This window comes from Pipistrellus kuhlii, unplaced genomic scaffold, assembly GCF_014108245.1.
Source record: "Pipistrellus kuhlii isolate mPipKuh1 unplaced genomic scaffold, mPipKuh1.p scaffold_m20_p_3, whole genome shotgun sequence".
Lineage (NCBI taxonomy): Eukaryota > Metazoa > Chordata > Mammalia > Chiroptera > Vespertilionidae > Pipistrellus > Pipistrellus kuhlii.
In genome coordinates, this window is record NW_023425529.1 from 43,617,613 (window position 1) to 43,688,500 (window position 70,888).

At 45.9% G+C, this 70,888-nt stretch overlaps 2 protein-coding genes and 1 long non-coding RNA gene across 9 annotated transcripts; all 3 read right to left on the bottom strand.

The window, feature by feature from the left end:
- Positions 1 to 1,748: 1,748 nt before the first annotated feature.
- Positions 1,749 to 16,304, bottom strand: CELA1 (chymotrypsin like elastase 1). Its single transcript, XM_036457547.1, has 8 exons — positions 16,149 to 16,304; positions 15,373 to 15,455; positions 14,156 to 14,256; positions 12,767 to 12,892; positions 11,445 to 11,581; positions 9,774 to 9,919; positions 3,748 to 3,897; positions 1,749 to 1,901 (listed from the first exon to the last, which is right to left on the bottom strand). Exons 1-8 carry the CDS (start codon positions 16,186 to 16,188, stop codon positions 1,884 to 1,886), a joined length of 801 nt encoding a protein of 266 aa, XP_036313440.1. The 5' UTR covers positions 16,189 to 16,304; the 3' UTR covers positions 1,749 to 1,883.
- A 7,446-nt stretch (positions 16,305 to 23,750) lies between these two features.
- GALNT6 (polypeptide N-acetylgalactosaminyltransferase 6) lies at positions 23,751 to 56,552 on the bottom strand. 7 transcript variants are annotated; one of them, XM_036456087.2, is made up of 12 exons: positions 54,660 to 54,965; positions 48,268 to 48,379; positions 43,983 to 44,572; positions 41,552 to 41,724; positions 34,738 to 34,887; positions 33,438 to 33,672; positions 29,761 to 29,911; positions 28,069 to 28,269; positions 27,421 to 27,552; positions 26,724 to 26,825; positions 25,368 to 25,520; positions 23,751 to 24,556 (listed from the first exon to the last, which is right to left on the bottom strand). In XM_036456087.2, exons 3-12 carry the CDS (start codon positions 44,471 to 44,473, stop codon positions 24,443 to 24,445), a joined length of 1,902 nt encoding a protein of 633 aa, XP_036311980.1. In that variant the 5' UTR covers positions 44,474 to 44,572; positions 48,268 to 48,379; positions 54,660 to 54,965; the 3' UTR covers positions 23,751 to 24,442. The 7 variants fall into 7 exon arrangements, with proteins under 7 accessions (XP_036311980.1, XP_036311982.1, XP_036311981.1 ...); XM_036456089.2 differs by having other exon boundaries at positions 29,761 to 29,878; positions 54,660 to 54,960; XM_036456088.2 differs by lacking the exons at positions 48,268 to 48,379; positions 54,660 to 54,965 and adding an exon at positions 56,406 to 56,552.
- Positions 35,737 to 36,163, bottom strand: LOC118728952. Its single transcript, XR_004991060.1, has 2 exons — positions 36,115 to 36,163; positions 35,737 to 36,019 (listed from the first exon to the last, which is right to left on the bottom strand). It is a non-coding gene; the product is annotated as an uncharacterized LOC118728952 (long non-coding RNA).
- Positions 56,553 to 70,888: the final 14,336 nt, after the last annotated feature.

Below are 70,888 nucleotides of genomic sequence, written 5' to 3' on the forward strand. Positions count from 1 at the left end.
CTTAGCCTTCTCCTCTCAGTTTACTCTTCAATCTATAGTAGATCACTCTAACAGCTGAGCCCTGGCCAGGATGAGGCAAATTATCAGCTTCCTAGTTCTCTGTGGTTTGTGGAACCCTGGGTCAGGTTGCCTATTTTAGTCTTAGCTTGAAGTGCTAACTCATACTTAGTTTGAGGATATATATATTGTGTGTGTGTGTGTGTGTGTGTGTGTGTGTGTGTATATATATGTATATATATATATATATATTTTTTTTTTTTTAAGCGCTTGTGAGTATTTAATGAACTTCTCTTTACTCGTATGTGGCTTAAAGCTACCAGGACATAGGACCCCCAACACCCTTAATCTTCTTACCTCTTCTGCTGAAATATATGGTCTTCGTGATGACAGGCAGCTTTGGGAGCTTTCCCTTTCCCAGAACTGTGTAATAGCCGGATCACACCACCTCAGTGATAGGAACAGCTCCAGTCTTGTTTTTGGCAGCTTTTACCTGTGTCTGCTCACTAACCAGGGTCCATAGTTTATCAAGGTTGACTGTTGGGAAAAAGCTTTGGTTCCTCTTTAAGTGGTAATTCGTCATATCAACTTTCACCTAGTAACCTGGGTGATACCGTGTTTCCCCGAAAATAAGACATCCTCCGAAAATAAGGCCTACTTACAGGTTTCCTTCTGAGTGAAATATAAGGCATCCCCCCGAAAATAAGGCCCTCCCCTCCCCAGGCTAAACATGAGAGATTTGGTCCACAGATTCTGAAAGAAATGGAGTCACAAGAAATTCACCAGGAAATTCAGGAATTGGATTGTTATGATGATGTTCCAGAACATGATGACATGATTGTCATTGAATAAATGAGTAAATTCTTGATACTGTAGGATTCACAGTTTGTCTGGTCTGTGTTGACAACTACAGTTCTACCATACTGTATACAGGTAATAAATTTCCTTTATTTTCATTTAACAATAATGTGTACCGTATTCTTCATGGAAAAAATAAGACATCCCCTGAAAATAAGACCTAGCGCATCTTTGGGAGCAAAAATTAATATAAGACACTGTCTTATTTTTGGGGAAACTTAGTTGCCCAAGTTGATCCTGAGATGATATAAGCCACCAGAATTACCTCGGCCTCCCAAGTGCTTCTGGTACTTGCGGATGTGGCCATGGCTCACATGAGGCCCCATATATCATAATTGTCTCCTCTCCCTTTTTGTTCTGCCTCTTCCCCTTAAATCTTTATTTTCTTTGTTCGGCATTTTATTTTTTCCTTTTTTCTACTTTTTTACTTCCAAGTCTTTCTAATTTGGCACTTTCTTTGCTAGCACCTGACCTATCACCGAATCCTGTACTCCTGTCTGTAGTGTATCCTTATAAGAAGTTGCCACCATCCAGAACCTTGGGGTGAGCACTTGGTCTAGGCACTGAAGGGGAAACAAAAGAAGAAGGAGCCTACAGTGTACCTGGAAGATCAGAGCACATTTTGTCACTCAGGAACATTTAAAAGTACCTGTGCCTTTGTATATAGAAAATATGCATCGGAGGAGGGCAGATGGGTAGATTAATGGATCAGTAGAACATAAGATAATTTAAAAAGGATAATAGAAAACTACTCCCACTTGGCTTAGTTTGTGAACTGATATTTTGTGGCAGAAAATGGAAGAACCAGCCCAGAAATGTGGTGAAATCCAACTTGGGACCTATAACTGCATTTTTCTAGAGAGCTTAATTACAAATAAGAAGACACAGTTTGGTAATGTGTATGCAGTTTTATTTGCATTTCTGTATCTGGTTCAATAATCTCCTAGAATGTTTTTTTCTTGATGGCCTCAAGTGCTGCTGCGAATTAAAGGATTATCTTGGCATGGCTGTTGTACACAGGAAGATGTTCAGTTGTTGGCAATGACCTGAAGAAAAAGCAAGTTATATCCACAGTCAGTTATTTCTGCCTACATCCTTTCTTTTTTCCTTCAGGGTTCCTAGTTGCACATGGCCCTATACTGGGTTTATAGGGAGTTAAGAGGTTGTAGGGCAGCTGTGTCAAAACAATTCAATGTTATGGACACACTAGTGTCTCGGTGCACGGATTCATGCACATTGAAAGGAAATTAATTAGAAGAAATATTTTAATATTGTTATTCGCCCTTTCTTTATAATAGAAGAGTCAACCAAATTCATGATCAACAAATGACAGATTAAAACACACTCATGTGATTGGCACCAGTGAGTGCTTTATATGTATTGCACATGTGCAAGTCAACCTTAACTATATATATATATATATATATATATATATATATATATATATATATATATATACATATATATACATATTATTATATATATATAATAAACTTGCTTAATTAGACCTGCTTTCTGATTTAGCTAATCTTTTTCCAGCCCAGTGAAGCACCTAGACTCCTCTTTCAGGTAATTGTGAACGACACAGCAGTAAATAGCAACATGAAGGACATTATTATTGTAGATCATGCAGGGAGAACAAAGGATAAAATATTGCAGCAGTGTTTGACTATATTCTGTGCAGTGAGAAAACCTGAAGACATTTTCAAGGTCCACCATTTCTTATTTATTTTCAATCGGGTCAAGTTTCTAAACTTTCTAAATCTCCATTTTCCTGCTAATGAAAAGAAAATAGGATTCTACTGAGTCTCCTATCTACCTACTCCAGGACTTCTGTGAGGATCAAATGTGATGAGACATGTGAAAAGGATTCACAAAAATTTGGTGAAAGTGTAAAATGTTTGCACCTGGCTATAAAGCAAGTCATGTTCCTGGGTTGAAGAAACTCCAAGAAGATTAGTCATTAGGGAAAGGAGGGTGGGCATTGCTATGTGATGTCATTACCCGGTGCCCAAAGCGACTGGCTGGGCTATGGGCCTCATTTTGTACCATGGGGTCTTGGCTGCGATTTGTGAGATGTTGCTCCAGGGTGGTGGCAGGGCCTGTGTCCCACTTGGGGGAAGTCGAACGTTGGTTTGTTGGCACCAGGTCTGAGGTGCCATTTATTTTTAAATGACCAGTGTGCATCACGGCAGCTCCTGCGTTGAGTGTCTGCTCTCTGGTGGTAGTGTGCATCATAGCTACCAGTCTGATGGACACTTAGCCTTTTATATATAGATAGATATATACCCAGGATTTAGTGGCAAGGACAGACTTTGCAATGGTTGTGAGTTAATGTTCATACCACAAGATTCCAGAATGAGTTAGAAGGCTGCAAGGTACAGGTGAGATGACTGTGAGTCTCTTCCCACTAAATCAGTATCAGTAGAGTTTCATCTAACCCTCTAACATTGTTTAAAGTGGTAAAACCTCAAAGAATAGAGCAAATTCTCGTAATATGAGAGATTGCTAGTGCCTCTTCCCTTGCCCAGGAGAATGCAGGCCTTCTGAAGCTGTTTTTCCTTGACTTTAACTTGGGACAGCTGTGATAAATGCCTGGTTCAGATTTGTTGTTATCACCATCACCATCCTACCCTAAGCAGTAAACAATATGGTGTAGCCTACTTAGTGGGTATGTGAAGGGAAACTCAGGGTGGTATCACTATTGAGGGAAAGTGCACTGGCGGGGGGGGGGGGGGGTGGGGAGAGCGCAGGGGGGAGCTGGAAAGGAGTAAACATATGAATGTGATGAAGAAAATGATGGTTTCCCCTTCCCAACTTTTACTCTTCAACCCAGCCAGTGCACAGGTCTCCAGGTGACCCTATTTCAACCCATTATTTGAGAGGACTCACATTATTCATCCAAGAGATGTAAGCAGAGACCCGGGTGAAGACTGTGGGCTTCCTGGAGACATTACAGCCCTGGCTGGACACAAAGCTGGTCACTCCATGGACAGTATACTGACCATTCACCAAGCAGTGGAGGGGGCCTCCAGAATCACCCTGCAGGAAATAAAAGCGGAGTCCTGATAAAACAGGTATTTTGATCTTTGGGCCTTTGCTCTTGCTTACATCCTGCCCACCCCCATCTCTGTAAAATTCTGTATAGTTTTAAAACTCCAATTCACATCACCACTTGCTACATAATCCCACAATCAAGATGAATCTCATCTTCCTTTCTAAACAACCACAGTACTTCCTTTCTTTTGCATTATTTATGTCATGTTCTGCCTTGCATTTTGGTTTCATAATTTGTTTCTACCTCCCACGCATAGCTAAGAGCTTGAGACAGGAGCTATGTTTTGATGACAATTTCCTTTCTACAATGCTAACACAGAACTTTGAACAGCTACAAGTTTAATGGTTTTTATTGACCTAAATTGAACCTGGGATGGGAGAAGTAGGGTGTTCTAATGATTTCTTTATCCCCAGCGTTTAGACCAATGGGTCTAATTAGACTAAACATTTAAACACAGTCAATGCATGTTAAACTAAACTGGGATATAGAGAAGAGAAAGTAATGTATTGGGTAATGGTTACATGCCCAGACTTAGAATCAAGAACCTGGGTTTATAGAATATGACCTTGAGATGCTTCTTACTCAGTTTCAAGAATACCAGTTCTATAATAATAGACATAAGATTGGAAGGTATTTCTCAGGAGAATCTGACCAGCACAAGAGAACAAACCTAAAGATACTGACATTGAAAGTCCCCCAAATGAAACAGCTTAGCCAGATCACCTGACCAAGTAGTTCACTGTAGATAAACGCCACCTAAATTCAGAGCTATCTATCCACTTCTTAACCACCCCGCTCTAAAGTAAGAGCAGATGGTCAAGGATTACCCAACATTTGAAGAAAGCCTCTAATATAAAAATAAAGATCAAAGAAAGAGACAGAAATAAAGGCAACCAAGATTATGCAGAGAAGAAAACAAACAATAAAAATATGATTAATATTTCATCCATGATACAAGAACAGTATGCTATTAATAGAACATTTGAAAATAAAAAGCCTTTGGAAATTATGAATGTGGTAGTAGAAATGAAATATTGGAAGTATTGGAAGAAAGGTAGAACAAACAAACAAAATATAGAGAAAATAAGAGGACCAGTTTAGGAGGTAAACTTATGAATAACAAATTCTAGAAAGAAAAAATAAAAATGGAGGGGAGGAAATACCAATAATATATATTTTCAGAAACAAAGCTCTGGAGTTTCCAAAATGAAAAAAAAAAAAGCTAGTAAGTGTCCCTCATGATGAATGCAAATAGATCCATATCAAGACACAGAACACTAGGGACAAGAGAAGATAAAATAGGTCACTTACAAATTAATTGAGAGTATGAGGTTGAATTAGCAATAAGTTGAGTACATATTATGCAAATAAAAAAGACAATTATTTTCCAAGGAATACAAAATTTTGCAGGAAATGAAAGTTAATCCTAGAATACCTGGTTTGGTTGTGAATTGCACTTTATATAATTATAACAAACATTAAATGTTAATCTAATAAAAATTATTTTTTGGAGTTTGAGGTGGTGATGGAAAAAGTTCATGCTTGGGGCAAGTAAAAATGTGTAAAAGAAAGAGATATCCACATCTCTCATAATGCCTGAACTGAAAAATTCAGTAGCAATATAACTATATATATTTTTAGAGAGGTATGGAAGTGAAAACCAAAAGTCAGCTGAAAAGAGTTGGAAATAGTTCCTTTTAGGGAGCAGGAGCTCAACTGGTAGAAGGAACACAATGACTATTCTTTTCCATTATTAAGCCTCATAGTTTTATTTGCCACCTTGAGCAATTTAATATGTGTAGTTTCAATATAAAATTAAAGCTTAAAAAAAAAAAAAGAACTAGGGAAAGAGACCAAAAGTTCAAATCGGTGATTTGCTTTAAAAAGGAACTAGCTGTACCCCACCTGAACTAATGTTTAGGCAAAGTAGATGTTTTGTTTTGATTATTGTACTTAAAACAAACAAAACAATTTAAACCTCTTCTACCCAAATTCTAATAGGGATTTGAGAGTACTTCTGGACTATAGGATAGGAAAGTAATTGAAATATATATAATACAATATTTTAAGCTAATGGATCTGAAAAGAAACAAAGGCTCTGGAGAGATGGAGGGCGTGGCTGAGGATTTTAGGACAGATGGAAGAGACAGACAAGAACTCAGTGGTAGTACGTGGATTGAGGTCAAAGAAGCTCAGAGAATTCACTCTCAGGAAAGGGGTTGGGAACACAGAAGTCTGAAAACCTAGAAAGTACACTATTTGGAAAACTCCAGTGGGAAGGGACCCAGAGACATAATTATCTTAGAGAATTGTCGATTTGGAATGGCAACCAGAAGAGAAGTACTCTAGTTTTTTCAGAATTCAAGACCCTGGGAGAGAAGAAATTTGTATACAGAGAACACCACGGATGAGAAAAAACCATATGAGGTCTCAGCAAGGTCACCATCTGATAGCTAAGGAGAAAGGCCCAACAAGAACCAAACCTGCTGACACCTTGACTGGACTCCCAGCCTCTAGAACTTAACATTTCACTGACCTGACCTTAGTTTCTCACCATGGGTGATTGTTGACCTCTAAGCAGCAGAAGACAATAACTCAGTTTTGACTAAAAGTCACAAGATTAGCCCTGACTGGTTTGGCTCAGGCCTGCAAACTGAAAGGTCCCAAGTTCTATTCCAGTCAAGGGCATGTGCCTTGGTTGCGGGTGCATCCCCAGTGGGAGATGTGCGGGAGGCAGCTGATCAATGTTTCTCTCCCATCAATATTTCTAGCCCTCTGTCCCTCTTCCTTCCTCTCTGTAAAAAAATCAATAAAATATTATATATCTTAAAAAAAAAATTCACAAGATTAAGCCCCTGGCTAACCCCCCTGGATAACATCTTAAGTTATGTGTCAGTTCCTGAGCTCTAAAGCTGGATGACCCCTTGGCTACCTCACTTTGAAACTGATTATGAATAATTGGACTCTTCAACAATGTCAGTGGCATGAAAGACAAAAAATACAGTAAAATAAAAATAAGGGACAATAAAAAAGACTAAAGAGATATTTCTATTACTTAAAAGATATTTCTATGATTTAAAAAACTAGAGGCCTGATGCATGAAATTCATTGGGGCAGAGGTGGTGGTGGGGTGTCCCTCAGGCCCGGCCTTCCACCTTTCACAATCTGGGACCACTTGGAGGATGTCTGACTGCCTAAACCAGCCAATTGGGCCTAAACGAGCAGTTGGACATCCCTCTTGCAATCCGGGACCCCTTGCTCCTAACTGCCCGCCAGCTCGCTCGGCTTGTCTTGCATCTCCTTAGTGCTGCCATGGAAGCAGGGGAGGCTCCAGCCACCGCCGTTGTGCTCACCAGCCATGAGCCCAGCTTCTAGCTGAGTGGCGCTCCTGCTGTGGGAGCGCACTGACCACCAGAGGGCAGTTCCTGTGTTGAGCGTCTGCCCACTGGTGGTCAGTTCATGTCATAACGACCAGTCGTTCTGGTCGTTTGGCCTTAATGGTCGCTGGGCTTTTATTTATATAGATAAAATTTAAAAAAGACCCTGGGAAGTGAATTAACTCAAAAAGGTTAAACCTTAAGAGGTATAGGTTAAGCTGGCCATGAAGGACCTGAGAGGTTGTTTATTTGTGATGACCTATCCATATTTTTTGAGATTTAATAAAACTCTTATTTTTCTCTTGCCACTAGTCCCTCTTAGATCTTTATGGGTTCTTTGTCTTCCACATATCTCCCTGAAGCACTCTTGTATTTATGTTATTGCAGTTCTGCTAAGTCACTACTCTTTTTCTAGTGGTTTCCTTGGAGGTGAGGGGTGGGGTGGGAGTGTCTCAGTTGTTGTTAAGGGTATCTCTAGCCCATCTCTCTTACTCAGGTTCCGCTTTCTTTATATCTCATTTCTTACCAGTTAACTATACCTGAATCTCACAGGGATCTCAGAATCAACTTATCCAGAACTAAACTCTTCACCTTTCCTCTCAAACCCTATAAATCTTGTCTCATTTGAGGGAGCAAACCTCTCTCCCAAATAACTTAAACCAAATGCCTGTAGGTCATCCCCTGTCCTCCTTCTTCCCTCTTCTCCACGGCCCTAATTCAGACCCTCATTTTTTTTTTTGCCTGGATAATTACAACAGTCTCCTAACCAATCTCCCTGCCAATCTTGTCCTCTTAAAAAAACATGATTATCTTGCCATCAGAGAGTGTTTCTAAAAGGCAAATCTGATCATGCTATTCTGTTTGAAACTCTTCAATAATTTCCCAGTACCTAAGTGATAAAGTTCATGTTCCCCAAGCATGACATTTAAAGCCCTACGTCATGTGGCTCCTACTTGACCCGAGTGTCATCTCCTGACATTCCCTAGTATGGTAATAGTTTATGTTCTAGCTCAAGGAGTCAGCAAACTTTTTCTGTTAACGGCCAATAGTAAATCTCTTAGGCTTTGCAGGCTCTGCTACAACTACTCAATTTTGTAAAAGCAGCCATAAACAATACACAAGAAACAACTATACTGTTTTCCACTAAAATATTTTTATGAACATTGAATTTTTATATTTTTCACGTGTCATGACATATTATTCTGTTATTTCCCCTCCCCAACCATTTAAAAATGCAAAAATCATTTTTAGCTCAAGGGCCAAACAAAAACAGGCAACAGCTGGATTTGGAGGCTTGTGGGCTTTGACCTCTGCTCCAGCTAGCTGTAGGGAACACCCTATAATTCTGTGTGTGTCCTACCTAGATTCTTGGTGCATAGCTTTCTTCATGCTGTATCTCTTTCTGAATATCTTTCCCTCCTTCTCCTATTTAACTCTCAGGACTCACTGCAGATTCCACTTTCTCAGGGAAGGCAAGTCTTTTCAGATCCCAACAGTTAGAGGTAAGTACCTATTTTTTGGACTTCCCTATCACCTGGTGCATATCTTCATTGTAACACTCAATCATATTATATTATAATGTTCTCTCATTTCTCCACTGTGTTTGATTTATCTTTGTATCCCTAGCATTTAGCACAGTATCTGGTATTTTATTTAGTAGCTAATAAAGACCATTTGTTGAATTGCATTAAGAAATCTGTAGCCCTAACCGGTTTGGCTCGGTGGATAGAGTGTCGGCCTGCAGACTAAAAGGTCCCAGGTTGGATTCCGGTCAAGGGCATGTACCTTGGTTGCGGGCACATCCCCAGTGGGGGGATGTGCAGGAGGAAGCTGATCGATGTTTCTCTCTCATCAATGTTTCTAATTCTCTATCCCTCTCTCTTCCTCTCTGTAAAAAACCAATAAAATATATTTTTAAAAAATCTGTAAGATGGTATATTGCTGATTGATCTTGTTTAAAGAGAAAATTATATTTATACTATTATAAAACCATCTGGGCACTTTTCCCTACTATATTCACCCATTTGCATGGCTGTAAATACCAGTGAGCTGAAAGAGTGGAAATAGAGGAGCTCTTGATCATTTATCAATAGATTGATCATTCTTGTAGCTCCTCTAAGGGGAACTATCTTATACAAAATTACAACCATCATTCCAGGCTTAGCCCCACTGCATCCATAAAGAGTCTAGGTAATGAACAAATTCTAAAGAACATGTACCAACACAAATACTAGACCACATACAAGCTTTTGAGGTGGGGCCTCTAGGCAAGATGCATTTTTAATATTTTTTTTTCAACTTTGAGATCTTGTGAGCATAGAGTTACTAGCCAAGAATCATTCTCATTCAGAAACTAGAGTAGAAAGTTGAATCTGTACATGGGGTGTACATGTGGAACAGTGGGTAAGGAAAAGGTGGGAAGTGGTAGGCAGAGAGGGGAGGGCTCTAGGATGGGACTTTAGAGACTTTCTACATGTGCTCACCTGGCATCCAGAGCGAGCACCATCTCCTCCAGCGCACACCATGGTGTTCCTCACAGTGGAGCCCCAGTAGGAGGAGCTGGAGCAGGTGGCGTAGTCCACAGTGGGCAGGTAAGCCTGCTGCAAGGTCTGGGCCAGCTGTCCATTGGCTAAACAGGATGCACAGCATTGGAGATCAGCCCCAAGGGAAAAACCTTCCACATTCTCCCAAACTTTCCCAAGCTCTGATGAAAGCTGAACTCTGGGCAAGCTCCTTCTTTCTGCCCACTGCATGTCATAGACCCTCCTTCCCCCCCGTCTCTTTATATGGAATCAATAGGCTTTTTCCTTAGTTTAGGGTGTCATCCTTGATTACAGTTCCCCACTTCTAAAAAACTAATCCTAGTCCTAGCTAGTTTGGCTCAGTGGATAGAACGTTGGCTTGCAGACTGAAGGGTCCCGGGGTTCCAGTTAAAGGTACATTCCCCGGGCTGAAGGCTCGATCCCTGGTGGGAGGTGTACGGGAGGCAGCCAATCAACGATTCTCTCTCATCGTTGATATTTCTGTTTATTTCTCCCTCTCCCTTCCTCTCTGAAGTCAATAAAAAATATATTTAAAAACACACAAATAATACAGATTAAAAAAACCAAAAACAACCACAACCAATCCTCCTGCCTTTTTTTTCTTTTTTTTTTTCTTCTCATGGATACCTTAGCGAAGTAACTAGAATCATTTTTTGATAACTTATCTGTCTGTCCTGTTTTTTCCTTACACTGTATACATGAAGCAGAAATGGGATTGTGTACCCTTGTTTGCATTTCTTAAGAGCTTGGTGCACCTCTTCTTTATCTGGCTCTTTGATTTTTCAAAGCCTTTGCACATGAATTATTTCTTTGGATACTTACAACCCTTTCATGTTAAAGATCATGAAATTGAACCGCAATGACATTAAGTGAACTGAGAGCAGAGCTGGATTAGAAGTATGTCTCTCAGCTCCAGGTTTCCCCCGGAGACTGGCTGCTCATAGCAAGGCCTTGCTTCTCTTTCAGAGCTCAACTACTGCCTGGTGGCTGATAGACTTCCATGTCAGGCCTAACATCTCTGCCCTTCTTAACTATCTCTGCTCATAGCCTCTCCCACCTTTCTATGTTATCTGAATAACATTCCCTACCAGAAAATTTCCCATGATGACTGGAAGCAGGTGGAGGCCTTATCTGCTTTGACTTTTCTGGACCTACAGCTACATTAGTTCACTCACTCCAACCCAAAACCCAGTGACTATCTATGGAGGTAGAACAATGGTGTAATGACTACCTCCAGGAGTGGGAGCCAGGATACCTGGGTTCCAGCCCCAGATCAGTAATTACTAACTAGTAATGTGATCTTGTACAGAGTGTTTAATTTCCTTTGGCCTCAGTTTCCTCATGTTGAGAGACTTGTATATAATGCTGAGTTAAGTAGTGTGGTTTGTTGTTGCTGTTGGTTTGTTTTTTGAGTTATAAGAGTCTATGACTCTCTACCTTGATTTCATTGCCTGTTCTTAGCTTGATTTCATGTCTCAGTTATTTTATCTCTGGTTCCTTTGTGGTTTCTTGGCTTCTGGCTATGAATACCTAGTATTACAGAAAATTGTACCCTAGAAGCTCATCCAATCAAGATTCATGTGGTAGACGGTACTCATGTAGGTGACTTACTTCTGGTCCTGCCCCAGCCTGTGATGTAGCAGGGACTGTTGTTAGCCAGGATGGTTCCCTCCCGTGGCAGAACACCCAGCTGGACGTAGTTGTTGAGGGTAACACTCTGGGCCAGGCGCAGCAGGGCGATGTCATAACTACAGGAGGGAAGAAAAGAGACTGCTCATTCGTGGGCCAGCTGCCCATGGCTGAACAGGTCTCAAGTCTCAGGCCTCAGGCCTCAGGTGGGCATATGGGCAGACCCTCCCCTAGCCTTGTGACCCCATAAAATTGGAAACCAATGATTTTGAAGAAGGAGGGAGCTGACTTGCTAAATCTCAAACTTGAGTCATTATACATTGGATTGTTTAGGACATTATAATTTAAATAGCAGAACTTGCTGGTGAAGTTTTCACATTTAAGATTAATTTTTAAAAAATATATATCTTATTGATTTTTTTTTTTTTACAGAGAGGAAGGGAGAGGAATAAAGAATTAGAAATATTGATGAGAGAGAAACATCGATCAGCTGCCTCCTGCAACACCCCCTACTGGGGGTGTGCCCGCAACCAAGGTACATGCCCTTGACCGGAATCGAACCTAGGACATTTCAATCTGCAGGCCAATGCTCTATCTATTGAGCCAAACCGGTTAGGGCAAAGATTCATTTTAAGAAATTTACTTTTGTTGATGAAGTCTATTCTATAAAATCCTATATAATAAAAGACTAATATGCAAATTGACTGAACAGCAGAGCAACTGGTCACTATGATGCTCACTGACCACCAAGGGGAAGATGCTTAATGCTGGAGCTGGCCCCTGGTGATCAGTGTGCTCCCACAGGGGGAGCGTCGCTCAGCCCGAAGACCAGAAACTGGGCTCACGGCTAGCGAGTGCAGTGAGGTGGTGGGAGCCTCTCCTGCCTCTGCAGCAGTGCTAAGGATGTCCGATTGACAGCTTAGGCCCTCTTCCCATGGGGAGTGGGCCTAAGTCATCAGTTGGACATCCCCCAATGGCTCCCAGACTGCAAGAGGGCGCAGGCCAGGCTGAGGGACCTCCCTCCCCCCCCACCAAGTGCTCAAATTTTGTGCACCAGGCCTTTAGTAAATAATAAATTACAATAAAAATAGAAACATTAAACTCTGCAGAGAAAAGCTTCAGGTGCTGCAATCATGCAAACCAGCTTAGATCAAATAAATATCAGAAATTTTAAAAAATTCTCAAATTCTCCAAAATATGAATTCTCTAAGTCCTCATGGATGAATGTGAAGAAAGCCAAAACCTGTTGCTAGTTAGTCAGCCCTCCACTTCCCAGCCCAAGGCTAGCCCAGTCTTGTCCTTACCCAGCAGCCACGTTATTGCTGTTCCAGTATGGATGCACCACGATCTTCTGCACATTCACGTACTGCTCAGTGCCATCATTCTGGCTCAGGTTGTGGTCTCCAACCACCACACGGAATGTCATTCCGCTGGAGTGACAGAAGGAAGCCATGATTAATCCAGGATGCCCAAGCCTTCACTTTCCCCCTTAGGGAAAAGTTGGGAAACCGGCTTATATCTTATCTCTAGGACAGGAACTCATCTTATCTGGTCCAGCAGAGGAAGGATGAAAAGTCCTGGACATTGAGGAAATAACAAGCTCTCTCATTTCCTAATTAATTAACATGGGAGGACAAAAATCTACCATCAACTTCATTTTCCCAGTTCATTAAACTAAACATCATATGGTGAATATAAATGAAAGAATGGCTTTTTAGCTCACAGAGGAATTTTGAGGAAAGTATAAATTTCTAGACTAATAATTCTTAAAGCATGGTCCCTGGAACAGCAGCATCTGCTTGACCTGGAAACTTGCTACAAATGCAGACTATAAGGCCTCGCCCTGGACCTACCAAATCAGAAAATGCTAGATGGAGTCCAGCAATCTGTGCCTGCCAGGAGATTCTGATACATGCTCAACCGAGAACCGACAATTGTGCCATATGAAAAATTGTTACCAGCTAGCAATAAAGATACATTTTTTAAAAAGGGACATCTGGGGGGTGGCAATGGGAGGGTGGGGTAAGGACACATATGTAATACCTTAATCAATAAAAAAAGGACATTCTTTTTTTTTCAACAATAAAGATCAATTTAAAAATATTGTTACCAGCCAGGCATTGACTAGGCACTCAAATATTTACCTCCTTAACCCTCACAATAACTCTACAAAGTACGTTTTATTATCTCACTTTATTTATTTATTTATTTTTTTAATATATATTTTATTGATTTTTTACAGAGAGGAGGAGAGAGGGATAGAGAGCTAGAAATGTCGATGAGAGAGAAACATCAACCAGCTGCCTCTTGCACACCCCCTACTGAGGATGTGCCCGCAACCAATGTACATGCCCTTGACCAGAATCGAACCTGGGACCTTTCAGTCCGCAGACTGACGCTCTACCACTGAGCCTAACCGGTTTCGGCTATTACCTCACTTTAGAGAGAAGAGAAAGAGGACTTAGAGAAGTAAATTATCTAAGGTCATATAGCTGGAAGAAGGTGGAATGAGATTTGAACCTGAGCTTGCCTAATGCCAAAATTTATACTTTTCATTATATTGTACTGCCTTCCCACAGGCCTCCAACCAGACTTTTAAAGTCTTGCCCTGATGGTCAGAGATATATATTTCTCCAGAAGGGCCAGACTCTTCCCCTCAGGGGCTCAGTAAAGCTGGTCTTTGTTTTTCTCACTTGTCCACACAGTGAGCAGCTGTCATCACCCAGTTCCGTCTGATGAGGGTCCCTCCACAGGTGTGATACCAGTTACCTCCGGACCGGTACTGGAGGGAAATCTAGACAGAGAGGGAAGAAAGGAAGAATAAGTGGTGTTTCTTAAAAGCATTTGCCCCAAATTATGTTACCCCTTAAGTTTCTGACATCCCTCAAAACATTCTCCAACTTTCTGGGCTAGAGATGGCAAGTAGATTTCACTTGATTTGTCAATTGCTATTGATGGATAGTATCTACCTGGTGTGGTATTGAGAAAGGGTGTGTAGATGATCTGGGATCAGCAGGAAAGAGTGCGCCATTGTTGGGCGATGTTTATTGTTTACATGGATGGGTGTGAGGAGGTAAAGGCATACACACGGAGTGTATCTGTCCCCCCACCCCCACTCTAGGTTGTTGCAAAGAGCCAAGAACTCATTTCCTTCTATTCCCATTTTCTGTTGGGAAGGAAATATAGCTATGGATTTGCTCCACTGCCTACGACTCATAAGCTTAGGTCTCAGAGCCTCCCCTCCAATGTTTTCACGATAGACCCCGTCTTCCTACTTCAGGGAATATTTAGAAATACCATTCAAATGTTCATTTTTATCAATTCATGTCTTCTTCATCACCTCATTACACAATAACTTCTGAAAATTGGGTCTCAAACTTTTATAAATTGACTTAATTCTAATTTTAATGATTCCTCTCAACTTGCCAATTTTATACATTTAGACTTGCTTAAATCAGAGCCTCGCTGTCCTGTTGTGAAAGTGGAAACTCTTTAGCCAGATAAACAACACACTCTGCTTGGGGGCAGGAGTGCACTTGAAAGCGTGACACATACTGTGTGAAGGTGTGTGTGTGTAATAGTGTCAAGGTATATGGAGTCTGAAGTGAGGGTCTGGCACACAGTCTTGTTAATGTGGCACAGATGGTGTTGCTGGGAGTGTAAATGTGATTTGTGTTTAGGTGTGTGTCGGGGAGAGTGAGTGTGGTTAGTGTTTAAATTCCCTCCTTCAAGCCTTTTGCTCTTAGTAAAACCACCTAAGCCTGGTCCCTTTCATCTTTAAAATCTAAAATTCAGGCAGTTGGAGAGCTTCCTGTTGATAAGGACATACACAAACACCTGTAATACTGTGTATCAATGCCCAGGCAACTCTCATTTTATTGGAAGTCTGGGGCTATGAAGAAACACCCACCTGAGAGGGCCAGGAATTCCTCCGGGCCTCAACCCCTCCAACTACCCGGGCGTTGGTTTCCGGAAAGTCCTGGGTGCTGTGTCCTTTTGTGGGGCAGAAGAAAAGTGAGTGATGACTAAGCGGGGAGAGGAGGGGGATGGGGAATAGCAGTTGTGCTTTGTCTGCAAATTCACAGCTCCTCTCTGTCAAATGAGCCCCCGCCCCCCGCTGTGAGTTCGCTGAGCCTCTTTTGAAAGCAGGGAAGTCTGAGTGCCTTCTGCTTTCCCTCACGTTCTCAGAACTCTGGCATGCTGTGAAGGACCTACCTCAAATCACCAGGCTGGGGCCTCAGAGACACCTTGTCTCAACCTTCTTCAGGCCTGCCGGGAACCCCCTCCTTCTTGACTACCACCCTACCCCCCAAAACAACAACAGCAACAACAATACACACACACACACACACACACACACACACACACACACACACCATGCTGTGCTTGGGCAGGATTCCTCGGGGCATGGACAGCAGTGCTCATGCCAGCCAGGCTCCTGCTGAGGATGTCTTCTTGTCAGTGGGGGAGGTAGGGAAGCCCAGGCCCCTGGGAGAGGCCTCTCTGCTTCATGAGGGGCCTGCACAGAGTGGCCCCAAACTTTTCTGTCATGGGCTCCAGGAGAGTAAAATTTTTGCTACACTTATAGGCAGAGTGTCCTACCTGCTCTGGAGTAGAGAGCAAGTCTGGGCTTAGGGATAGCTTTCTGACCCTCCTGCTAGAACTCGGGCCACATGACCCACTCACCATAAAGGACCAGGGTGGCAAAGACGAGGAAGCTCAGCATGTTGTCAGTGGAGTAGACCACAAGTGGCCCCTCACCATGACCCAAGCCTTATTATACTCCTCTTATCAGCAGCTTTGCTAACCTTCCTGCCAGTTGGCGGGGCTGTGGGTGGAAGGCAGGGAAAATGACAGGTGACATGGAAATACAAATGAAAATATTTCTTTTCAAGTAAACTAATTTATCTGTAATTCAAAGACAGAACAAGGTCAGGGCTAAATTAATTATCTACTTTTAGTTGAAAAGCATCCAACAAAATTTTTTTCGGAAGATGGAGAGTCAGGACTGGTTTTTCCTTCAGGGTGATCCCCTAGTGGCATGTCATTGCCTCACTGTCCTCAGTGGCACTACAAACTGAGAGACCTATCCCGCGCACTAGGAGGTGGGGGTAAAAGAGGATTGGAGGAGGGAAAGAGTGACTAGCAAGAGGAAAGAAGAGTCAGCAACATCTCCCCGTGCACAGAGGGAGATGGGACGCATACATGTGTCTGTACACGTCTTTCAGGGAGGCAAGAGCAAAGCAGGTGCATTAGAGAGAACTCTGTGGAAGGGGCTTCTAGGAAACGGGTTTGGGGAGACTCAAAGAGCTGAAAGGAGAGCGCCCAGAGGACCATGTGGGAGAGTTAGAAGAGGGAACCCTTAGGATAGTGAGATAATTTAAGGGTTATAAGGGTAGAGGCCAGGAGGAGCAGAGTGGAGGAGTGAGCATGTTCTGCAGGAGGTGAAAGGCTCTGCCCATCGAAGTCAGTAGAAGAGGAAAGAGGGAGATGCAGTATGCCTTGAGGTAGGCAGAGGACTTTGGGTTGGGAGGCCCTAGAGCAGAGGACTGTGGGTGTAGTGGTTTTTTTTAGGCAGAGGAAAGCCAGGAAGCTTGGAAGGCTAGAGGGAAGCAGCAAAGTCACCAGGTCTTTAGAACTGCAGAATTCAATTTTTCATGTCTACAGATACAGGAGAGGCTGGGAAAAAGCTATTAGAAGGAGCTCTGAACAAACAGTCACCTTTTTAGGTCCTTGACCTAGTCAGGGGAATGTAAACTATGATGCTCTGGTAACCTGGAGGGCTCCCTCTCCAGTCTAATTCCCAGCATTCTAACACAAAGGAGAGCTTGGGGAGGAGGGCTGAGCTGGACTGGGGACCAGGGTCTCTTTTGTCATTCTCCTCCCACCTCCTACCTTCTTTGGAGAGTAAGGAGACAGCTCTAGCCTTAGGATGAGGGGTTTAAGAAGAGGGTTTAGGGCCTCCTAAAAGTTACCCCTTAACATCACATTCTCTAAAGTGTACCTTTAAGGGCAGGGCCAATATCACATCCATCTCTGTATTCGTGGCCTAGCCCAGAGAAGCTCAATCTGTATTTGCTTAAAAACCAAAATCTTTGGGTCCTAACCAGATGGCTCAGTTGGTTAGAGTGTTGTTCCTTATACCAAAAAGGTTGTGGGTTCAATTCCCGGTCGGGGCACATACTGAGTTGCAGGTTGGGGGGGATAGAGGAGGCAACTGGATAGATGTTTCTCTCTTTCTCTCTCACATCACTAAAAACATATCCTCAGGTGAGGATTATAAAAAAATAAAAGAAAAACTAAATTCTTTAGGACTACATTTAAGACTTTCACAACCAGTGTCAAATCTATAATACATGCCCCGCATCATCTCTTAGTGGTAGGCATAGATGGTAACTTTGGTTGCACTTTTTATTTTATTTATTTAAAAAATTTGGGGGGATTTCTCTTCCTTTTTTATTTTTTATTTTATTTTTTAAAAAATATATTTTGATTTTGTACAGAGAGGAAGGGGGAGAGATAGAGAGTTTAGAAACATCGATGAGAGAGAGTCATCGATCAGCTGGCTCTTGCACACCCACTACTGAGGATGTGCCCGCAACCAAGGTACATGCCCTTGACCGGAATTGAACCCGGGACCTTTCAGTCCCCAAGCCGACGCTCTATCCATTGAGCCAAACTGGTTTCGGCTCTCTTCCTTTTTTAAAATATATTTTATTTTAAAATATATTTTTATTATTGATTTCAGAAAGGAAGGGAGAGGGAGAGAGAGATAGAAACATCAATGATGAGAAAGAATCATTCATCAGCTGTCTCCTGCACGTCCCACAATGGGGATCGAGCCCGCAACCCAGGTATGTGCCCTGACAGGGAATCGAACTGTGACCTCCTGGATCATAGGTCGATGCTCAACCACTGAGCAATACCAGCCGGGCTCTCTTCTTTTTAATGATGCTGATTGCTTGAGGGTAGAGAGAAAGAGCAGAGGCATCATAAATGCTGAGTCTAAATTCTCAATGTATGTTCTTCCGAGAAGATGACACTGGAAATGTCCAGAGGAAGTGACACATTGTTGACAAATCTTATGCACCAACATTGGCCTTCATAGTATCCCTGATTTTCTTTATTCTATTCTTGTGTTCATTTGTTTTCTTGAGGTCAACTTATTTTCATATAGGCCATGTCTTGCAAGTCCATGTTTGGGTTCATTTTTCTTTGCATAATGGTCATAAATCATGCCAAAGTCAGTTGTCTTGTCATCACCAAAATGGGTTCTGAATCCAAACACAAAGGTGACATCTGATGTGGTGTTATTCAGTTTGGCTAGTTTTTCCCAAATTTGTGTCTTGGGTACTGTTGCCTTCCCTGGGGGAAGGATGTCATTGCCCATTTGTTTCTGCTGAAGTAGTCTGTTGGTCATGAACTTCCTGGTTCAATAGTTACAGTGTCATTTATGATAGAAGTTGATCTTCAAGCAACGAGGGAGGAAAGGAGAACCACTCTCCCCTGGCTAATTATATCATCAGAAGGAACCTGGATAGCACAGCTGAGTGGGTGTGGCCAGATCAGGAGGCCTATCATACCAATCTCTTCTACTTTTTAAAGAAGGCCTTTTAACATTTCTTGTAATACTTCTTCAGTGTTTTCTTTTATGGCAAGATTTTTATCTATCATTTGATTCTGAATGATAGCTTTGTTAGATAGAGTAATCTTGGTTGCTTTTCATCACTTTTTGTGTCAATATTTTGTGCCAATCCCTTCTGGCCTACAAAGTTTCTGTTGAGAAATCAGCTGCCAATCTTATGGGAGTTCCCTTGTTGGTAACTAACTGGTTTCCTCTTGCTGCTTTCAAGATTCTCTCTTTGTCTTTAATCTTTGACATTTTATTATTATTTTTTTTAAAAGGCACATTTGCCTGGCCAGCATGGCTCAGTGGTTGAGGGTCAATCTATAAATCAGGAGATCTCAGTTTGATTCCTGGTCAGGGTGCATGCCTGGGTTGCAGGTTTGATACCCAAGAGGCAGCTGACCACTGATTCTCTCTCATCATGTTTCGCTATCTTTCCCTCTCCCTTCCTCTCTGAAATCAATAAAAAGATATTTATTCAGCATCATTATCTAACTACTACATTTAGCAATCAACAGCATGGGTGCAAAAAAACCACCCCTATATTAAAATCCTTTGTTAGAATGCTTTACACTTTCCATAGAACATAAACTAAAATAACCTATTATACCATAAGTCACAAATACAGTCTTTGAGTTTTTGTTTATTTTTTAGAATTTTGGGGATAAGTGGCAAATAAGACCTGATAAATGATTAGATGTTTAATGTTATATTTTGTTTATATATTAATCCTCACATGAGGATATTTTTTCTATTGATTTTCAGAGAAAGTGGAAGGGAGGGGGAGAGACAGAGAGAGAAACATTGATATGAGAGAGACACACACATCAACTGGTTGCCTCAATGCCCTGGGATCAAGCCTACAACCGAGGTATGTGTCCTTGACTTGAATCGAACCCAGGACCCTTCAGTTCTCAGGCCGAGGCTCCATGCACTGGGCCAAACTGGCTAGGGAATCCTCAATATTTTTGCTCATTCACACGAGTATTGTTTAAAACATACCTTCCTTGTAGCAGCTAGGTCCTGTCACTACTGTGCTTGGCTGAGTTCACAAATCTGTTGTAACCTGTAGCTTTTTAGGCTCTCTTCTTCTGCTAAGCTTTGTTTCCTGGCAATAATTAAAACCTTCTGTCACTGCCATAACTAATGCTGCTGCTGGAACCATCATAGCCATCTTGGTTTCGTGGTTTGGCAAAGCATTGGCTTCTACCATCATAGGGGCCTTCTACCTCCAAAGTTTCTTCCTTTCATAAGTTCAAAATTTCGAGGTTGATTGTTGAAATTGCCAAAATCATTGTAGTTTCACTACCTCCAAAATTGCTTCCATCATTACCAAATCTATTAGAGCCATCTCCACTGCCACCATATCCACCACACCACACCACACCACACACCACACCACTCCACACCACACCACTCCATACCACACACCACAGCTGCCACCAAAACCACTTCAATCACTGAAGTTTTCTCCACAACCAGCATTGTCACTCCTACTAAAACTACCTCCACAACCACCTCCAAAGTTTCCAGAAACAGTGTATGGCATACACAGACACAATCTTAAAGGCAAAACTTTGAAGACAGTTAACTACACTGGAGTTCAATATTCACAACTGGACATGGTGGTTTCCATTGAGACACAATTTTTCTAGGATTACCCTCCTTTTCAAAGGGACTGCATTAAGTCTAGTTTTAGTTTGGCCTGAGTATTTGCATGAACACAAGAATAGTAATTGATCAAATTGATCACAAGGCTCTTTCAAATCTGCTTTGATGGAATTTTCATAAGGAATCTTAATAAACTTTCTCTTATAATTTGGAAAAATAAGTAAAAAGAAAAAGAATGAATTAGACTTAAATAAAAGGACATGAAAAATGTCATTGATATAGTAAAGAAATCAAGTGTACATGTGCATTTGGAGATTTACAGAAAAGCAGTTTCAAAGGGCTTTCACCAAGCAACGAAGTTATTATATCTAGAGAATGAATTACTAGATATAGGACCATTGTGAGGATAAATTTCACTTTTTAAACTCACATTTTCTGTATTATTTGACTTTTGTACAGAATTACTTTGTAATTAAAATATAAGTAGATAATAAATTCTGGGACACTTAGCTCTCCTTGGCAATGGCACCATTCCTTTTCAAGTGGGAAATGAATCCCCAAAGGGGATCAGACATTCAATGCTAAGGTAAGAGGCAGATAGTATCACAGGGCTAGCAACAAGGTTTTAAGGTTTTAGGTGAGCTCTGAGAGTGGTTAAAGGGGTGGACTTTAAGGAAGAGGGCAGATGTCAGGTGAGGGCAAGACCCACCCTGGCTAAAAAGAGGCAATGACGCTGGTTTCTGGAGGCTTTCTACTGCCCGTGCCAGTGCTCTCTCCCTTCTTGACTACTGCCCTTCCCTAGTCCTCTACTCACCCCCAAACCTGGGCCTCCTCTATAGATATGTCATGTGGTTTTTTCTCTCGTGCTGCACCTCTCACTTCCTGTTGCTCTTATGATTGCCCCTGGGGAGGCTATGCTGTTTTTGGTAGGGACAAGGAATCACCTTAGGGCACATTGGTTGAGCATATATCATAAGATTGGGCTGGAGAGCTGTTGGGTGATGTTATACGTAGACTGTATGAGGGATTTGGGGATAAGTGGCAAATAAGACCTGATAAATGATTAGATGTTTAATGCAACCAGAGTAGGGCTAGGCTTAGAGCTGGGGATCGTGGCTCCCTATGGCTCACCTGACTTATTAGCATGACATTCAAAGCCTTCTCAAATGGGCCCCAACCCCATGTTCTACAGGGCTAACCTACCCAGTAGGCATAGCAGGCACAGTGCCTGAAGCCCACAATACTTTTTTTAGGGGCTCAAAAAATGTTTTTTATTTAATTTAAAAAATATATTTTTATTGATTTCAGAGAGAAGGGAGAGGAAGAGAGACACATCAATGATGAGAGAGAGTCACTCATTGGCCTCCTCCTGCACACCTCATAATGGGGATCAAGCCCACAACCTGGGCATGCGCCCTGACTGGAAATCAAACCATGACCTCCTGCTTCTTAAGTCAATGCTCAACCACTGACCCAAGCTGGCTGGGCCGTTTTTCTTTTAAAATCATAATAAAATGAATACCATCAGCCTGGGTTATATTCATTTTTATATCAAAGCAGTTATAAAACATAATTTTAAATACTTTTTTTATGAAGGCAAAAGTGCCCATGGAAGTTGTAATGTGGCCCTGTTCTTTTAGCTTCTACATCTACTGCTCCTTCACCCTGATGTCCTCTTGGTTTTCCAGATCCACTTGTACCTTTGACCCTCTGTATCTCTTCTCATGCTAGATCATGGCTTGTATGAGGTCTTTGTTTATTAAGTCCTTTCCACCTGAGGACTCATCCTTTGAGGTCTAAAGTCAAAGGTCACTGTCTCTGTGAGGCCTTCCCTGAGCCTCCTGAAGTTCAGGGCCTAAATGGAAGTTGTTCTAACATACCTAGCACATCTCTGAACACTCCATGACTTGCTTGCATCTCTGTTTCTTCAGCTAGAGTGTGAGTTCCACAGGGTAATTGCCTCATCTTATAACTCCTCGTGTCTACTCATGCTTGACACACAGTATGTAGGCCAGATGATGTGTGGGAATAAGAGCAAGTTGCTGTAAAGGACATTTCAGATGTGTGTAGTTCTTCACAGCCTGAATCAGCAGATTCTTCAAAGGGATCAGCTAAGGAACCATGCAGGGGAGAAATCCAATGCAAACTTCCTTTACTAAAGCCATAAAACCTTTATTTCTACAGGGATCTCATGTCCAACTCTCTTCTCTTTCTAGAAAAGTCCTTTCCCACTCCAGGCTACATCGTGAAAGAGGCTATGCTCTGCCTCCTCCCTTTGGCTGGGCTGTCCCAGAATGTTTCCTCTACAGCATCCTGAAGGCTCTTCAGGGACCTAGGGACTGAGTTTCAGGGAAGCAGAGGCAGCTGTGGTCCCTTGGCACCCTCACATGGTGATGCCCAAGTTGACAGCCTGCCACTGAAAGCCATAAGGAATTCTTATGAGTCCAAGTGTGTAGGGTCCAACTTCTTAGAAAAGAGCTGATGATGCACGTCAGGTCTGCTCCACGTGAGGGCTTCATGTGAGTACAGCAGGCCAGGGCAGTCATGCAGTCGTGTTTGAGTATACACTCTCCTTAATTCCTCAGCCTTCCTACTGCTCCTGGTAGCCTTATCTGGGTCCTAGCTTCAGGGTTGCCAGTGCCTTGCTTTGTGGCCTTGGGCAAATTACCTCACTTATTTGCCCTCGGTTTCATAATAGGAAAATGATAAGGTTGGACTAAAATGATGGTTTTCAATCTGTCTTACAGAATTTTAGAAGTTCAGGGGCTAGTGGACATTGCCCCTGTCTATCCTCAATTTCATCCATGGCTACTTTGCCTTCTGTTAAATTACATATAGGGCACTAAAAAAAATAAGAAATAAAAAATAAAAAAAATATAAAAAATAGTTCTGGGACTTAAACCTGAGAGTCGCTGGCTCCATGAACTGTATGGTTTCCCTCATGGCTACCTAGCTCCATTGTTCTGAGCTTTATAACCAGCCAGAAATTATTAGAATGCAGAGAAGAGAGGACGGAATGGCAGTGGCTAGTTTAGTGTTTTTGTGGTGTAGTGGAAGGCGCCCTTGTTCAGTGTCCAAGTTCAAGCCTCAGTTTTGGCTCCCACCATCCACTAGCTGTGGGACTACAGACAACCTCCTTTACCCTTCCCTGACTCAGCTTTCTTATCTGTAAAATGGGTATGCCAGTCCCTGTCCTGTCTTTCTTACAGAGTCATTGTGCAGATGAAGTAAAATAAAGGATTCCTATCAGGTTGTTTTCTGTAAACCGTAAATGGCTCTATAAACTTGGTGTACTATTAGCAAGGGAGTTGCTCTTAGACCTCTAACAGATGGATCTCTGCTAGAATATATTATGTCACTAGATTCTGTATGCCCAGCTCTAGATGATCAGGAAGTCACGACATGGTTGCAGAGGTACTTTTCTTGAATTTGGCATTGCTGCCTTGGGCCCCATCCCAGGAGCTTTCTCTGCTTTGGAAGTCTCTGTTTCTCAGACAGAAGGAAAGCTCTGGGTCAAGTACCATGTGTTCTTACAGTCTCTTCCGTCGATCTGGAGAAAAGAAAATGGGCCCAATGTTGTTGCAAGAAGTAGAAAGGTCCTGCCTTGACATCCAAAATTAGGTTTAAACTCCATCTTTAAGGCTGATAGAGAAGCTGATGATCAGGTTCCCAAACATCAGGTTCCCCAAAATAATGTTTCCTGAGAGACTTGTGGGAACTCCCACAGGGGATGATATGGGGTCTAGACGAAGAGCCAGTGCTGGTGGGGGTCACTGGGATTGCAGGAGTCCATGGCTGGCTTTTTGTCCTTGGACGTCAGGCAGGTACCAGATCCCGAGTTCCTGATGAGTTGATCCTAAAAGACGACATTGCAAAGGGTCAATCTGGGCCTCATTCCTGAAACAGTGCTACTAGGGGGCAATAAATAGCACTGTTACAGGCCTGGCAATGTGCCAGATACTCTATGGGATAACTGAAAAAGGCTTTAGGGCCTGCCTCCTCCAGATGGCCTGGGCCGCTGCTGCCTACCTCCACTTTCTGTCTTGGATCATATTTAGACTCCTCCCTTCCCTGTGGCCCCAAGGTTAGCCTCCTCTTTCCCTAAGCCAGGGACTGAGGATTGGGGTGGAACAGAGTGAGCTAGTTTGTACTCAGTACTATAGAGGTTACATTAAAAACCCTGAGGCAGTGTGGTATAATGGAAAGAGCCTGTGCTTTTTAAGTCAGACTTATTTGGGTGTGAATCTCAGGTCTGCCATTTACTAGCAGTGAATCTTGGGCCAGCCACAAAATTGCTGAGCTTCTTGGGAAGAACCTCTGAAATATTAAATCAATGTATGTGAGTGCATAGTTTTGACACATGGAGGGCAGGCAGGAACCATGAGAGACTCTTCACTTTCATCTACTTAGGTTCAGTAAAAAAATACTTGAGCCATTGACACACCTGACCCTATCTATCAGCCATCACCAGAACCAGCCATCACCAAACATTAAGTCCTGGGAATTCTGCCTGTGGGCAACCCCTCATCCTCCACACTTTCTACATAGTCCTGATCTACTCCATGGTGTCTCAGGAGTAGATGCAGAAAATAAGGAGGGGGGGGGGGCAGCCTCAGGTTCTTGGATACTGAAGGTTCTTGGATACTGAGCTTTCTGGGCCGACTTACCTGGGTCAATTCCCATTCTTCGTCCTTGGGGACTTGGCTGTTTTTGCCAATAAAGTGACAACTCCTAAGGCCCAAAGTGCCAGCACTGGCGTGTAGACACAGCTGCTTTGCGATGTTGTGGCGAAGGTCCCTCTGGGTTGTGTACTCAAAGTACTATAAGTCAAGACAAGAGGAGGTCTGAGAGACAGGCGGAGAGTTTACTCACCACCTCCCAAAGCCATCTGCCCTAAGATGCCAGCCACAGATGGCCTCCTGGGGAGGCAAGTGAGTGAGCAACAAGACTTTAGTAATTCGCCGAAGCCAACTGAAAGGTCCCAGGTTTGTGCCTTGGTTGCGGGCAAGTCCCTGGTGGGGGATGTGCAGGAGGCAGCTGATCGATGTTTCTAGCTCTCTCTCTCCTTTCCTCTCTGTAAAAAAATCAATAAAATATATATTTTTTTTAAAAAGACTTTAGTAATTCAAGTGTCACCTTCAGGAATTTTTAACCATATCTGTGTTATACTGGAATAATAGTTAATTAATATTTTTTATTTAACTAAAATATTAATCTCATTTCATTTTAAGCATTATCTGTGAAGTCATTTGTGTCTGATATTCTAGTTCTTCTTTTGTTAATAAATTACTAGTACAATAAAAAGGTTCACCAATGTACCACCTACAATCATCATGCAGGCCAGTGGTACAGGGAATTGTTCTAGAAAGACTATCTTCATATAGGCAGTCTGTTTAGTGTCCCAAGCCACTCCTTCCCTTGCTTCAATTATGGTTCAAGTACTTCTTTCCTACCAAATGCTAGGCATTCTAGGTAGATTGAAGAACTTGGGCCAGGAAAGAGCTGGGCCATTGTAGGGCATGGAGTAAATTTTCAGGATGCTAGGTGACTAAGATGTCAGGAGGTGGTTGTTCTGGGGTCATTTTTGGGTGGTAGGATCACAGTGTTATTTTCTGGGCAGAAGAGGCACTGAAGATATAAGTTGTATGTAGATGAGGGAAAGTGCTAAAAGATTTCCCACACTTACCCTAAAACATCCCTTAGCAGCTGGCATCCTCCAGCAAGCCTTCTCTGATGAACAATCCTCCCCTCCCCCATCCCTTTCTAGCACCCAGCTCTGATGCCCAGTGCTCTCTGTATGTCCCTAATTCAGACTTCAGACCTTGTCTGTCTCTGTCACGCTTTCTTCCTCAGACTGGGAGTTTTCTGAGGGCAGGGATGGTATCTCCTCCTCTCTCTGGACATCCCCCATCCTTGTCATTCAGAAAGGACTATTTTGAGTGGAGGAAGGGGACCCCTTACGAGAGGAGATGCTCAGACCCAGGCTTCTCTTGGGGCTTCCCCAGCAGGGTTGGGCTATATACCTGGTTGCCACCAAGACCGTGGCAGGCATACATGATGAGAGGCTTCTCTCCATGGTTCTTCTCACCCACATCCAGGCACTGGTTGATACCGAGGTTCTTTATCTGCAGAATGGGGAGCAGAGAGGGAAACCAGCATAGTCAGGAGATTTTTAGTTTGTGGTGTCAGGCCCAATTGGAATAAGTTTGCATGACTGGATTTCTCCTCTGCTCATTAACCCAGATGCCTGAAGTTAATAGCAAAGTCAGGTGCACAGCCCAGAGGCTGGGCCAGAGCAGACTGGGCATCCTCCTGGGCTGCCAGGTCTGTGGGAGAAGCCCTCAGCACATGGGAATCTTCTCACGAGTGATGGCTCTCAAAGTGTGATTCCCCAGATCAGCAGCATCACCCACGAACTTGTTAGAAATGCATATTTTCAGGCTCCACCCCAGTTCTACTGAATCAGCAGTCTGTGTATTAACACTCCTTCCTGGTGATTCTGATGCAGGTGAGCATTTGAGAGCGAGCCACTGCTTATAGGCCGTTTTCCTCATAAGGATTTTAGCTCTCTCTAGAAGCTCCAAAGTTCTCCTTCTGGATAAAGAAGTGTGGAGAATAAAATTAAGCACTCGTTTGTCATCTGTCTGTGGGGAAAGTGGTCTTGAACTTCCCTAGGGGGTTCTGTGGTGATGGGCAGGCAAGTTGGTTTTGAGGACTCACAGCTCCATAGAAGGTGGGCTTCAGGTCAGGAATGAACAACTCTGGGTAGATGTTGTGCAGGTACCAGGAGAAGTTACGACAGTGTAGTTGTTCCCTCAGCTGCAGTCGTTCGGAAATGTCACCGAAGGATTTCTGTCAAAAAGACAACCCCCTAAGGGTCAGTACGACCAGCCTTGGCCTTCTTGCCTGGCTTGAAGTAGTCCAGAGTTCTTGGGGTCCCTTTTTCTCAGAATGGGTCTCAGGCTCACTCTTGCTCAGGACCTGTTGGAACTACTGCCCCAGCCTCACATCCAATCCCAGACCCCATATTGGCTTTGGGAACTCCACTCATATCCCCCTCACTCCCTCATCTCCTGTCACTCCCCAGTTAGTTTCCCCCCAGCCCCATTCTGAGCCACTCAGAGCAAAGCCAGTCCTGGAAGAGGTTCTTTCTCCAAATCTCGTTGCTCCGCCCTCCTAAAAGATACTGGGGTTCTCTAGGCAGGGATAACAAAGACTCCTCTCCTCATCCTCTAGCTTGCCTGGGTAAGCTCACGGGGTCTAAGGTGGTAGAAATGGATGGGCCTCTACCATTAAGCTTTTGTCAGGGTCTGGGATTCTGTACTTTTTTCTTCATCTAGACACCCCCTAAGGACCATTTCATCTCACCTCTCGGGCCATCTTTGCTGCCTCCATACTTCTCCGGTAGAAAATCTCCTTGTAGCTATCCATCCAGACTTCAGCCAGGCGCACTTGGTTGCGAGTAATGACATTGGTGCCCTTGGGAAAGGTGTGGGGGCTTTTGGTACGGAACACGTGGCCTACCACAGAGCAGGGGATGATCTCCAGCTGCCCCCCACACTGCCACACCTGCCGTAAGGGGACACAAAATGGGGCCTTTAGGAGCTGGGTGGGACAGTCTCCCCCCAAGCAGCTCTGTTTCATTCCCAGAGCACAGAACCCAGGTCCAAGAACTCAAGGCAATGCCACTTTCTCTCCTGGAAACAAGGACAATGACCAGGCTTCTTCTTAGGCCATGACTACACACACACAATCCCTAGCTCTCTGATATTGGTTCACTCTGACTTAACCACATTTGCATGTCTGAATGGCCCTCAGGGCCCATTTTAGAGAAAAGACATTTGGGCTAACTTTGGCTTTTTGAGTTGAAAATGTGATTTTATAAGCTCACACAGGTATTAGTGGAAACTCAAACTTCCTCATATCAAGATAGACTTGTGACCCAATCAGAGCATCAGTGCAAGGATAGTCAACTGCCAGGTGGCCTGTGGTAGTCACCCGTAGCACACTAGTTCCCTAGGAGAGAGACTGAAGACTGGTCAGAGGCTCATGGATGAACCTAGAATCAGAACTCTGGGAGTTATGGGGAATAAGCTGGTGACCCTTCCCACATGTATCTTCTCTTTTTAGGTTTTAAGTTAGGTTCTTCATTTTGGTATAGCAGAAACAAATACATAATAATAGCAGGTATTAAAGATGTGCTTAGCCGAAACTGGTTTGGATAGAACGTTGGCCTGCAGACTCAAGGGTCCCAGGTTTGATTCCGGTCAAGGGCACGTACCTTAATTGCTGGCACATCCCCAGTAGGGGCTGTGTAGGAGGCAGCTGATTGATGTTTCTCTCTCATTGATGTTTCTAACTCTCTTATCTCTCTCCCTTCCTCTCTGTAAAAAATCAATAAAATATTTTTTAAAAAAAGATGTGCTTAATATGTGCCAGGCACTGTGAGAGGTGACTTCACAAATGAGCTCATTACTAAGTACTATCCACTGGCATGGGGATTTATGTAGATTTCACAAAGAGGCAATCTTTTGTTCCTAACCTAATCCTGACTTGCCTTATTCCTCAGAGTTTTGGGGTCCACCAAAATTTGGGCACCATCTTCACCTACAGTGTGAGAGCTTTCTGAACATATGGTAGCAAAACTCTAAGACCACCAGGGCACATGTCCTCTGACCTGGAAAGGGGAACCTGATTTTTCTAGAAAAAAGATAGTGACTGCTTACTAACCTGTTCCAGGGTCCTCTACCATAACCAGGATCTAATCCTTTTCTACAGACACCATGAAAGAGTCTGTAGATGTCCAATTCCTATTGCCACTGTTCTCCCTTCTTTCTGAGTTCTCCTCAGTAATTTGTTTCAAGTTGTCTAATCTGATTCCCAAAGCCCTATTGCCAGAGGCAGGGAAGGGAGCGGAGGAAAGCAGAGTCATGCCAGGAAACAGCCACCTTTTAAGTTCAGTTCCAGATGTTATATTTCTGCTGCCTAAGAGACAGGTTCTCAGGCTGTCTGTCCCCTGGGATGTTGTGGTTCCCCCCTCGAAGCCCTCTTCACTCTCACCCGGAAGGACATTTCCACGTTCTCCCCTCCCCAGATCTCCATCTGATTATCATAGGTACCGATGTGCTCGAAGTAGGACTTGGAGATGGAGAACAGGCCACCAGCAAACGTCGGGGATCTGGAGAGACAGAGGGAGAAGCATGTGCATCTTCTGGGGAGGAAGTGAGAGGAGTGGAAAGATGGGACTCCTACCCTATTCCCACCCCCTTTCCTGGCATATACAGCCCTTCTTCCACTAAGTAGTTTATTTAGCAAATGTTTATTGAGCTTTTATTCTCTTTACCTCCTAGGAACTAGGTCAAGGAGAGATGTAATGATCATTACTCTCTTCTAAAAGGCACCCATTCATTTATTCAACCAAGGATGTATTAAATACCAGCCACCAGGACCTGTGCTACGTTAGTTAAGAGAGATAGATTTTAGTCTCTGAGAGGCTCAGTCTAGTTGCGGAGGGTAAAGCTACCATTGTTTGTTTACTTTTTGGCAGCTAAATTCCTGGAGATGGTAGATACTTGGCTATTAGAAGCAATGTGAAATTGTTTTTTTGGAAATAGGATTCAAACCATGAATGAATGAATATTATGAGTTGAACTGACCCCATTGTCTTTCAGAGTCCCTGGCCCTTGAGGGACTAGAAAGCCACAGTGTTAGTAGGAGCCCAGCCCTGGTACTTCACTGCATGAGCAGCTAACTTTGGGGAAAATCTGCCAGCTGCTCTGGACAGAGGAAACTCCTGGAAACAGAATAGGAAATGAGATGACATCAAGCTCAACTTACATTGAAGGGAGCATTTGGAGGTTACAAAAACATTCTGGCTTTCAGACAAAAGCAGGGAGACAAAGACCCACGTGAAGACAAATTAACAAAAACATCTCATTCCTAGAATATAGATACCCAGTGGCTCAGAAGGGGAGCTGGGCTAAGGATTGAAGGTGGGGGTAGGGCCCAGGGGAGTCTAGGGTTGACTATCAGATACTTAATCAGTAGGTGCTGGTAGCTGTGCCTGGCCAGGCTCTCTTGGACGTGGCTTTGCTGCCCCCTTCTGTTGCTTCTTCACGTAGCCCAGAACCAATCACGGTGCTTCACACACAGCAGGGGCTCAATCAGTGTTGATTGGACTGATCTATTAAGGTGACTACACATGAGCCTGACCTTGGAGTTAACCTTGTGGCTGCTCTTGTTGCCCTGAAGTTGGCTCCTGCAGCTGCTTACTGGAAGAAATTTTAATTGGGAAACCCTCATGCTCATGCAGGCTTTCTGTCACTGGTTCTGACCTAGGAGTTCTAAGCCAGCCCAAGTAAGGCCCAGAAAGGTTTAGAGAGCCTGGGACTCCAGATTAGCACTTTGGACCTAACCTACTTCTTCCCCTCCCTCCCTCCCTCTCTTCCTCCCTCTTTCCCTTTCCCTTTCTTTTCTCCTTCCCTTCCCTTTCCTTTCCTTCTCGCTCACTGGGGATCAAACCTGCAATCTTGGTGAATCTGAATCGGGACAAAGTTCTAACACAGTGGTTGGCAAACCATGGCTCTTTGGCCCCTTGGGTGTTGTAACGCCACTTCTTCAAAATACACTCGCCCAGGCAGAAAACGGACTTCTGCACAGGAAGTTTCAATCACACTGTACGTGGCACCCACAAGTGGTATTGTGTGGAAGAGCCACACTCAAGGGGCCAAAGAGCCACATGTGGCTCGAGAGCCTCGGTTTGCTGACCACTCCTCTAACCAACTGAGCTACCTGACCAGGGCTTAACCTATTTCTTCTTGAGGGTCTTCCTGCCTTGGGCCTGTCCCTTCGCTTTGAGAGGTCTCTGAGGATAAACCCTACACAGGGAAACTCACTGCAGACCCACAACCTACAGGGAACTGCCTAGGTTTCCTGGCCCATTTCTTAGGATCCTCTGACTCTCCTTTCAGCCTCCTGTTAGCTTTCAGAGTAAAAGATTCTGCCTGCAGGCCTCCTGGTGGGAAGTATGCATAGTGCTGAGGGCAAGCCATGCATGCCACCAGGCAGCAATTTCATTCCTCAGACACTGGAGCTTTATCTTCCAGCTGTATGGTCCTTGGCTATTGGAGCGAGAGCCATCAGTGATGGGTGGTGGCCAGGTGCCTTGTCCCTGATCGTGTCACTGTGTGCCTGGCCCCAGCTTGTTGTAGCTGTACACAGTAAACAAAAGGCATCTATGAAGCAGACAGACAGTCAATAGGGAGTTCTCATTTCTTTTCTCCCTCTTGCCTTCTCTTTTCCCCTCTCTTCTTTCTGTTGCTGCTTCTCCTTCTAACGGAGACAGAGAAGCTGGCTGTTCAGGTTCCATGGGATTACTTCTTGTGGCCCCCACCTGAGCCCTCTCCACTGAAATTCTGGGCAGCATTTCTTAGGATTTGGGCATGTGGAAGGGGAGGAACTCAAACACGCTCTTCCTTTCAAGCCTTCCCTCTTATCTCTGCTCATTGTATCTCCTACCCCTGCTTCTCTCTCTCCATCCCAGATATATACTCAGTTGACAATGGAATTTCTTGGCCAGTATGGAAAAACAATGGCAGATAATCACAGGATACTCCAAAAGTCACCCCCCAACTCAGTTTGGCTGAAACATCTGATAAAATAAACTTGTGGTTGCCCTGGTTGGGTGGCTCAGTCAGTTGGAGCATCGACCCTACTCCAAAAGGTTTCGGGTTCAATTCCCGGTCAGAGCACATACCTAGGCTGTGCGTTTGATCCTTGGTCAGGGCATGCACAGGAGGCAATTAATCGATGTTTCTCTTTCTCTCTCTCCCTGCCTCTCTAAAAGTCAATAAAAATATATCATTGGGTGAGTATTAAAATGAGCTGTGGTCCTCTTAACACCAAAAGGCAATTGGAGAGGGAAGGACAGGGCAGATGTATGAGGGGGAGGAAATGGGTAAACTTTCATGCATCCATCCTATAGCTCAGGGGTTGGCAAACTATGGTCTGGGGGCCAACTCTAGCCTGGCTTTATATAAGACTCTGGGTTTATTTATATAAGAATGGATTTTACATTTTTAGAGGATTGTTTAAAAGAAACACAAACAAGGAATATTATGCAACAGACTATATGTAGCTGACAAACCTGAAATATTTACTATTTGGCTCTTTATCAAAAAAGTTCAGGGCAACTGCAACAAACTGCAAACTGCAGGACACTTGCCCTATTCTTTTACTATGTTTTCAGTCTTTTCAAAGAGAAGGACCTAGGAGCACATGCCATACACTCTTATTGCAATGGCTATTCAACAATGGCCACTACTCACTCTCTCTCAGCACCTCTGCAAACACTGGTCATGGTCTCCTACAACAGGGAGGAATAGATGACACAAAGTGTGCAGAGCCCTTAGTCCAGGGCCAGGCACACAGTAAGTGGCAGATAAGGACAGTCTAGGGCCATAGCTAGGAGCGTAGGGCTGGATCAGACAGGCCAGGATGGGTATCCCTGTTCCGCCTTTTGTTAGCTGTGTAATCTGAGGCCAATTGTTTATCCCTAGGAACCTCAATGTTCTCACCTATTAGACGGGCTAATCCTAGGGGATGAGAATGAAATAAAATATGTCAGGTGCCTGATAGAGCACTAATACATGTTGACCTGAGATGGCCCAGGTCCCTAGGACTGGGAGTCTGGTAATCATGTAGGCCAGGTTGGGGGCTCACCAGGCTGTGGTCCTTACTTGATTGGGTAAGTCTCATCCTTGCGCCTCTGCTTTTCATGTGGAGGGAGAGTCTCCCAGCCGAAGGTCAGGCTCCAGTCAAAGTTGCCCCGGCTATGGACTCTGCCCTTCTGAACGGGCTTGGAGAACTCAAAAGTGTTAAGGTCAATAGTGACGATGTCCGGGCTCACCACCGCTGTCTCATCCTCGGTGATGCGAGCCAGGAGGGGCTCCAGCCAGCCATGGAAGCACTCGCCTGCAAGCCCAGACCAGGAGACAGCTGTCAGGGTCCTGATCACAGCTAAGCCCATGCCCCAGGCCCGTGGGGAGACCAGGGAGGACAAGAGAATTCTCCACCCACTTTCTAGCTATCAGCTGAGAAACACAGGCAAGCTGGCTTACAGCTGTTCGGCATAGAGAGATCTGAGAACTTCCTCCTCTCTCCTCCCAACCTAAAGATGCAGGCAGCTGGAGGGGAGATTGGAGGTCTCAGGGGACTAACGTGGACTCAACTGATCCAAAAGCACAGGAAAGGCCGGGGATGGGCATCTTCAGATTCCCAGCTTCCCCACTGAATCAGCCCTCCCTCCCCAGTGTGGGTTTCAGAAGCAGGTGTCCCTCTCCTGGGACTATCTGCATCTCAAGCTTCAGCTCCAGTTGTGAATAACCATCTCTTTCATTTGTCTAGCCCTTTGAGATTTTCAGTGAACTATATATATTACTTTATTTGGCCCTCAGAATAATAATTCTGTTGGTGAGTAAGGCTGGTATCCCCTTTCCATCTTTCAAATGAGAAACTTGAGGCTTTGCTAGAATGCAAACCCGGGTCTTCTGGCTTTCTAGGCCTTCCCCAATATACGTCACTGCTTTTAGGGAAGTTATTTTTTCCGGAGAATGGTGGGAGGTGTTTCGGTTTGGGGTGAGAGGGAGGCTTTCCTGGCTCCAGGTTGCTCTTACAGTAAAGCTCCACACAAATCAGCTCCCAGTGCTAACAGGAGGCCTCTCTGAGGGGTTGAGTTCAGAACAAGGTTCAGGTCCTGGGAGAGAGGAATGCCTGGGGCTCCAGAGTATATGCCCAGCAATTTGCGATGACCAATTGTTTTAGGGTTGTGTGTGTCTCTTGACAAAACACCCTTGGGATTGAGGTGAGAAATGGCTAGAAGAAGCTGGAGAGAGTCCTAGGCCCCCTTCACTCCTAGAACAGAGCAGAAACGGGCCTGTTGATGCTGTGGTCACAGCTCCTCAATCTGCCAGGGAGGGGTGGGGGGTGGACCGGACTATACCCAGGCCTCCTGGGTGCCAGGCCAGCACTCTTACTCACAGTGGGAATCCAGGAAGGTGAGCACCTCTGCCTGTGCCACGCTGGCTCCCAGCAGCCGGGCCGTGATCAACCCCTTCCGCTCCTCCTGCCGCACCACCCTCACGATCTGCAGCTGCTTCACGTACTGTTCCAGTTCCTCCTTTAAATAGTCTGGAAGGGACAGTGTCATTGAAGTCAGCTCCCCGCTCTGTTGAAAACCTAATCCCCGTGGGCACCCAGCCCTGGCGCTCTTGGTTCTCCAGCAGGCCTGAGTTTTTAATCCTCCCACACCTACTGCACTAAGCAATCTCGTGGGAGCAGATGGTGGGGGAGGGGGTGGAAGGAGGAAGTCCTGCGTGTGGCCAAGCACCCCCGGCCACCCAAGCCCACCTTGCCGGGGCCCTGGCTCTGCTGTGTCGATCCTGTGCCTGTTTACCTAGGCACCTTCTCTGATGTCGGAGACAGGATCTCAGGGCTGTTTCTTTGGCCTAAATCAAGTTTAAACTTCCGACAAAGGCTTCAGGCGCCCCATCGGTCTCTGCAGCCTTTCAACTTCTGTCTTTCAGAGCCGTAATTCCATCCTCCTCTTCTTTCTACCCCTAGTGATTGTGAGTTTTCAGTGTCTGCTTCCCTGTCTTCCAGGCTCCTCAGAATAAGTGTGCCAAGTAGAACATACAAATGTTGATTTCTTACTTGCTGGACCAGCAGCAAGAAGTCTTACTCTAATCTCCTTTTTTACCTGCTCTGCATGTGGAATTTCCTAAGATAGGAAAAGGTGAAGAGCCTCTTTTTAATTAAATTAAGCACATGCATCAAGTGCCTGCCATTGGTCAGGCACAGTGGTGAGCCCAGCCGCCTAAGACGATCAGTAACCTGTCAGAGGAAGTTCAGGGCTGAGAGCCTGAGGTGGGAAGGTGGGAAGGGAGGCGGGGGCAACCATCCTCAATTTGAAGATGAGGAAAGCTATTTGAAGGGAGGGGTACCTCTGCTCAGATCTTTCGTGGTTTTTTTTGGTGTGTGTTTTTCTGAGCGGAGGCTTACTTCATAATCCTGTTATTCAGTCTGGAATCCTCAAAGCATAAAAAATAGGTCTATTCCGAAGCAAGCCATCTTGAAACATATTCCGAATCTTACTTACGTTTTATTAACTGTGATTTTGGTTTCCCATGCTCTTGTTCTGTTCCTGACTGTGCAATGGAGTTTCAGAAGTGGAAGTAGAGGGGAAGGTGTAAGCGATAATTGTGTTCTTTCTCTTTCAAGCTGTGGGATCAGCCCAGTGCTCAGACCTTGCTCTAACACAGTTCTATACAAACTGTGGCGCCTGAGATCAATTTGGGGTGGGGTGTTCCCCCCGTCTGTCTGTCTCTCTCTCGTACACACACACACACACACACACACTCCAAATACTTGCACTTACAATGTACTTCTTTTAAAAATTGATTTCAGAGAGGAAGGCAGAGATAGAAACATCAATGAGAGAGAATCACTGACCGGTGCGCACCCCACACTGGGGATTGAGCCTGCAACCCAGCCTGTTTCCTGACTGGGAATCAAACCCTGACTTCCTGTTACAACCACTGAGCAACACCAGCCGGCCTGACCTAGGTACTTTTATGTTGATTTTCTTATTTGATATTCTCTATGAAGATTAAAACACTATGAAATAGGGACTAATGTCCCCAATGTTTATGAGTCAAAATTAGCCTCATTTGGCAGCTTTGGCCCACCATCCACTCAGTAAACATCTGCTAGTTCACTTCCTAGGTGCCAGACACTACCCTGGTCAGGGAGGGGCCTGCTCTGGGTCCTGCCTTCAAGGATCTCTCAGACTCATAATCCAACTACAGCCCCAAGTGCTGGTTCTAACAGGAAGGAGGGAGGAACCTCAACCAAGAGCCTCGCCTTCTCACAGGAAATTCATGGTGATGGAGATAACTCGGGGACAGAACATCATAGGAAGTGGGTTTTGTGGTCAGAAACTGCAGAGCACTGAGCTGTGAACCTCCGGGGACCTGAGCTCCACAGGGCCTTTCTGCCATACCTTCCTCCAGGCTCAGGTGGCTGGCCTGGTCCTGCAGATTCTGAGCATGAGTGCAGGCCCTTCTAGGGGAGCGAGACAACCCCTGACAGTCTTCCGGTCACACCCCTGGACCCACTGGACTTATGCTCCAGAGCGTGGAGACGCACATAAGCCTAACCATACTTTCTTATGTCCTCTAGACAATAGCCTCCTAATGTAAGTTTAATACCCCACCACCCAACCCAGCTTCATGCCTCATGACAGAGTCTGTAAGACTCCTATGACCTCCAGCACACAGGCCTTATTCAATCTCATCAACATGAAGATGGCTCCTAAGTCTTCTTTCTGGGCCTTGCCACCTTCACATGGATGTATAACAGAACCACAAACCAAACACGCCCAAAATGGAACTCCAGATTTCCTCCCAAGCTGCACCTCAGGCTCCCCCAAGTCAGTATACGGTACCTGCATCCCTCCAGCTGCTCTAACCTAGGAGTCCTGCTGGATTTTATACTTTCCTCATCCTTGACAGTGAGTCCATCAGCAAGTACAGCCAGTTCTCTCTCTTGGTCCTCACTGTCACCTCAGGAACAATGTCTTTTTAAAATATATATATATATATATATGTTTTTATTGATTTCAAAGAGGGAAGGAGAAAGGAGAGAGATAGAAACATCAATAATGAAAGATAATCATTGATTGGCTGCCTTTTGCATGCCCCCCACTGGGGAATGGAGCCCACAACCTGGGCATGTGCCCTGACTGGGAATTGAACCGTGACCCCTTGGTTCATAGGTCGATGCTCAACCACTGAACCACAAGCAACAGCAATAATATCTTAACTGGTTTCCTGGCCTCAATTCTACACCATTCTTTACAATCTATTCTTGACATAGCAACCACAGGGACATCAGTTATCTTACAAAACTAAATCAGATTACGTCAGCACAGTGGTTTAAAATTGCACTTAAAAACAAAATCCAGTCCTGGCTGGGTGGATCAATTGCTTGGAATGTCCTTTGTACACCAAAAGGTTTCGGGGTTGATCCCTAACGGGTGTACATTTAGGGGGCAACCAAGCTGTGTTTCTCTTTAAAATAAAGAAAAACATATCCTCAGGTGAGGACTTTAAAAAACAACATGAAAAAATCCAAATCCAAACAGTATGGTGGCTCTTCAAAAAATTAAATAATAGAATTACCACGTGGTCCAGCAATTCCACTTCTGGATATATATCCAAAAGAAGTGAAAGCAGGGATTCAAACAAATATTTGTATGCTGATGTTGATGGCAGCATTATTCACAATAGCCAAATGGTTATTATGAAATAACTATTGTCCATGTATAGATGAATGAATGAAAAACCCCAATGTCCAAGGATAGAGGAATGGATTAATAAACAAATCCAGTTTATACAAACAATAAAATACTTAGCTAACCCAAAGTGCTCCCCAAGTGTCTCCTCCTCTGAGTTTCACTCAGTGCATTTCCAGACTTCAAGGCTGCCCCTTCTTTCCTTTCCTCCACCTGCTGTTCCCTCTGCCTTCCCTTCCTACAGCGCCCCTTCCTGGCCAACCTAACCTCGGTGCCCCTCCCCTCTCCACAAGGAACTTAATCACTGAGGGGGCGGTTCATTTCCCAACTCTCCAGATCCTGGCTATGTGTCTCATTTCCTCCCATCCATCTAGCAAATTCCCACAGAAGGGGCTGAGGCTCAGTCTTCGCCAGGACAAGGCAGGGCTTGGACATGGGAATGACTTGTGTGGGGCACCAGAGACTGAGGAGCCTGAGGGGCCAGTTTTCATAAGCCTGTAGAGTGTGCCAGACCAGGAGTACATCTGGCACCTGACCTGGCCACACAAGAGTGAAATCTGTGCCCAGGGTTCAGACTCTGAGGTAGGTAAGAAGTTCCCCAGCCTGCCACTGGGCCCCTTCCCCCACCCCAGCATCAAACATCTTGTGTGCTTGTGGTCGCACAGCACTGCCAAGTACCTGGATAGGAGGACAAGAGAGCATGGACATTGTATTTCAGCAGAGACACAGCTCTTCTCTGTGAGTGTGTAATGAGAGCCAGTTAATCTGATCAAATGATCAAACGTGTGGAAAATTTTATCCTGCTGTGGGCAGCAGAGACTTCTGACCATGGATCCGAGTTTTGTCCTTTCTCGACTCAGCTGAACATTTCTGAGAGCATCTCAAGGGTCCGAAAGCCCTCACGGTGGGGTTATTTTCCTAGGGTCCACAAACTTCCTGGAATTCCATGCAGAACTGTGGGTGTGTGCACAGTGTTGTAGCAACTCTGCACAATTCTAGGGAGTGGGTAAAGCTTTTTACAAACGCTCAAAAGAGCCAGGACCCAGAAAGCTAAGAATGACGGGTTTAGGATTTTCAGGCAGATGATTCTGAGGTGCTGGCATTGGCCCTAAGAGAGAGTCCAGGAGACAGCCAGAGAGAAGGCCCGCTAGGGGCAGGCACTTTGGAGGGGCTATCGTGGCCATTGTAAAGTCCACCCTACTAGGCACAGGCTGCTGTGCCCTTTAGATGCTGCCTGTGCCAGCCTGGCAATGTGGTCAGAAGAGTTGCCCAACTGGGCACTTGGACCTTATGAACTAAAAAGAAGTCTGGGTGACAAGTACAGTTTAGAACTTCCACCCTCTGGGATTCAAGGGAAGAGGCATCTGAGGCCTGGCTAGCATAGGTCTGGGGGAGAAGAGTTACCAGAGAGCCCAGTTTAAGGAAGGGCAGCTGGATTGACACACTTGCTCCCCATTCCATCCAGTCATTCCATGGCTACTAAGGGGCCACTCCCATCTCTGCCAAACTCTTTGCCCCTCCCTTTCCAGAAGCCTAATCTGATGCTTCTTGACCACCAGACTCTCTCACTGCATCCCTGATACTTATTTCTTTGCATATATATTGATTTCAGAGAGGAAGGGAAAGAGAGAGAGAGAAACATCAGTGATAAGAGAAAATCACTGATTGGCTACCTCCTGCACATCCCTTACTGGTGATCAAGCCTGCCACTCAGGCATGAGCCCTTGACTGGAATCAAACCCGGGACCCTTCAGTCCACAGGCCAATACTCTATCCACTGAGCCAAACAGGCTAGGGTTGCCTTTGCTTTGTAAATGCTGCTAGGTGTCTGTCCTCCCTGGGGAAATGTGAGCTCTCCAAAGAAATGGACTTACCAGCACTCACTTCAGCTTCTCCTCCCTCTGCCTTCCCAGCCTTATTCCACGTTTTGGCATCACCTCTCATCCAGAAGGCAGGCAAGAGGCTGGGGAGGTCAGGTGGAGCCACAGCTCTACGGAGTGGCCCCAGGGTATTCTGGGAAGTGTGGTGTCTGTTTCTGCACTCGATTTAGGAGCATGGGCACAGGAGGCCAATCTGAGAGCCTTAGACACCATGTGCCACCCAGGAGGAGGGCTTAGCTCCTGGAGACTCCCAACCTAATGTTGTATCAGTTCCTCAGCCCCTTTCCTAGGTCTGGCCCTATCATCAACTCTCAGGTGGTTATAAGAATTTCCTCTCCTGACTTGGGGTCCTCTGCTTCTCTTTCTGACAATTACCCTTCCCTAAACTGCCATCCTTCTGAGACAAGATCACTGTCTACCTTAAACACCTTCAATGACTCCAAATTTTTCTCTCTCTAAATACTTGTATCATGGCACAAATTTCAATTCAACATCGTTTTAGTGTCATTTCCTAAAACAAACCTAAGTTTCAGCCACATCAAACCTCTGTTTCTCACAAATACACCTATGCCTCTAGGACTGTGTGTATGCCATTTTCTTTTCTGGGAATGCCCTTCAGTGCCTCTTCTTTCCCTAGACACACATGCTTTAAGGCTCCAATCTGGCCTCCACTGTGGACTGCCCCAGGCATTGCCATGCAGAAATAACGTCTCCTGACTACATACTCCCAGAGTGCATTGTTCCCATACAAAGACTACATTGAAATCAATGGAGCGCCTTACTCTGTCATCTGAATAATCTCATTTATCACCGATCTCTGATCCCTCACTCACCCTGTGAGAAAGCCATGTCTTCATTTTTAGCAGAGAAAACTGAGGTTCAAAGAGGTTAAGTATCTTGCCTAAGGTCACACAGTTAGGAAGAGGCACAAGTGGGGTTTGAATTTCTGGATGCTGGCCTTTAAAGTCCACATCCATGCCGAAACCGGTTTGGCTCAATGGATAGAGCGTCAGCTTGGGGACTGAAGGGTCCCGGGTTCGATTCCGGTCAAGGGCATGTACCTTGGTTGCAGGCATATCCCCAGTAGGGGGTGTGCAAGAGGCAGCTGTTCGATGACTCTCTCTCATATTGATGTTTCTAACTCTATCTCTCTCCCTTCCTCTTTGTACAAAACCAATAAAATACATTAAAATAAATAAATAAATAAATAAATAAAATAAATTTAAGTCCACATCCTTTTACATCTATTAGAGGTATGTTACAGGCCACACTGCTGTGGTTAGCAGTGCAAGGAGCCATCTGACCCATGAAGTTTGTTAGCTTTTCAGGGCAAGATCCATCTCACTTGTTATTTGTCATGGTTTCCCCATTGTCTAGTTTAGCGTCAGACACAGAATACTCTGCCTATGTTTGTGGAGTTACTTCAAAAGGTATGGGTGGAAGTTTGGCGAGCACCAGCCACGGCAGAGGGCTTTTGAGGTGGAATCTTTGAGGTAGGAAACAGAGGGAAGGCCCATCCCCACCCTCTGGCCTGCCCGCTCCCAGCATTTCTGACTTGGGTTGGACTTGGCAACTCTAAGGGAGTCTGAAAAGCAAAACCCTGGGCCACCTCTCTCCTCACCCTCAGTGCTGGCATCATCCACCAGTATGATCTCCTTCAGCAGGATGGCAGGGCTGGTGTGGAGGACGCTGTACACTGTTCGCAGCAGTGTGGACCAGGCCTCGTTGTGAAACACAATGATGACGCTGGTAGTGGGCAGTGGTGGGCAGCGCCGGAACTTCTGGTCGACACATCTGGAGGGATGAAAGTGTACAGATAGCTCTCCAGGTCCCTCAGAGTTCCGGGGGTAAAGGGGGCTCTGTGCAATTCCTGGTCAAGGGCATATACCTAGGTTGGGGTAGGAGTGGGAGGCAATCAATTAATTTGTCTCTCTCACCATGGATGTCTCTCTCCCTCCCCACCCCCCATCCCGCCACCCCCTCCACTCCCTCAAAAATAATCTACGGAAAAAATATCCTCAGGTGAGGATTAACAACACCAAAAAGGAAAAAAAGAAAAAAGGATGCTGAGCCACATGAATGTAGACTGGTGATTACCATAACCGCTCACTGCTCTTGGGAACCACCAGTCTACATTCTCTGTCACAGCTGGGAATAGCTGCTCCCTGTTCCCAGCTTATGCTGTGTTTGCCTCCTACTCTGAGCCTCTGCACAGGTCCTAGCCAACTTACTCCAACACCCGTTTCCCCCAGAGCTGGCTCAGCGCCACAGCTGTGATGCTGAGGGCTCCTCCCCGCTCCCCTTCTCACTTCTCTCATCTGCTCTAGGAGTTCCCAGGGCTGACTCTCTCCCGCAGTAACATGTGTGCTGCATAAAGTGTAATCCAACCCAGAGGTCCCAAAGGGGAAGTAGTAAAGGGCAAACCTGACATCTGAGAAAAGCGACTACAATTTTCATACTCTTCTTGTTACACTTCTCAGTTCTTCTCTAATCCATTTCCTCATTAATTCCCTGTCATCTGACACGACTATCACAATCAATTTCCTGTGACCTTTCCTCTATCCTCATCCACTCTAACCATTCAGTAGCTCTTGGTCATGCTCTACCCTCTTGACATTCCATCTCAGGTGGGGAGTGGGGATGTGTGAACCCTGCATCTCAAGGAATCATGTGGCTCAGCATGAGGATATTTTTTCCGTAGATTATTTTTGAGGGAGTGGAGGGGGTGGCGGGATGGGGGGTGGGGAGGGAGAGAGACATCCGGGGTGAGAGAGACAAATTAATTGATTGCCTCCCCTCCTACCCCAACCTAGGTATATGCCCTTGACCAGGAATTGCACACTCAACCCTTCAGCCCATGGGCCAACAATCTAAGCACTGAGACACCTGCAGGCTCACACCCTTTCTTATCCCCTCTGCTGGTCAGAAAGATTTCTTATGGAGTCTCCAGAGGGGGCTCCCAAACTTTCCCTTCTAGTTCCCCTTATGGCCCAACACCCTTCCTTCCCTGCTGAGGAGCTCGTGACAATTCCAAGTGGCTCCAACCTCTAGGATAGGGGTGTCGAACTCAATCAGAGAAGGGGCCAAAATCTAAAATCCAGCCTAAATCGCAGGCCGAATGGTTTACTGAACAGTCATAAACTGTCATTGTGATGGAAACGCAGCGGAGTGCAGTGATGACAGCGCGGTGCGGGCCACATTGCAAGGCCTGGCGGGACGGATTTGGCCCTCGGGCCTTGTGTTTGACACATGTGCTCTAGGACTATAATGCTTGCTCAATTCTGAGGAACCCCCGGTTCATAGCCTTAGAGAATCATGAATGTGGGGATGGGGGCTGCCACGGGACAAAAGGCCAAAAAGGATATAACTCTTGAGTCGGGAAAGACAAATCTAAATGAGAAAGACACACAATCTTTGACTTGAGGACAGCGTGAACACAGCCTCGATCACGTAAGAGTGAGGTGGCTTATGGCTCAAAGATCTAAGTGCTGGTTCATTGCCCAGAATTAAAATCATAAACAGCTTCACATAAAGGTTGGAATGAATTCATGGTCCCGAGTGCCTTCACTGGAAGAAGGAATCAGGAGGTGCGGGGGTCGTCCTGACCACTGGAGCCACTGGCGGGAAACGTCCCTCTCCCAGCAGCTCAGCAGCAGCGTCCCATAGTTTCCGGGGCAGGCCGGTCCCAGAAGGGTGCAAAACCCAGGGGGGCAGAGGGCAGGGCCACCATATCAGTGGCCTGGAATCAGTCCCTCTCAGTCACCCCTAAGCCAGGTCCTGGTCCCAGACCTTGAGTTCTTTTGTCTGTACACTGTCACCTTCATAATTGTGTTCTACTCTCATAGGACTCCTAGGCCTCTGGCCTGACCAGAATACTCTTGAACCTCAACCCCTGGGATAAGGGCAATTGGTCAGGAAAAGGGGTGAGGGTGTAGAGGAAATCCCTGTCCATATTCTAAAATCCCCATCAGCTCTTTACCTGGCACTTGGCTCAAGGCCATGGCCATACCAGCCACCCATCTGGCCTCACCCGATGACTCTGGGCTACTTACTCAGGGGGTCGAGTGTCTGGCCCCAGGGCCCTCTGCAGGGAGATCCGGTCACTGGCAAAGGCATTGAAGCAGTGCTTCTTATAGCCCTTGTCCTTTTCCTGGGTCTCCAGGGGCGTCCACTCGTCCTTCTGAAAAGCCTTCCCATCTGCCCCAGGGCCGTTGGGGTCCTGTGGTGGCCGTTCCCAGAAGGGCTTCAGTTCAGCTGGTGTGTAGAAACCGGGGAGGCAGAACTTGTTTGTGGAGAGCAGTGTGTCCTGGGGCTCTGGAGCCCTGATCTGGAACTTGGGCATCGAATCCTTAAGGTTGTTCATGGCCCCCATCATGAGGTCCAGGACATGATCCTTCTGGCTCACCAAGGACTTCAGCCACGGTTTCTCCGTGGCATGTTCCCTGCTGCTGACATCCCTCTGCAGGATGAAGAGGAAGAGCACAAAGGCGCTGCCCACTATGGCCAGGCGCAAGGGCATGTGACGTCTGCGGAGGAGCCTCATTCTGGAACCACAGGGGGCCCCGACTGAGCCGGCTCCAGTGCCGGGCCGATCCTGAAAATAGCTTGATATGTCCGGGTGGCCTCACCTTGGGGCCTCAGCCTGAGAAGGGAAAGAAATAAGACAGGGCAGGGGTGGAGAGGGAGTCAGGGGGTTGGGGCTCCAGACCAGGCTCTGTTGCTGAACAGGGACACCATCTTATCCAATCACTTAGCTTTCTTGCTTCTAAAGTTCCTCCACCCATAAAATGAGGAGAACCAGAATCAGTGTTTCTTTCTTGCCCTAAGATTCTGACATTAGTGGATCTAGAATAATCAGAACACTAAAATTCTAAATGCAGAGATTTCACAGAAATAACCACTTTGGGAGACGATTTGGCATTATAAAGTAAACTTTAAAATGTACACACCCGCCAAGACCGGTTTGGCTCAATGGATAGAGCGTCGGCTTGGGGACTGAAGGGTCCCGGGTTCGATTTCGGTCAAGGGCATGTACCTTGGTTGCGGGCATATCCCCAGTAGGGGGTGTGCGGGAGACAGCTGATCGATGTTTCTCTCTCATCGATGTTTCTAACTCTCTATCTCTCTCCCTTCCTCTCTGTACAAAATCAATAAAATATATTTTAAAAAAACAAACAAACAAACAAACAAACAAACACGTACACATCCTATGATGCTGCAGCTCCACTCCTAGTTTTATATTCTATTCAAACTCCAGCGCACATGAACCAGGAGGCATGTAACAGAATGTTTCTATTGTAGTAGCACTAAAAAAAATGGCAAAAATAGCAACCACCCAAATTTCCATCAGCAGTAGAATGAATAGAGTATGAAATATATCCATATTACAGAGTACTCTACAGCAGTAACAAAGAATGAACTATTTCTACATGCAACATTGCAGATGTAATATTGATTGAAAAAGAAGTTGCAGAAGAGTGAGTATGATATGATTCCATTTGTAGGAAATTGTAAAGCATGTAAAACTAAACAATGCATTGTTTGTGAAAACAAAAATGAGTACACAATATTGTTCATGAATACAATATGAATATGTGCTAAAGAAAGCCAAAGGAACAATGAAACAAAAGTTTCCGAAGGAGGAAAGATATGAGAATAGAGGCACATGGGGACTTCAAAGCAAATTACTTTTTCTTAAAGTGGATGGTGGCCACTACTGGTACTGTTATTCCTTATACCCTAAACATATTTTATAAATATTCATCTTTATCTACTCATGCTTAATAAAAAATATCTAAGATTCCAGGCAGGACTGAGCTTTGGTGTTCGTCAGCTTGCACCCCCAGGCACATACATGATCCCACAGCTCAGAGGATGAATGCTTGAAACGCCTTCTGTGGAAAGCTCTGAAAACACCAGGGTCTCTTGTTAAGCACCAGATGTTCATGGCTCAGACCTGTGCGCAAAGCCCAGTTCTGCCCCTTCTAGTAATAATAGCACCTACCTCCCAGAATTGTTAGAAGGATTAATAAGTTCAATAAACAATCATGGAAAACACTCAGTAGTCCCTGCACACAGTAAATTCTGAAAAAGTGTTCGTTTTTATTGCTAGTGGCTGTGTGACGCTTGGACAAATTACTTAATCTCTCTCTGCCTCAATCTCCTCATCTATAAAGGGGGATAACTAATAACCAACTCACTGGGCTGTGAGGATTAAGTCAGAGATACTGTATGTAAAATCCTTGGCAGAGTACAGGCAAATAATGATAATGTATGTAAAATCCTTGGCAGAGTACAAATAATCGATAAATGGTTATCGGTTATTTCCACTGTTATAATGAATAAATCCCTGCTCAGCTTTCCAGCAATTTTCCTCAGGCACCTGGTCCTTGGTCAATGCCACACTCATTACCCCCCGGCATGTCATGCTATTTAATACTGTTACTTAAACACGCAAGTTCCTGCCTGTGGAGATGCCTGGCACCTGGAGTCGCTTGGACCCAGGGAATATGATCTCAGGGGGAGCATGGATCCCTCTGAGCTGGGGGAGACAGGTGGTTTTCTTTTATAACATCAGACTCAGCAGCAGCAAAAATCAAATAAAATGAAGTCTCTTTGTCTCTTTTGTGTTAGATGCCTACGAAATGGGAGATGAGCTTGGTTCATTCTGCCAGTATTGATGGAGTATCTGCTATATGTGGGAGACACTGAGATGAGCATCCTTCAAGGAGCATACAGTGAACTGGGGGAGTCAGATTTTAAACGGAGATCACCCAGTGAGAAGATGGCATAGAGAGGTGTGGCGAGCGGCCACCGTGTTTGGACAAGTTCAAGCCTCTGACTAATGAGAGGGCACGGTCCTCTCCTGGCAAAGCCACGTGCAAGTCCCAGCTTGGAGGGCAAAGCCCTCTCAGCACAATCACAGCCAAAGGCTATAGTTGTAAGCTTGACCGTATGGTCCGCACCTGTAGCCCCACGTGGCTAAGTGATATAGGCTGCGGGAGGTGCAGCAAGTAAATAAAGCTTGATCAGGTGCATGTAATTGAGCAGATTCGAAACTCATGAGAACACTGTAACCACACCCTTACTTTGCCTCCTGGAATCTGTCTATAAAATAAAGACACAGCTTTCAGGCTGTGTGCGCTGTAGCTAGCTCTCCATCAGGAAGGACAGCGTCCCACCCAGACTCAACTCTTTTCTCTTGTCTGTCTTTTCTCAATCCTTCACTGCCCCATCTCAGGCTCACCAAACCTGGTTGAGCTGGCTTGGCACAGAGAGAACCCTTGGGTGCTGAGGAAGAGAGGACACAGGAAACTGAGCAAGTGGGAGAAAGTGACATTTCTGAAGCGGTTCTGAGGGGGAGGAGCTTGGGCGGAGCACTAACCCATCACTAGGAGTTGGCCAGGTAAGGTGAGCACACAGAGGCCTAGAGGCAGGAGACAGCATAGCCAACCAGAGACCAGCAAATAAATTGGGATAGTGGGAGTATGTAGTCTGGCCCAAGTAGTAGAGGATGGGCCTGGAGAGGCAGAGGCCACCAAGTCATCATGCCAAGGAGTTTGCTGTTGACCTGAGACCTGAGGAGCAATACAGAGGTAGTGGGAAGCCCACTATAGGAAGAACAATATGACAGCTGGTGGAGGGTATCTAGGAGACGGACCTGATTGGCAGCTGGATGGCCAATTAAAAGGGTTTGGGGATCTGATCCAAGATAGTATCGGTGCTGATGGAGGAGGGAGAATGTGGTGCTAGAAAGCTCCCGAGTGACCAATGGGCCCGTTCACTCCATCGGGCACAGAGATATAAGACAGTGCTCTCCCCACGAGATTTTAGAATCTAGTTGGAGACTAAAAACTGGTACCATTGGGTCCAGGTAACACCTGTCTAGGGAGGGGCTAGGAGCAAAGAGAAGATTTTTCACTGAATACCTGTTTGTACTCTGAACCTGACTATATTGCCTATTAAAAAACTAATAAAATGAAAACAGTAGCACAGGCAGTAAGTGCCAAGTTGAAAAGGGCGTGAAGAAGGCTCCAAGGAGGAAATGAGGCTTCGGTTCACAGGCAGCTCCCTGCTCTCAGCGTGGGCTGAGCTCTGTATGCTGGGCCAGCACAAGGAGTTCTGCTCGAGCTAGACAACTCATAAATCCTGGAACTGCCCCTGCTAAGCACGAACAGAGTCCCACAGAATGCAGAAGTGTTTGCCATGACAGTGTTGAACTATCCTATAGGTTGCACTTCCCTGATATTTTCTGTCTACCTACCCACAATTGCAAGAAAAGAACAAAGGTGTGTTAATAGATTAGTTAACAGCTGTTGCCAAGTGCTTAAGACTCCCCTCCTTCAGGAAGACCTCCCTGACTGACTCAGAATCACCCAGGTCACTCAGCTCCCTCTTCCTGACATTGTGTTGTGGTCCCTTGAAGTGGGGTTGGCTTTTATTACTTTTACTAGTGTCCCGGTGCATGAAATTCATGCACATTAAAAGGGGAACCCATGCCAAAACTGGTTTGGCTCAGTGGGTAGAGCATCGGGCTGTGGACTAAAGGGTCCCAGGTTTGATTCCGGTCAAGGGCATGTACCTTGGTTGCAGGCACATCCTCAGCGTGTGTGAAGGAGGCAGCTGATCAATGTTTCTCTCCCATCGATGTTTCTAACTCTCTATCCCTCCCCCTTCCTCTCTGTAAAAAATCAATAAAAAAAGGGGGGACCCAGAGTCAAGTCCCCACTCACCCACATGTGCCTCAAAATTGCATGAGACCCAGACCCCCCTCCTCCCATTGGGTTAGATCCAGACCTGGCCAGTCCTACCCTTGTCAAGCTCTGCTGGGGCATAGCTTCAGGTCCCCTGGCCTGGCACCAGGATGGAGGGTGTTGCCAGATAGGGTGGGGGATGTGCCTTGAGGCCCCCCATCAAACTCCACCAGGTGGGGGACACGGCCTGAGATCCCCTGTCAAGCTCTGCTGGTGGGAGGCATGGTCTGAGTCCCCTTCACACCCTGCCAGGTGGGGGTGGGAGGAGCCTGCAGCCTGAGGTCCCCTGGCCTGGTGCTGGGGCAGGGGGTGCAGCCTGAGGTCCCCCAGCCTGGCACCAGGAGAGGGGCACAGCCTCAGGCTCCCCATCAAGCTCTGCTCCCCCCACCCAGCACGTGATAAGGTCCTCCGTCAATCCCAGCCAGGTGCGGGACGTGGCCTGAGGTCCCCCGGCCTGGTGCTGGGGCAGGGGCAGGGGCAGGGGGAGCAGCCTGAAGTCCTCTGTCAAACCCTGGTGGGTGGGGGGCATGACTTCAGGTCCCTGCTGAATGCTTGTTAAGGCTCCTTAAGGGAACTTGGCCTCAGCTGTGGGTGTAGCCATCTTTGTGATAGAGTGATGGTCAGTTAGCATATTCCCTCTTTATTAGGTAGGATTCCCCCTGAAGAAAGAGACCTAGGGTTAAATCGAGCCCTTCCCACGCATCTGTTCTCTCAATCCGACCTGGCAGTCTACGGCTTTCTCTCTGGAGCCTGCAATTCCTCAAGGTACGGTACTAACCACATCCTGAAGTGAAAGGAGACACCTGTGATTAGCCCTAGCAGTAAGGGACTCGACCTCTAGTTTGTTTGCTCAGCATGCAGGCAGTAGAGACACATAATCTGATGGAAGGCAAAACATTGGGATTAGGATTCCTGCTCACCGAGTAGATGGCTCCCGAAGTGTGGTTAGCTAGGTCAGGAGGTCACCATTTTACCAGCCTCGGAAAGGAATAGCTCCCTCCTGCATGCAGTACTGTACTTTGTCAAGTGCTGAGCTTCACAGGGTCCTCCCCAGTGTCTGTGCAGCTCCCTCGCCTTTGGGTTCCCACAGTATGGCCACCAGACCAGGTGCACTGGCAAGTGTGCCTACAGCCCATGCACTCATTCCTCTTCTGCTGCTGCTGGGCCTTCATTCCCAATCCTTTTTCCTCCAGCCACTCTTGGGATCTCAACATGTGGGACCATCTTGGTTTTAGTACTGAGATGATGCCAGAACACAAATTCATCTTCTCTCACTGGTCTCAGGGAACTGAGCCTTCACCCAGCTCAGTGTCTATCACATTGCTGACTACCACCCACTACAGGATTGTAAAATAAACTTAAACTGGCAAATCAACATGAAAAAAATCTTTTTTAAAAAGATCAGAATGAAATAGGACAAAAAAGTGCCAAAGTATGTCACATGTAATATAGGCATTATTTTATTAAAATTTCATTGTAGTTATTATACACTAGAGGCCTGGTGCATGGATTCATGCACCAGTGGGGTCCCTCAGCCTGGCCTGTGCCCCCTCGAAATTTGGGACCCCTCAGGGGATGTCAGACTGCCAGCTTTAGCCCGATCCTGCAGGCCAGGCCGATGGTCTCTAGTATGCCTTTTCCCTCCCTCTTTCCTCTGAGATTCATCCTTCTGTTCCATGTTTCATGCCTGTGCATTGAGCATCTGCCCCCTGGTGGTCATTGTGCATCACAGCTACCAGTTGAAAGGTCAAATGTTTGCTTAGGCTTTTATATCTATCTATCTATCTGTCTGTATGTCTGTCTCTGTCTGTCTGTCTGTCTACCTACCTAGCTACCTATCTAAGCCTAAGCAACTGGCAGACAATTTGAGAATCTGACCAATAGCTAAGACATGCATGGACCAATCCCCACAGGCCAGGCTGAGGGACCCCCACCAGTGCCCGAGTTTGTGCACTGGGCCTCTAGTATATAGATATGTATACTAGCAGGGGTCCTCAAACTTTTTAAAGTGGGGGCCAGATCACGGTCCCTCAGAGAGCTGGAGGGCCAGACTATATGAACTACTAATTCCTACTGTAACACCTCGGCTGCGCTCACTGCCCAAAAAACCTGGCGGGCCGGATCAGACTCCTCTGCGGGCCGCATGTGGCCCGCGGGCCGTAGTTTGAAGACCCCTGGTAGAGTGTTTCAAAAGTCTTAGTGCAGTCTTAAGCTTTAATAACTTCAGAAACAGAAATGCTACAGGCTTTCAAAGAACATCATTTGAAAGTTTTTATTTTACTTTATCTTTTTGAGTATTATGAATTTTGAATAAGTTTTTATTTTAATGTTTGTCTCAATCCATTGTTGCTAGACACTTTCTGATACAAACTTGAATTGAAAATTTGTTATTAAAACTTCATAAAGGTAAAAACATGGAAACAATTACATTTTCAAGTCGTGTTTTTTTTGTTTTTGTTTTGTTTTTTTGTTTTTGTTTTGGTTAGTTGGTAGAGTTCGTACCTCTGATGTGATTGCAGTGGAAAATTGCCCTAAGACTTTTGAGATTCCCTGTCACATGTTAAGTGGGTGTGACATTTTGTTGTAAAATGTTTTTCTTACGCCACTGACACCATCCAGTTACATCCTAGGCTCCTCCAAGAGGTCTTTTCAGCTCTCTCCCCTCCTGCCCCTCAGCAGACTTTCTGCTTCTACCCTGGCCCATCACAGCCTTCCCTGTGTGGGAGGAGTCTGTTCTCTCTTACACCTCGGACCAGAGCTGCCGGGTTGTTTTCACCTCTTTATCACTTGCAAAAATCCCACACAAGTTTAGTACGTAGGAAATCGTCCATAACTTCTTGTTAAAGGACAGATAGGTTAAAGCCACAAGGGTAAGCGCTGGCTTCGCCAAGTGATGCTTTGAATGTACTTACTCCAACAAGCATTGACTATGAGTCTAGCACCCTCATTTCACAGGACTTCTCTATTGTCACACAGCGTGTGGCTCCCAGAAGCAGATGGCAATCTCCTAACTCCAGGGCCCGGCTCTGTTCCCACAGCTCACCTACCCTTGGAGGTCTGCTGGGAAGTTTGGGGACTGGGTTTGGCTCCTCTGAGCCTGGGGCAGGGCTGTTTTCAGGAGCATCCCAACTTCGCTGTCAGAGCCACCACCTCCCCCCAACCCCATCTCCCACCCGAGGCTACGAAGGCTTTAACGATGCCAAAACTGAAGTCCCAAGCAAACTTTCAGCTTTTATGAAAGCCAGGGTAAACATCCAGAACACGCCCTTGCTGGCCAGGTGGCCTCTTTGTAACAAAGTTTCTTTCTGTTTATCAGCTGAGCTGCTCACCTCACCTCCGGGAGACGTGGCAGCCAGGAAGTAAGACGCCACCACACAGGGATGTTTGTACAAGTTAATCACACTAAGGCCCAATTACAGGTTTCTGTGGCCACTCTCACCCAGGGCCCAGGTGTGTGGAGCTGGGCATCCTGCTGGGAGAGGGGATGGGACCATTTCAAGCTACTGGTCAGGGGAGGGGGCCGAGAAGCTGCTTTGGTTACGTGATCATCCCTCTCTTCCTTGCCATCACACACACCACTCGTCACGCTTCCTCTGTTCTCAGGCTGTGCACCAAGTAGCAAATGATCCCCTTCAAGCCCCTCCCCCCACCTCTGACCCTTCTGATTACAGAATGCTGGGAGGTTTTCACTTTTCTCCGTAATTACACCTTGAAGACACTTCACTTCAGCTGCGGTGGCTTATTTTCCCAGAAAGACACCCTGGAAGTTATGTCTATCAAGTTCTTCCCCCACCGTATCTAGGTTCGTTTTATGTTTGCATGGCATTTTCAGCTTGCTATCCAAACACGGATTTTTCAATTGAAATGACCTGCCCAACTTTGCTCACCCTACACACCTAGAACAGTGCCTGACACTCAATAAATATTTGCTGATTTTACGACAAATTTGTAAAAGCCCTTGAAGATAAAAAGAATGTGTAATCAAAGAGGAAGTTCAAGAGCGAGCTCACAACCTTTCACTGGCGTTACTTCCAGGTGGGGCAGCTGTGCGCAAACGGAGCGTGGAGACTGGTCTCCTGGGAATCCAGGGATGAAAGAGGAGCCTTCAGGTGGGCGTGAGGTGGGATCTTCTAAACCACACGTGTCAAACACAAGGCCCGCGGGCCAAATCCGTCCCGCCAGGCCTTGCAATGTGGCCCGCACTGCGCTGTCATCACTGCACTCCGCTGCGTTTCCATCACAATGACAGTTTATGACTGTTCAGTAAACCATTCGGCCCGCGATTTAGGCTGGATTTTAGATTTTGGCCCCTTCTCTGATTGAGTTCGACACCCCTATTCTAAACTCTGGTGACAGGCTGGGCTTGGGAGAAGGCGAGAGAGAAAGAGAGAAAGAGAGAGAGAGAGAGAGAGAGAGAGAGAGAGAGAGGGAGGGAGAGGGAGGGAACGAGAGCGAACTTAAATTGAGTTTTAACATCTGTGAGTTGGGGCAGTGGACAGAGGGAATGTTAAGAGAGGCATTTCTGAAGACTTAGACTGGTCACCAGATTGGGCTGGGGGTGACAGGAGAGGACAGAACTGACGTTTTTCCTTCTCTCCTCACCCCACAGTCTGCTCCTGGCTGTAGGCCTTCTACGCAGGTCCACCAGATACTCACCACGCCCCCCCCCGCCCCCCCCCCCAGAACTCGGGGTCTGTGTCCTACCCCTGAACCCAGCCAGCCTGCCCACTTCCCCCACGGCAGCCAGTAGCATCGACATCCTAGGAACAGCCTCTGACCAGGCCCCACAACCAGGTGTGTAGTTCGAATCCCTCCTCAATTTCAGGTTGACCCCGCCCACTGTTAAATTCTGCTGATTCATTCCCTGCCTCCTGGATCCTCCTCTTCCTCTCCACTCAAAACTCTCCCGAGAACAGCCCTTATCACCCAACATCTGTAGGATAAGCAGAAGCTGCCTGCCCTCCGCCTTCGCCTCAGGCCTCTCTCCCTTACGCAATCGGAACAGCCGTGCTTATACATTTCTTTAGCACCATCTGACTGCGTGTTTCTACACGGCCTGGGCAATCTGCTTCCTGTTTGCTAGCACCCTCACTGGTTATCTTTTCCTCTTCAGAGATTCCCCCTCGTGTTTTTGCTAAGCAAACCGCTTTTCTTTTCCAAATTCTCACTGGAAACTGCCCTCCTCCAAGAGGGCTTCTTAGGCTCAGGTGCATCTTATTGCCCCTGGGATGGAGGTGTATTCGTTTCCAAGTTTCACTACCCATGTTTCTCCATGTGGGACTTCCCCACAAGATTTTATGGGGAAGAACCAACAGGCCTAGACACTAGGCCTCTTAGATGCTATTTTCGTTCTCCTTCGCAGTCCTTACATCCTGGTCCCAATCTTCTGCCTCTGGAGTGCAATCCACCTAGCCTTCCAGGCCCTGTAGCAGCCCTCTGCCCCGAGGTCTTCTCATCGGCCTGTCTTTTGTTCTCTGTTACATGTCAGGTGTGGAGCTGAGGGTGAGGTTTGGGTTTCTTCCTTCTTCAGTCCTCTCTGCAGGGCTGGGGACCAGGTTGCACACAGCACAGGAGAATAGTCTGACCCCGCAGGGCTCTTAGGTGCCACAAGAGTCTTCTAACAGCCCTTTTCCTCCCCAGACTGAACCCATCCTTGTTCACTGCGCAAGCCTCTTACATGGCACAATTACGGCACTGAGCTCCACACAGAGACAGGCACTGCCCTGTACTTGACCTCTCCTTTATCCAAGCCCTCACTCTCATTCCCATCGAACGAGAACGGACACTTTGGGCTTTCCCGGAGAGGAGCAGAGGGCCGCAGGAAGAGCTAAGTTCACCCACATCTTCGGCACAGCCATTCGCCGGGCCCGCCGGTGTGCAGACACCTACCCTGGTCCTCAGCTCCACTTCTAGACAGATGCCGGGCTATGTCTGGGAGCCAGAGTTCAGGACAGCACCACCACTTTTTTAAATTACTACTCACCACGTCAAGTCAGGTAACAGTTATCTTCTCCGTTTTTTACACAGAAGGAAACGGAAGCACAGGGAGATAAAGCAACTTGACTGAAGTCACACAACCAGGAAGTAGCAGAGGCAGGATTTGCACTCAGGCCCACGTCTCTCGGAAGCCCACTCACTGCCGTAACCATGACCCCACAATGCCTTGCATTTGGCTGGTGCTTGGAGCTTTGCCAAAGCACTTTCCCTACACCTTCTCATTCACTCCCCACCGGGGGAGTGTTTATGTGCGTTGGCCAAGGTTAGACGGCGAAATCAGCGTCAGGCCTGAACCAGCTCCTTACCCCACTGCCTCGTCCCCCTGGGAGGCCTTGGGAGCTAGGTTAGCTGCCCCTCTTGGCTTCTGGTCTAGGACATGGCTACCTGACTAAACCCAAGGTCACATTTCCTGCCCAGGTTTCTCCCTCCTGAACTCCGGCTAAGATGCTTCTGATCTCACAGGGCGTCTGACATGGATCAGGACCTCCCCTTGCTTGCCCGAGCTCTTCTGTGCTGCCTCGGTGGGAGTCAGCTGTCCCGCCAACTGTGGGCAATGATTACCCAGGACGAGGCCATCTTGGGCAGCCCCGGATCCTTCATGGTTCCTCCCACCAGCTCCAGACCACCTCTTCCACTGGACAGCCCTGCCCTGTGCCCCTTAAAGCGTGACCTCTGGGTACCCAAAGCAGATGGCTTTCCTGAGGAACAGCAGCTAGGGAAGTGCCGGCAGTGACACTGACTTCTGCTGGATAACGTGAAGCCAAGTATCTTTTAAACCCCTCACCTTAGAGCGTGTTATTCATCACATCCATTTGCCATCTCATCCTTTCTACCCTTCCCGTGACGGGCAGGGAGGCCGGTCTCCCTGTGAGAACAGGGCCTGGGTCGTGTACACTCATCTCTGGTTAAATGAACACGGACCCAGGGTCTCCCCCACCCCCTCAGCCCCCCCAGGAGAGCTCGGTCCTACCCTCTGCTGAAGTCAGGGTCTAGGCGGCGTAAGGAGCAGTTTCTCCTTTTGGCCAGCCTGGGCTCGGAACAAATGACGGGGGAATCGGGAAGTGGGTGACAGTCACAGTCATGAATGCACACGAGACTCCCTCCCACAACACCACACAGCTCCATCTGCACCGGCCCGAGCCTCCAGAGGGAGGGCATCCCAGATGGCCCCGCCAGGAGGCTTCTCTCCGCTCGCCTCTCTGCTCAGGGCGACAGGGCCCTGGGGGAGGGAGGGGGCCTCTCTGGAGGACCTCCGGTGTGTGTGTGTGGGAGGGGGCCACACGGGGTAGCCCAGCCTGAGAGACCCGGCACCCTGGCGTGGGCGGCAGCATGGAGGGGTGCAGGGGAGAGGTGCAGAGCCCCGGAGGGGGTGCTATGGCTTGTCCCTCCCCCAGCCCGCCCACCCTCACCAGCCACAGAGGTCTGAGCTTCCCCCCCATCCATCCTCGAAGGAAGGCACACAGGTGGAGGGGGATCCTGCCGAGGGGGAAGCTAGAGGCCACGAGGACAGCTTGGGGCCAGTCTGGCCCACCCTCTCCCTTTCACTGTGGGGGATGGTGGTGAGGAAGAGGAGGAGAAGAGGCTCGGCAGGGACTGGAGGGAAGTTCCCAGAAGGGGGACAGCTCTGGGCCCCCAGTCAGGGGGAGGGTCGCAGGGGTGGGGGAGGACCCCGGGGGTGGAATGGAGGGGGGCTGGTGAGGGTCGTGGGCCGCCCCTGCCGCTTACCTGTGGCGCCCAGGCAGAGCCGCAGCCGCGCCGCCGAGCAGCTCAGGCTTTTCCGACGGGACGTCCTGGAGGGCGGGGCCGGGGCCGGGCCTGCGAACTCCGGGGCGCGCTCTACCCGCCCCCTCCAGGCCAGGTGCCGGCGGCCCCGATCGCCGCTGCGGCCGCACCGCTCCACGCCCGGCGCGGCTCCCGGGGCCCCGGGCCCTCGCATCCCCCCCTCCGCCTGCCGGCCGCGGCCGGGAGCCCGGTGTCTCCGGAGCTCAGCCCACCCCGGGGTGCAGTCTGCAAATTACCTCTTCCGTCTGACAGCCCTGGCTCTCCGCGCCGCCGGAGATCGGAGGTCCGGGCCAGAGACGCCCGGCCGCGGCGGTGCAGCCGGCGGGGCGCGGGCGGCGGGGGCGGGGACCGCCTCCTGGTGGCGGCGGCGGAGCGTCCGGAGCCCGAGGCGGAGAGAGAGGGCGCTGCAGGGTTCAAACGCCGCCGGCAGCGAGGAGCCGGGGGCTCTGTCCCAGGTTTGCATCTGCTGGTCCGGGTGTCTGGGGCACAGGACTCCCCTCTTCCATCCGACAGCCAGAGCAGTTATGAACGTGTGCCTCGAACGATGCAGAGGGCTCCCTCTGCCAGGATTAGGTAAACCACAAATACCTGCAGTTATGGTCCAGATTACACTCGGTAGGTGGCTGATCACTCAGGCACAGCGATGCTCCAGGCGTGGTTCCTGGACCAGCAGCATCAGCAGCAGCACCAGAGAGTTTGTTAGACACGTCGATTCTTAGGTCCCACCCCAGACCTGAGTAATCCGGATCTCTGGGGATGGGGCCCGGAGATTTGTGTTTTTGAAAGTCCCCCACGTGATTCTGGTGTACACACTCAGTTCTGAGAACCACTGAGCATATTATACTGGCAGGGCTGGTTCTAGAATCCAGGTCAATTCAATTCCTAAGCCCAAGCTCTGAATCATCCATCCCTCCAGCGCTGCTCCCTGGTCGGGTCCCGCTCTAAGATTCTGTGATGGTATCTTTGGGTCCTTATCTCAGTAACAGAGAAGTAGCATAGTTGACTGCACATAGCCAACAATGTGGACGTTTTCTATGGCAGAATCTTAGACTACCCACATTGTCTTTCTTTTGTTTTGACATCTAAATGATTTGTATTTCTTTTTAAAAGTATATTGTTATTGATTTTAGAGAAGAAGGGAGAGGGAGAGAGAGATAGAAACATCAATGATGAGAGACAATCATCCATGGGCTGCTACCCACATGCCCCCCCACCAGGAACTGAGCCCACAACCCAGGCATGTGCCCTGACCTGTAACTGGTCGATGCTCAACCACTGAGCCACACCAGCTGGGCTAAGTGATTTGTATTTCTCATTCCATAAGACCTGTGAGCAGGCGTCTGGATGAGAAGATCTGAGCAAGAAGACAGTTCTGGCGTGATCTGGGACAGGCAGGGAAGCCACTTAGGGATTAACAGCCGGATGAAAAAATAATCTTGTTTTCTGATCTGGGACCCCATGGTAGGGGGCCAGAGGTTTTCCAGGGATGGAGTCCAGAGAGACAAGGTCAGTGCAGCATGCAGATCTTGCCCAGCTACACTCCATCAGGAGAGTGGTGAGAGGGACATTCCCAAGGAGTAGAAAAGGAGGTGTCCCCACTCTCTGGGCATGGTCACCTGTCTCCCCTGACTCCAAGTAGCTGACCAATCCTCTAACCCCCGCCTCCCTTTCTTTCACACTAGAGGCTTTCTGGGGTTTAAATTCCTAAATAAGACTTTCTATAGCATTTACAGACACTCGGGGCTCATTTTCACTGCCATTGCTCCAGTTGCCACCGTTCTCGTCATGGGCCTTATTTGACACCTGTCTTTCTCAGAAGAAGGACATTCTCTGTCAGAGATTGTGAAATGCTCCCCCACATTGCTCTCTTTCTGGGCACTGGACACCTCTGTATGGGTCTGGCTCTATTATCTTTGCTCTGGCCTTCCTCTAACTCTGCTCTTTGACCCCCCTCTGGGTCACGTGGTTCTGACCCGGCCCTGGAGCCTTAGTGAGGACCCAGCCTGACCTGAGGGTGTTAGGCTAGGCTGGACTCCCAGCCTCTGTTCTCCCAGGACGGACTCATGCCCTCCCACCGCATCCCGGAGCTCCTGAGAGGGTGGTGCCCGGTGTCCCAAGGAGCGCTTCACTTTCCAGAAGCGGATTACTCATCCAGCTTTACTGCAGCTGACTCTGATTTTGAGTCCCTCAGAATCATTAGTAGCCTAATTTGGAGGCACATGCAGTCTACAGGATGTGGGTCCCACCCCTAACGCGTCATGCTCTGGGCTGTTCCCTCCGAGCAGGAAGGAGGGTTCGGGCTCCCTGGCCTCTGCTCCAGGAAGGTCTGTGACTGTGATCTCACCGGCCCTGGTGCAGCCGCTCTTAGAAAGTGTTTGGTGTTGTTTTTTTTAATTGAAAAAGTCATATAGGCACATAATTACAAAAATCAAAATAAAAATCAAGCACTATCTGAAGGTATACAATGAAAGATACATTTCCTGCCGAAACCGGTTTGGCTCAGTGGATAGAGCGTCGGCCTGCAGAATGAAAGGTCCCGGGTTCGATTCCGGTCAAGGGCGTGTACCTTGGTTGCGGGCACATCCCCAGTTAGGAGTGTGCAGGAAGCAGCTGGTCGATGCTTCTCTCTCATCGATGTTTCTAACTATCCCTCTCCCTTCCTCTGTGAAAGATCAATAAAATATATTAAAAAAAAAAAAGAAGAAAGATACATTTCCTTCCTCTCTAGACCTTCAGCCTTCTCGCCAGAAACCATCTGTGCGCATTTATGACACACTCTTCCTGTCATCAAGCATTTCTGCAGGACATGCCTGAATTCCCTGCTCCTCAGGAAGCCCTGTGAATTCCATTTCCCCCTCGCAGTCTTACTTTAATGCCGGGCCATTTTAGAATTTGGTTTTGGGTGTACTGAGTTTCGTTTTTCACATCAGTGTGCTTCAGGGGGTTCCCCCACCGTACAGCAGGAAATACGGTAGCGAGCAGATCAGCAGGAGCAAGTGAGACAAGCCTACTCTGAGGCTACTGGCATCAGCTTTGGCCCTTCGCAAGTCTCTTCTTTCCGCATGCAGTGCCTGGAAGGAGACACCCACCTCGGGGTGGGCCGAAGGAGGGAGAGTTGCCCATCCGGTGAAGGTGCTGCTGGCTTCACTTAGCGGGAAAAGTTTGTAGAGAAGCTGACCGGAGCTGGCCTGGGAGGTTAGGAGGTGGGCAGCTGGCCTGCTGACAACCTGTCCACCCTGCTCATGACTTTACTCTCCCACAGAAGGAACCAAGCAAGTCCCTTTACCCTGCTTACATCTCTTGGTGTCATTTGTAAAATGGGGTTAATGATGCCTGGAGTTGTTGTGAAACTCAAGCAGATAACTGAGGTGAAAGTGTGACAGTTTAGTTCTGCTACATCTGTTCCCCCTTCCTTCTCAACTCCTTCCCATGCCCAGAAGAGACACCATCAAAGCAAAAAACCTCAACTGTTTCAAGTTCTGTCATAATCATTTATGCATACAGTTCACTCACCTCTGTTTGCCTCAATTTTCTCATCTGTAAAATAAGTATAATATTAATTTTATTATTGAGTTGTCAGGTTAAAATAAGTAAAATGTTTAATCCATTGCCTAGTACACAATAAGCATTCAGTAAGATCAGAATGTTAGTCATTATCATTAGCTGTTTTCCTTCTTTTAAAAAAAAATATTTTTATTGATTTCAGAGAAGGGAGAGAGAGAGAGAGAGAGAGAGAGAGAGAGAGAAACATCAATGATGAGAGAGAATCATTGATTGACTACCTCCTGCACGTCCCACACTGGGGATCAAGCCCACAACGTGGGCAGGTGCCCTGACTGAGAATCAAACAGTGACCTGCTGGTTCATAGGTTGATGGTCAACCATTGAGACATGCCAGCCAAGCCCTTCTTCCTTTTCTACCTTCGACAAAATGATGTTGAAGCCCACCATGGGTAGCTTCTGGGCTAGGCATTGGGTAGGACACAGAGATACAAAGGTAAATAAAACACATCTTTCTCCACAGGACATCTATAGTCTAGGAAAGGAAGTTGATAAATGTAAAAAAGAGTATGGCCCTGACTGGTTTGGCTCAGTGGATAGAGTGTCGGCCTGCAGATTGAGGGGTCCCGGGTTCAATTCCAGTTAGGGTCATGTGCCTTGGTTGCAGGCGCATCCCCAGGAGGGGGTGGGCAAGAGGCAGTCGATCAGTTTCTCTCTCATTGATGTTTCTAGCTCTCTATCCCTCTCCCTTCCTCTCTGTAAAAAGAGTCAATAAAATATATTAATAATAATAAAAAAAGAGTATGAGTGGGGTAGAGTCAGGACAATGCTAAGGTGAGTGAGGCACTTGCTTTTGATGCAAAATTGAAGGGGGCACCCCCAAACTTAATGATCAAGTAATGTTTTTTAAAAATCAAAATTAATGCAAAAAAATCTGTGACAAAGAAAATATCAACAATCTATAATAATAAAAGCATAATATGCTAATTAGACTAGACGTCTTTCTGGATGTCCTTCAGGGGCTGCTGCTGTGAGGGACAGGGTGGCAGCAAGGCTGCTGCCTCAGCTCTTGGACCCCCTTGCACGAATTTCGTGCATCAAGCCTCTAGTTTAAAACAAAGAATAGTGCTCTGCTGAGCCATTTTGGAGCTTGAGGCAAAAGAAAAAAAAATGTACCCCATATTCATGTTTTTCTGTATATTTTAAATAGTTATTTTTCTAATAGTAGTAGTTGAAGGAATATTTAAAAATTTAAAAAGTAGGTGTATTAAAACTCTCAACATTAATTTAAGTTTTAATATTTTATTTATACCCAAACAGAATATATTGATTTTATTTCAGTTTAAGTTTATTAAAATTTATTTAAGATCATCTCTGGGTCAAGAGAAATTTTCAAACATGGCAGTTTCTCAACTGAAAATGAAATAAGCAAAGAATTAGATTTTGAAAGTAACATTGGTGAGTTTACTTGCATTAAAGTCAATTTTCTTTTTCTTCAGGCTCCAATATAGCTCAGCAGGGCACTGGATTGGGGTCTGGACAAAGCCTGGAGAAAATGGAGGGGGAAATAAGGGAAAGGGAGAGGGTTTGAAGAGTTGGAGGGTGGTTAGTATAGTATTTATTGTTTTTATTACTTACCCAAATATCATATGTTTAGAAAGCACATATACACACCAAAACACAAAGAAGAAAATAAACTACCTATAATTATTGTATTTAAAGATAACCTCTGTTACTATAGTGGCATAATACATTCTATTTTTTTTCTAATCATATATAATTCACATACATATGTATTCCATCAATTCTAAGATGTATATTTTTTAACATTTCTGAAATCAGGATGTGTCTTAAATTGTTGGTATCATAATTTAATTAGCAGTGTTTTTCCTTTACTGATATCCTATATCAGTGGTTGGCAATCCATGGCTTGTGAGCCACGTGTGGCTCTTTGGCCCCTTGAGTACGGTTCTTCCACAAAATACCACGCATGGGCATGCATGTACAGTGCGATTGAAACTTCATGGCCCATGTGCAGAAGTCGGTTTTTGGCTCTCAAAAGAAATTGCAATCATTGTACTGTTGATATTTGGCTCTGTTGACTAATGAGTTTGCTGAACACTGTCCCATATAATAAAAGCTTAATATGCTAAGTATCCAGTCAACCTGTTGGCCGTTCAACCAATCAAAGTGTAATATGCTAATGAATGCTAAGGTCACTCAATTACTCGCTATGATGTGCACTGACCATCAGAGGCAGATGTTCTGACCAGTAGGTTAGCATGCTGCTGAGGTCTGGCCAATCATGACTGAGCAAGATGGGTCAGACACACCCTGTAGCCCTCTTGTGGTCCCTCCTTGGCTGGCCAATCTCCCACATCCCTCCCCAGCCCCGATTGTGCATCAGTGGGGTCCCTCGGCCTGGCCTGTGCCCTCTTGCAATCCGAGACCCCTTGGGGGCTCTTGGAGAGCTGGTTTTAGCCCGATCCCACAGGCCAGGCTGAGGGACTTCACTAGTGCATGAATTTGTGTACCGGGCCTCAAGTATAAAATAATGATTTGTCTTTAATCCATGTTAGATGACTATATGTATAGTTATGAAATTATATGTATACATATATATGAAATTACATATGTATGTAATTACTATGTATATTACAAATTTGGAATCATATCAAATATACTGTTTTATGACCTAAATTTTTTTATTTACCATATCATATATTTTTCAAGGTGACGAAATCCTATCTAATAAAAGAGCAATATGCAAATTAACCATTACTTGGCTATACCCACAAGCCATGCCAACCAGCCAATCAGAGCAAGTATGTAAATTAACCTCAACCAAGATGGCTGCGGCCACAGAGAGCAGAAGAGAGGCTAGGGTTGCTTCTGGTGATAGAAGAAGCCAAGCTTCTGCTGCCCTGACTGGCCTAGGCCTCCACTCCAGGCTACAAAGTTTCAATTATAGAAGGTAAACAAATCCAAACAAATGGTATCAGCCACTAAGCGAGCAGGAGGCTTGGTTCCACTCCAGGCTACAAAGTTTCAATTGAAGAAGGTAAATAAATTCCAGATACCAGGGCCTCTGCTTGGGTCACCAGGGGGCATGGTCATCCTGCAAACCACCACAGGCCCCTCACCCTGCCTGCCCCACGCCCCAAGGAAACCCCCACCCTGATCTGGGACACCCTTCAGGGCAAACCAGCTGACCCCACCATGCACCAGGCCTCTATCCTATCTAATAAAAGAGTAATATGCAGATTGACCATAACTCCAAAACACAAGATGGCTGCTCCCATGTGGTCAAAGATCCTGTGGACACAAGATGGCCACCACAAGATGGCCAGCAGGGGAGGGCAGTTGGGAGGGACCAGGACTGCAGGGGAGGACAATTAGGGGTGACCAGCCCAACAGAGGAGGGAAGTTGGAGGCAAACAGGCTGGCAGGGGAACATTCAGACATCAATTAGGCTGGCATGGGAGTGGTTAGGGTGATCAGGCTGGAAGGCAGAAGTGGTTAGGAGCAATCAGAAGGCAGGCAGGCTAGCAGTTGGGAGCCAGCAGTCCTGGATTGTGAGAGGGACGTCCGACTGCCCGTTTAGGCCCAGATTGGAGAGGGTGCAGGCTGGGCTGAGGGACACCCCCCACCCTCCATGCATGAATTTTGTGCACCGGAACTCTAGGCTCATATAAGATCATGAATCACTTTATGTAGATAAATAAATATATATTTATTAATATATATATTAATGCAACCAACCATTCATTATAGGACATTAGGTTGTTTACCTTTTTTGTTTTTCTATTATATGTAGTTGGCTATCCACTAGAGGTTAAGTCCATGTACAGGTTTTTCTTTTCCTCTCTGTCCCACCTCAAGTGAGAGAGGAGTTAGAAAGTCACTTACATTGGCATTTATAAGATAAATCAGTTCGAGTCCCTGACGTAGCTCCTTTCCCCCCAAGAAGTAGCACGGGCACGTGTGTGTGTGTGTGTGTGTGTGTGTGTGTGTGTGTGTTAGCTAGCCTGGGAAGCACTGAAGGGACCACTGAAGGTAGTCACAGAGTCTACAGGAAAGAGATTTTTATCAGTCTCTTTGTGTTAGGAGGACCTAAAAGAAGAAATGCTAACTAACCTCTTGGAAGTGAATAAGGGAAAGAAATATAGTTTGAGAGAGTGGTGGGTCAAGGAGGCCCTTTATAGCTGGGAAGTGGCTGTGTTGATTATTTTTAAAATATATATATATAAAATATATATATTATTGATTTTTTACAGAGAGAAAGGGAGAGGGATAGAGAGCTAGAAACATCAATGAGAGAGGAACATCAACCAGATGCCTTCTGCACACCCCTTACTGGGGATGTTCCCGCAACCAATGTACATGCCCTTGACTGGAATCGAACCTGGGACCTCTCAGTCCGCAGACCGACGCTCTATCCACTGAGCCAAACTGGTTTTGGCTGTGTTGTTGATTAATTTTATGTGTCATCTTAACTAGGTTGTGGTGCCCAATTGTTTGTTCAAACACTAGTCTAGAGGTTGCTTAAAAGGCATTTGTGAATGTCCTTAACATATACAATCAGTTGACTTTAAGTAAAGCAGATTACCCTCCACAATGTGAGTGGATTTCATCCAATCAGTTCCAGGCCTTAAGGGCAAAGCCTGAGGTTTGAGGGGTAGAACAGGGATGGGGAGAGAGAATCAATTCAGCCTCAAGATTGCAACGTAGAAACCCTATCTGAGTTTTCAGCCTGCTGGTTTGCCCCATAAACTTTAGACTTGCTATCACCCTTGGTCATGTGAGTCAGTTCTTTAAAATAAATCTATGTTCTGTTTCTCTAGAGAACCATGACTAATACAGTGACCATGCATGAGATAAGATTGTGGACATTGGACAAAAGCTCATAACAGAGATTCCACTTGAAAATACAGCTTTTCACAAGTATAGGCCCAGTTGTCTTGGCCTCTACCTCTTTTGCTGCAGAAAATGCTGGCACCTTTATCCGTTATGAAACCTGGTTTGACATAGACAGCATCACTGGAAACAACACCCCTTCTCTTGGAAGGAGTAGAAAAATAGGTACTATGAGTATCTTTTTTTTTTTTTATTTTTTTTTTTTTAAGCGAGCAGTATATAAGCACAGCAGGTCCCTGTGACCCAGTGTCTAACTCTTCACCACTACTTTCTGCAAGTCCCTTCATTTACTTGAATTCTTAGTTTATGATCTCCAGAAAATTTTCTGGTGCTCTCCCTCCCCAATCCTTAAAGTTCTTGTTGGAATTACTCCTCAGTATTTTATATTTTGGTTCCTATTGTAAATATTATATTTTCTGGGATACACTTGGTCCATTTTAAAAAATGTAACAGAAGTCTTATATCATACAATGAATAATTTTTCCTCTCTTGGGAAACACGTGGGATTGGCAAATTATGACTATGCACTCTTCTACTTAAATAACACAAGATTTTCTCCTTAAAAGTACTCAAGATGTCTAGGATCTGTGTGTACCTTTTGCAAAAGAGACATTTAATAATTGTGAAGAATAAAACACATAAATGTTGCAAGGTTTTGTTGTGAGAACTCCTTCTTCCTAAAATTATGGTATCTGATTGTTTAATGGCTCTCCGTTTCAGAAGGTTCAGTTTGCACACTGAACCTTCTGAAACAGAGGTAATTGGATATCAACCTAATAATTATTTTTCTCAAAGGGAAGTAATAAAAGGAGTAAAAAATTATCCCCCAGAGCAAACCACGAACCAGCTTGCAGCAGCAAATCCTGTTATCTTTCCCTAAACAATAAGGAAGGAAATTCCTATCTTCTTAGTGTTTGAAAAAAGCAATCTATCTGATAGCATCTAAATGTTGTTCAATATTGTTTTGGATTAAAAGTAAAGGAGAGACCCATGACTATATGGTCAATTAATATTTGACAAAGGAGGCAAGAACATACAATATGGTAAACACAGTCTATTCAATAAATTGTGTTGGGAAAATCAGACAGATACATGCATAAAATGGAACTAGGCTACCCTCTTATACCATATACAAGGATACATTAAAAATGGATTAAAGACATCAATGTAAGACTCAAAGCAATAAAACTAGTAGAAAGCATAGGCAGTAAAATCTCAGACATTTCTCTTAGCAACATTTTTCTCCTTGGGCAAGGGAAACAAAAGAAAAAATAAGCAAATAGGACTACATCAAACTAAAAAGTTTTTACACAGCAAAGGAAACCATCAACAAAATGAAAAGACAACCTACTTAATGGAAGAAGATATTCACCAATGAAACATCCCATAATACGAAAAATTGATAAAGAACTCATACAACTCAACACCAAAATCAAACAAACAAAAATCCCACAAAAAGCAACAACAAAAACAATCAGCCAGTAAAAAAATGGGTAAAGGACCTGAATAGGTAATTGGATCTCAACCTAACAATTATTTGGCTCAAAGGGAAGTAATAAAAGGAGTAATAAACTATCCCCCAGAGCAAACCACTAACCAGCTAGTAGCAAATCCTGTTATCTTTCCCTAAACAATAAGGAAGAAAATTCCTTTCAAAGAGAACATTCAGATGGACAATAGACAGATGAAAATTTGCTCAAAGTCACTAGTCATCAGAGAAATACAAATTAAAGCCACAATGGTAGTTCAGTTGTTTGGACCATTGTCCTGATATGCCCAGGTTGAGGGTTTGATCTCTAGTGAGGGTACATACAAGAAGCAACCAATGAACACGTAAATAAGTGGAACAGCAAATTGATGTTTCTCTCTCTCTTCCTCTCCCTCTCTCTAAAAATCAATAAATAAATTGAAAAAAAATTAAAAAAACACCATAATGAGATATCACCTGACACTTGCCAGAATGGCTATCATGAATAAATCAACCAACAATAAGTGTTGGAGAGGTTGTGGAGAAAAGGGAATCTTGCACTGTTGGTGTGAATGCAGATTTTTGTAGCTACTGTGGAAAATAGGGTGAAGGCCTGGCTGGTGTGGCTTAGTTGTTTGAGCGTTGCCCCATCACCTGGAGGAAACTAGTTTGATTCCCAGTCAGGGCACATGCCCACGCTGTGGGCTTGGTACTCAGTAGGGGGGCATGCAGGAGACAGCTGATCAACGATTCTCTCTCATCATTGAAGCTTCCATCTCTCCATCTTCCTTACTCTCTGTGAGATCAATAAAAACATTTAACAACAACAACAACAACAACAACAGTGTGGAGGTTCCTAAAAAAATTCAAAATGGAACTGCCTATGATTCCACTTCTGGGTATATAGGCTAAGATACCAAAACACTAATTTGAAAGGATATATGCCCCCCCATGTTCATTGCAGCATTATTTATAACTAGAGGCCCAGTGCATGAATTTGTGCACCAGCGGGGTCCCTCTGCCTGGCCTGTGGGATCGGGCTGAAACTGGCTCTCTGACATCCCCTGAGGGGTCTCAGATTGCGAGAGGGCACAGGCCAGGCTGAAGGACCCCACCGGTGCAAGATTGGGGCCCAGGAGAGATGTGAGAGGTTGGCCAGCTGTGGAGGGCAAGGTACACGACGGTGGGAGGGCTGCAGGACATGTCTGGCCTGTCTCACTCAGTCTCAATTATCCAGACCCTAGCAGCAAGCTAACCTACTGGTTGGAGCATCTGCCCCCTGGTGGTCAGTGCACATCATAGTGAATAATTGAGTGACCTTAGCATATCATTAGCATATTACGCTTTGATTGGTTGAAGGGCCAACAGGATGGCAGGACACTTAGCATATTAGGCTTTTATTATATAGGTTGCCAAGATATGGAAGCAAACCAAGTGCTCATCAATTGATGAGTGGATAAAAAAGTGGTGGTATAGCTCTGCCCAGAGTATTGTCCTGTATACACCGAAGGGTTGTGGGGGGGCACATATCTAGGTTTTAGGTTTGATCTCTGGTGAGGTCACATAGCAGAGGAAACTGGTTGATGTGTCTATCTCATTGATGTTTCTCTCTCAAATCAATAAACATTATATATATATATATATATATATATATATATATATATATATATATACATAAATTACCGGGCCTGTAATATATATATATATATACATAAATATATATACATAAATTACAGGCCCGGTGCATGAATTCGTGCATGGGTGGGATCCAGCCAGCCTGGCCAGGTAGAGGGGACATGGGTGGTTGACCGGCCTGTCTGCTGGTTGAACTCCTGGTCAAGGGGACAATTTGCATATTAGCCTTTTATTATATAGGATATACATTGAGTGGTCAGATTATTATGCATTGATAATAATCTGGCCACTCAGTGTATATATCTTAACATTTGCAACAGCATAGATGATCCTAGAGGTATTGTGTTAAGTGAAATAAGTCAATCAGAGGAAGATAAATACCATAGATTTCACTTATATGTGGAATTTAACAAACAATATAAAGGAACAAACAAAACAGAAACAATAGATATGGAAAACAAACTGATGGTTGCCAGAGGAGAGGGAGGATTGGGTAAAAGAGGTATAGGCATTAAGTACAGATCGGTAGTTAGAAAATAGTCATTGGGATATAAAGGACAGCATAGGAAATATAGTCAATAATCCTATCTACTAAAGAGCTAATATGCTGATTAGACCGAACAGTAAAACGACTGTCCAGATGACCTTCTGGACAAAGCTGGGGTTGCGCTGGCTGGCCGTGACTATGAGGGCCGAGCCTGGTGTACAACTTGTACATTGGGCCTCTAGTGTTATAATTACTATGTATGGTGCCAGGTGGGTACTGGAAACATCAGGGGAACACTTTGTAGAGTATATGATTGTCGAACCACTATGCTGTAGACCAGAAACTAATGCAAAATAATAATAATAATAATAATAATAATAATAATGAAAGTAAAGGAGAGGCAATAGAATTCAATACTTGTTCTAATGTCCTGATGTCTTCTTCTTCTTTTTTTTTTTTTTAAAATAAGTTTTTATTGATTTCAGAGAGAAGAAGGGCAATGGAGAAATAGAAACATAAATGATGAGAGAGAATCATTGATCAGCTGCCTCCTGCAGACCCACTACTGGGGATCAAGCCCAGAACCTGGGCATGTGCTCTGACCGGAATCGAACCAGCCCTGGTACATGGGACAACACTCTAATGTCCTAAAATTTTTGGCATACTACTTATTAATTCCCACGGAGTCTTATTTATTTTCTATAGGTAATGTCCACACGGCACAAGAATTAAAAGTTCAAAAGTCTTGTGGAGTTTAAGTCTCCTTTCTACTACCCCTGGTGACCCAGTTTTCCTCCCCGAGGCAGCTATTGTTACTGCCCAGAGCCATGCTGGTTTTAGTAAGTACCTTAAATAGTAACTTTTTGTCATGATATTGTCTGAAACGGTTAAAGTTATTTTAAAAGCAGTCAACTTACTGAGCTCTCTTTGTGGCTCTGATGGATTTCCAGTTGGTTCTCTGGGTTGTATAAGTAGACAAACACACCGATGGCATACGGTTTTGACAAAGTGGAAACAGTTTTGAAGCGAGCCCTGAGCCGAACCCTGGCTCTTCCAGTTCCCTGCTATCTAACGTGAGATCCAGCCTTTATTCAGATTGGCCCTCTCCAAAGGCAGCTGTAGGTACAGAGTGGTCCTTCCCCCAGGTGTGGCGGGCGGCGTGGGCAGAGGCCACACAAAGCCAGCACTGTCCCTCTGCGCCCTCTGGGATGTGTTCCCCTGGGTCTGGGTGTGCAGAGACCAGAGGGCTTTGATCTCAGGGATTTCTAAGGACCCAGAGATCAGGAGAAGAGACTAAAAAGGAAGCCCTTGACGAAAATAGTCTTTTCTTTACTAATGAATGGAGTGTGAGCTAAGTTTGCTGAGAGCAGATTAAAATAGATTTTGTTTGAAATCAAGGACATACAGAAGCTCTTTGAAGAGCTACTGATTATCAGTGAGGTCCCGTAACCCCCAGCCCTACAACGATGGTCGATGGTCGCGGCTGAAGAGCCCTACACAATGGAGATGTCTGTAGGTTTTGTCAGAGTTGGGACGCCGGCCAGAGAGCGAGTTGGTGATATTTGGCGAGGAGTGATACTAAGAAAAACCTTTGGTTAGTGAGGGGAAAAAACACAATTCTCACTTGTCCCCTGTTACATATAAACAGTGTGCTATTGTAAAGTCTGATTTCCCTAGGGTAAACTTCTAGACGTGGAACTTGCTGGGTCAAAGGCTATGAACAGTATTAAGGTGTTTTATTCTCGTTCATGGAGGAAATATTATCCATTACTAGAAAAAGAGATGTAAAAAGTCCCTGCCCTTGGCAACGTGGGGAGAACTGATGGCCGAATAATGGACGAGGTGGCCTGTTTTTCTGAAAAACAGACATGCCACAATGTCTGTACTAAATTAAATTAAGAGCATAAAATGTGGTCTGGGTGCAGCAGATCACAGGGCATTAAACAAATTGGACTGCCTGGAGATTCATGAGACAGAAAACACCGGAGAGACAGAATGGGGTTATCAGACGGCTCCTTGGAAGTAGGAAGTGAGGTGGTGGCAGCGGCTGAAGTTGCATTTGCTAAGGGCAGCTTCTGTGTAAATGGGGATAGGACGAGAGGAGTGCAAAGAACTAGCATGTCTCTCTCAGGGAACTCTGTATAATGAGGGAGATCACCAGCTACAAATAAAATTATTCCAGGAGAGAGATTTTCCCCCCTGGTATAAGCAAGAACATTCTAACATTCTAGCTATAGTTGGAAAGGTTAATGCATATGAAAGCTCTGTGGAAGCCATAAAGCACATGTGTCAAACACAAGGCCCACGGGCCAAATCCGTCCCGCCAGGCCTTGCAATGTGGCCCGCACCGCGCTGTCATCACTGCACTCCGCTGCGTTTCCATCACAATGACAGTTTATGACTGTTCAGTAAACCATT

Excerpts from the sequence above, each read along its gene's own strand:
- CELA1 (XM_036457547.1), bottom strand. The coding sequence starts at position 16,188 with ATGCTGAGCTTCCTCGTCTTTGCCACCCTGGTCCTTTATG. Across the intron at positions 12,893-14,155 it reads GCTGCTCACTGTGTGGACAA|CGGAATGACATTCCGTGTGG; the intron begins GTGAGAAAAACA and ends CTGTCACTCCAG. Across the intron at positions 11,582-12,766 it reads AGCAATAACGTGGCTGCTGG|TTATGACATCGCCCTGCTGC; the intron begins GTAAGGACAAGA and ends TCCCTCCTGTAG.
- GALNT6 (XM_036456088.2), bottom strand. The coding sequence starts at position 44,473 with ATGAGGCTCCTCCGCAGACGTCACATGCCCTTGCGCCTGGCCATAGTG. Across the intron at positions 27,553-28,068 it reads CAGCAAAGATGGCCCGAGAG|AAATCCTTCGGTGACATTTC; the intron begins GTGAGATGAAAT and ends TCTTTTTGACAG. Across the intron at positions 25,521-26,723 it reads ACGGTCTTGGTGGCAACCAG|TACTTTGAGTACACAACCCA; the intron begins GTATATAGCCCA and ends CTTGACTTATAG.